Here is a 69,862-nt window from a genome sequence, read left to right on the forward strand (position 1 = left end):
TATAAATCTAAATCAAATAAGTGCTGGAAATGTAGAGAGAAAGAATGCTCTTTTTATCATGTGGTGGTCTTGTAGTAAGGTTAATGAATTGAAAAAGATATTTTAAATAACTGGAAAAATAACTGGAAATCAAGGTAACAAACATTTTATAAAAGAATGGAAATGGTTTATTGAATATTTACAGATAAATTGTAAACAGATAAGAACATTGGAAGGATTATTGTAATACCTGCAATTTCATAAGAGTACCGGTATATATTTAAAGTAGATGAATAAATGAACAAATTAATTTGGATATGCAGAAGATATTAAAAATATTTTTTAAAAACTGCAGAAAGCGGGCGAAAGAAGTCAAGTTTTGAAATGTTAAAATTACTGTAAAATTATTGATATGTATAAACCTGAAAATCATATTTTTTAAAAAAAATACATTAAATCATTGAATCACAAAAAAAACTTATAGCGATTTTATCACACTCCTTTTTTCCTGGTTTTTTTTAAGCCAGTGCTTAGAGGGCTATGTTCTAATTGTTGTTAGTCACCTTGGGATCTTAGTGTGAAGGGAAGGAAATAAATTGTACTACTACTACTACTATTACTACCAATGTATGAGCCCGAATAAACCAGATCAACAAAAGATCAAAGTAATTTTGGAGTTCTGAATTAGTGGGCAGTATCCAATATTACTCCCACTTCGAGCAGACATACTGAAATTAATCAATATTGCTAATTTAAGTCAATTCATTTCAATGGGTTTACTATGAGTGGGTCTTTGTCAGCAGCAATCCATTGGGTTATAGTCTGTGTAAGTCCTACTCAGAGTATTCCCGTTGAAATTAATAGACATGAATAACTTAGGCCGATTAAAGTCAATGGGTCTAATCTGAAAAAGACTATTTTTGGACAGCCAAGGTCTGTCACCCAAATGTTTTGCAATTCACCCTGCTTGGTCTCTACTGAAACTTTCCCTTCCTTCCACCCAGTTGCATCTGTTTCTCCCTGACCACTTCATAAAAATGTATATGACCAACTCTTTGATTATGTGGTGGTGAACACATAACCCAGGCACTACCACAGACTTGAATGGCCAATGCTTTAGTTATTTGAGCAACACATCTAAGAACCTATTCCAGAGTTATATTGCCAGCCCATAAACCAAATTCCACTGAAGGATTATGAGGTGAACACACTGGTTACGTGGCCAACAATTGATTCTCAGCCTACAGTACGGTTGAATGACAAATATCTGGGGTATGTTGGTCAGCTAGAGCACGATAATGAGTCATGGCCATAACTGGGATCATGGAGTGCTGTAGAACAGATTCTTCACGGGAAAGCTCAAAACTGAAGCTTATAGCTACTGAGGAAGTTGGTAAGAAAGGGTGGTAAGGACAAGAAGGCCTGGGATGAAGGAGAAATAGAAGGCTTTTGTTAAAAAACCAGAAGCTTTTTTTACTGGGTATAGTGTGTAAAGAGATACCGAGAAACAAGATAAAAAATTGTTCTTATATGCAACAACTGTGGCAAGAATTTTGTTAGCCCCAAAATGGAAAGTACCAACAAAAGAAGAGTGGCAGTTGAAATTGATGGACTTTGTAGAATTGGCAAAACTGATAGGAAGAATCCAGAACCAGCAAGATCGAACATTCCAAAAAGACTGGAATAAATTGATATTATATTTGAAAGACAACTGTAAGCAGTTAACATCACTAGCAGGGTTATCTGAAGATTTGTAAGATGAAATTGTTACTTATTCAGGTGGAGTAATTTAATGATATAACAAGAATATGAGAGGAAGTGAAATGCAAGGATGCAAAATATAATTTGGTAAACCATTAGGTGGGAGGGAGGGAAGTTGGCAGGCTGAGTTGAGCCAAAGAGTTATAAGAAGAGGATATAATGTTACGTAATGTGATTATATGTAAAACTAATAATATATTTTTTAAAAAGTAATAGAAGGCAGGTGTGGTGGAACAGTCTCTGTTGGCAAGCCAAGGGACAGTTGGTGGTGGAACCCACCCAGTAAGCTGCAAAGGTGGCTGGAGAGACTTTATACTGAAGCCTCTGCTGTAACAGCAAAGTGGTGCTTTAAAACAAGCTTTCAGAATAGCAAGGAGGGAATTGGGCAAAGCTCCATTGTACATGATTTTTGGTTAACATATATTGTTATCATCTCTGTTATTTTTTCTTGTATTTTTCTTTTAACTGTCCCTTTCCAACCCTGTTCCAAAATCACCGAATAATTTCTTATCTCATTACCCAATAGCCCATGGGTAGGCAAACCTAGGCCCGGGGCCCAGATCCGGCCCAATCGCCTTCTAAATCCAGCCCACGGATGGTCCAGGAATCCACGTGTTTTTCATGAGTAGAATGTGTGCTTTTATTGAAAATGCATCTCTGGGTTATTTGTGGGGCATAGCAATTCGTTCATCTTCCCCCTTCAAAATATAGTCCGCCCCCCCCCATGAGGTCTGAGGGACAGTGGACCGGACCCCTGCTGGAAAAGTTTGCTGACCCCGGCAATAGCCCCAAAAACTGTGGATTGAGCTGTTGTGCAACCTGCCTTCATTTTTGCTCCCCTATCCGACCCTGATGTCAGGCAAATCCAGCACTACAAATCTTCCAATGGAGGCTGTGTGATGATACCTTTACACACCCACACCCACACACGGATGTATATTTTATGTTGAAAAGACCTTAAAAGGTAAAGGGACCCCTGACCATTAGGTCCAGTCGTGACCGACTCTGGGGTTGCGGCACTCATCTTGCTTTATTGGCCGAGGGAGCCAGCGTACAGCTTCCGGGTCATGTGGCCAGCATGACTAAGCCGCTTCTGGTGAACCAGAGCAGCGCACGGAAACGCCGTTTACCTTCCCACCGAAGTGGTACCTATTTATCTACTTGCACTTTGACGTGCTTTCGAACTGCTAGGTTGGCAGGAGCAGGGACTGAGCAACAGGAGCTCACCCTGTCGCGGGGATTCGAACCGCCAACCTTCTGATCGGCAAGTCCTAGGCTCTGTGGTTTAACCCACAGCGCCACCCACGTCCCTGAAAAGACCTTAGGGGTGTATTAATATTTACCATACGCTGGGGAAACCTGTATTCAAAGATCACCTTGATTTCTCTACCACAGATAAAATGAGGAATCCTGTACACTATCATGAGATAGTTAGATGAATAGCAGGGTAAAATAAAGTAATAATCATCAAACTTAGAGGCACATTGAATATGCAGGGTGGGACCTTCCTGCATCTGGACTCCTGCTAAATGCATGATCTGCTAGCAACCACGAGGGAATGTTGCATTGAATGTAGAAAACTCTCAGATCAGGAAGATGGCTTTAAAATCAGAAGATAAGAAGAGCTGGCTGGGTTAGGCCAATGATCAACAACACAAGACACTGCCAGGAATTCAGAATTTTATTAGTGGACATAAGGAAGAGCTAAAGAGAAAATACACCCAATACACCGAAAGGAAAATATAGAACACCATATATAATTCATGAACATATCAAGGCACTTTTAGGGGTTTTCAACATGTTCTGAAGAGAAGAATCTTAAATTTCATGAAGGAGGCAGGGACAAAGGTTGAGGCATCTCACTCAACAGGAAGGTAACCAGCATGTCTTTAAGTATTGTATTTATGATGACGTTCATCCCTATATTCTGAGTGTTGAGCTAGCAACCAGAATGCTGGGTTTTCCTGCCCAGATCTGGGCTGACATGCAGTTGTTGTTGTTGTTGTTGTTATTGTTGTTATTGTTGTTGTTGTTGTTGTTGTTGTTGTTGTTGAAAACCAGGGCCCTGTTAGCAGTTTCTAAAGAGTTCAGCACTTGTACTGGTAAGTAGAGCAACAGGTCTGGCCACAGCAGCAGGGGACACAGCAACTCTGGTTGCAACAGCAGCAGGGGGAACAGCCACACTGATTGCAGCAGCAGCAGGGGCTGCGACGACAACGGGAACACCAGCACGGAGAGCAGCAGGACTGGTTGCAGCAGCGGGGGCAGCAGCAGCGGGACTGGGAAGAGCAACAGCAGGGGGAGCAGCCACACCTGGAGCAGCAGGTCAACTTGCGACAACAGCAGGGAGAGCAGCCACATCGAGAACAGCAAGACTGGGAACAGCAGCATGGAGAGCAGCCACACTTGGAACAGCAGGAGGACTTTTGACAACAGCAGGGGGAACAGCCACACTTGGAACAGCAGGAGGACTTTTGACAACAGCAGGGGGAACAGCCACACTTGGAACAGCAGGAGGACTTTTGACAACAGCAGGGGGAACAGCCACACTTGGAACAGCTCTGACCCTGTGAACAGCAGCAAGGGGAGCAGCCACACTTGGAACAGCAGGAGGACTTTTGGCAGCAGCAGGGGGAGCAGCCACACTTGGAACAGCATTTAGCCTTGTGGCAGCAGCAGGGGGAGCAGCCACACTTGGAACAGCAGGAGGACTTTTGACAACAGCAGGGGGAACAGCCACACTTGGAACAGCATTTAGCCTTGTGGCAGCAGCAGGGGGAACAGCCACACTTGGAACAGCTCTGACCCTGTGAACAGCAGCAAGGGGAGCAGCCACACTTGGAACAGCACTGAGACTTGTTTTGACAACAGGCCATTTTGATGGAGTGGAGCTGGAAAAAAGTGAAGAGTTGGTTTCAGTAATCAAACCATGCAGTTCTCACATCCATACATGCATGGAGAAACACAGAATACAATCTTCTCTTCTTGTTATGCCTTCAGTATATTCAAAATTCCTGCCAATTATCAGTTACAAGAACCATACTTGACAACCCCATGGTAATTTCAGCCGTGGCCTGAGAGACCAACACACATCAACATGGTAAGACTGAACTCAATAGATTATAGAAACTTGAAGTTTATTAGTCTGGGATGCCAGCTAGAGATATCCAGCATTAAGTGACCATTTAGCCAAAAAAGCTAAATGACATAATATCTGAAGAACAATTTACAATAAGGAATGAAATTCTGACCAGGGATTTCTTTGCAAATTCATTCCTTCTACTGCAGAAAAAATCTCTGTAAGGAATGAAGTGGAATATAGCAGTAAAGAAGAAAAGCTGATGGGCCTTGTCCTGCAGGAAATTCCCGTAAATCTACTCAATAACTCTAATTATGGCTATGGTTTCTGTAAGAAGTTTAATGCTATCCAAATAACCGGCAATTAAATTCGAACTTACCTTGTCCAGCAGTCGGAACTTGGAAGCACAATGGAGATTCAAGTGAATGAGTGAAGAACTTGGGGAAGGAGGATCTTTTTATACAGGACTAAGCACCCAGCCCCTAGGAAATGAGGCACCACCAATGAATGGAGACGTTCTTCATTGCTACCCAAAGCACATGTCCATGTGCTGCACTTTCCCATGTTCGTTGTGTTGGTTCACATCTTCCACCTCAAGAGACTTTTCCCAAGGTCCATAATTAGAGGCATTTGAGGCTCATCACATTGTAAACCTCATGTCACGCACACACCAGAGGGCACTTGAGAAGGACAGCTTCATGAATTCAAATGCTCGAAAAAAGGGAATGGACCGTTTCATTGGACCCATGTGGCTGAACGTCACTATTGTGACTCAACAGCACAAGATTGCTCCCTAGTTGGTTATCCTAACTGAGCTCTCTTGCTAGAGGTCATTCCTTTTAATCTAAGTGTTCCAATTAGCAACATGTGTACATTTTTATAAGTCAATAGGAAAAGATGAGATCAACACCTCAAAGACCTCAGGGCACCTTTTCTTCCTCTTTTTGAGTTTTTCCTTTGGAATCTCACATTCCTCCAGCATCCGTAGGCTTGGGAAGATGTTCACAGGTTCACTGTATCATCAGAGCACCTGTGTGTGAAGTTCTCACTCCACCTGAGGTGAAGTCAGCTGTCACCAAAAGGAGCATGTCACCTGATTTTTTATGTACAGTGGTACCTCGGGTTACAGATGCTTCAGGTTACAGAATCCGCTAATCCATAAATAGTACCTTGGGTTAAGAATTTTGCTTCAGGATGAGAACAGAAATTGTCCGGTGGCATCGCGGTGGCAGTGGAAGGCCCCATTAACTAAAGTGGTACCTCAGGTTAAGAACAGTTTCAGGTTAAGAACGGACCTCCGGAACAAATTAAGTTCTTAACCCGAGGTACCGCTATATTTATATTCAAAGGGCAGTTTTAAGGCAATGGATGTTGAATACTGCAGTGATTCCCACCCCCCACCTTCCAACAAATAGATAAAATCATCTGCTAACAACTGGAAAATGTATCACCTACTATATGCGAATGATTTGGGGAAAGAAAAGACCCCTGGTCATAGCAGTAATGATTACTTTTACCTATTACAAAATAATACCTAGAAAGCAAGGTACTGTAATAGGTTCGTTAAAAAATGGGTCTTTTCATTACATTTTGTAATACTGTGCTTAAGTATAATGTCCAGTATTGTGCTGCTTTCAATCTGTTATAATACTTTGAGTATCTGCCCAAATATTAGTTTTTTGGTAGTCACTGTGTTGAGGAGGTTAGTCTAGGACCTGGGAGTTGAGGGTTCAAATCCCTATTTGGCCATGAAGCTCTCTTGGTTACCTTGTGCTAGTCACTTCCTCTCAGCCTAACCTATGTCATAAGGCTATTGTGGGGATTAATTAATGAGGGTAGGATATAAATGCAATAAAATAAATAAACAAACAAATAATGAACATTTTTAATAATAATAATAATAATAATAATAATAATAATACAGATAAATTTAAACAGTTTTAAATACAAATAAACAATATTAAGTCAATATTTTTAAAAATAAAGTGTGTGTGTGTATGTGTATGTGTGTGTATAAAAGATACATGTGAGATTTGAAGGACTGTCTGACTCAACCTGACCTTACTCACTGCAAACTTTAAGCTCTTCGGATTCGTGGTGCAGGTTTCCTGTTGAGAACTGGTTTCACAACTAGTAGCAGAACTAAAGTTCTGCTTCTGTAAATCATTGGGAAACCTATTCAGGAATGGTATTGTGCCCCCAGGGTCTTGTAGCATCAGTGTTCTCAGAAAAATAAATATTTTTATTTCTTTATTTTGAGTTCATTCTTTCATAAAACGTATATACCATTTGATTGTAAAGAACCCTCGCCACCTCATCTTGCACTTTCAAAAGCAATCACACCTTTCTGCAATTTGTTTTCTCCTTTGCAAAATGTCCCTCTCCTTTTACACGTGCCACTCATTTTTGTGGTCTTCTGATGGTTTTGATTCACTCATCCATTTTTGCAGTCGATGGTGCTTGTGTTTGTTCCTTTTTCTTTAAATCGGTTGGGGATTTTTCTATTTGTTAAAACAGTGTTCTTCAACCTTGAGTCCCCATGTTTTGTTGGAATACAACTCCCATCATCCCTGACCATTGCCTAGGCTGGCTCAGGATGATGAGCCTGAGCTCTGCGAGTGCGGCTTTCTCCTGATTGAAGTGCAGAGTGTTTGAGGACCTGGACATTTGAAGGAAAACAAAATGCTTGTTTACAAAGCTATTGTACTACCAACTTTACTGTATGCTTGTGAAACATGGACCACTTATAAATGCCATCTCCAACTCCTTGAAAGATTCCATGAACAGGGTCTTCAAAAAAATTTACACATCACTTGGGAACATAGGTGAACTAATATCAGTGTACTGGAAGAAGCAAAGATCACCAGTGTTGAAGCAATGATTCTTCAACATCAACTTCGTTGGACTGATAATATTGTGTGGATGCATGATTCTCGTCTTCCAAAGCAACTACTCTATTCCAAACTTAAAAATGAAAAGCGTAATGCTGGTGGTCAACAAAATAGGTTTAAAGACTGTCTCAAGACAAATCTAAAATAATATAGTATAAACACTGATAATTGGGAAACACTGGCCTGCGAGCGCTCCAGTTGGAGAACAGCCTTTACCAAAGGTGTCATGGGCTTTGAAGACTCTTGAACTCAGGATGCAAGGGAGAAACGTGCTAAGAGGAAGGCACGCTTGGCAAATCCACACCGTGATCAACTCCCGCCCGGAAACCTATGTCCCCAACTGTGGAAGGACGTGTGGATCCAGAATTGGCCTCCACAGTCACTTACGGACTCATTGTTAAAACCATGTTTATGGAAGACAATCTTACTTGGCTATGAGTGATCACCAAAGAAGAAGAGAAGAAGATGAGAATTGTAGTCCAACAACATCTGTGGACCCAACCAGCTTAGTCCCTTTTGTCAAGGGATGGATGTTAACTGAGATTAGTTGCTTTTGGGAAATGTTGAAACTTGCCCACTTCTTGTATTTATGCATTCAAATTGGATGAAAATTTGGAAAAGGCTAGGGCCAAGTGTGAAGTATAGGAGAGATTCATGTGGACTCTTAGTGATGTGATTCTGGGCTACATCACCATTTGGAGCATTTTGTGGTCATTATAAAATACCAGCTCACCTTCTTCAGCCTGGTTGTGGATGTGATCTGATGGACACAAGCTCATGATTCAGTCATTGGGAATTTTTAAAAATTATAGCGAACAGGACTCAAGGAAGAGCAAAATCCATATTATAATGTAAGAATTGCATGTAAATAAGACTGAAGGCAAACAGGGTTAATGGGGCACTGCCCAATTTACCCTAATAGGCTGGCCTCCAATGACAATGACAGCAACAGCAGTGACAATAATACAGAAATGTGTCATATTAGGAATCCGCTGACAGCATACAAGTCAATCTGGCTAACCTGATCCAAACACACACACACACCATTCACACTCAAAACCAAATCTCATTACACCAAACCAAAGACAACCAACCACACCCTAGGCTACCCCAACCTCTTTCACCACCAAAGAAACACAGCAAGTGGATAGAAGAAGAAGAGGAGGAGGAGGAGGAGGAGTTTGGACTTGATATCCTGCTTTTCACTCTCCTTAAGGAGTCTCAAAGCGGCTAACAATCTCCTTTTCCTTCCTCCGCCACAACAAACACTCTGAGGTGAATGAGGCTGAGAGACTTCAGAGAAGTGCAACTAGCCCAAGGTCACCCAGCAGCTGCATGTGGAGGAGCAGAGACGCGAACCCGGTTCACCAGATTATGAGTCCACTGCTATTAACCACTACACCACGTGGGTAAGAGAATCCACACAAGCGACGCTGACACAAAAACCCACACCTACACTAAGTAGAAGAATAGAAGCATTGCCACCTGACTCCACCCCACTCATCATTCCCCCTCTCCCTCTTTCCTCCTCTTTTCTTCCTAACCTAACACTATATGTAACACTAATGTCTAACAACAAATAAAACTGATCAGTAGAAAACGCAGCTTGAATAAAAGAGACATTGCACATATTTTTGTAAACTAAGAAATCTCCAATAAAAATATACTTTTAAAAAAGAAATATGTCCTACTATTGACTGTTATCAATAGAATTTATACCCTGCCCTTGGAAATGTAAATAAGTATCAGATTTTTGAAAAGCTAGCTCATAAAAAAAAAGAATTAAAATAAATAGCATTAATTGAATTAATGCGAATAGATTGTTGCTGTTTTGACTTTCATTTTGCTATCTTATTTCATGGGCTTTTTAAATAATGGTTTTTATTGGGTACTACAGGGAGCACCGGGGATGTGTTTCTTGAATCAAGGAGGCGGTGGCCTCCAAACATTTGGGAATCACTGCTCTAACTCATTTAGCTTAGTATTGTCTCCACAATAACTGCTATCAGTTCCCCAGGGTTTCAGACACAGATTTTTCTCTCTCTCTGTCCTACCTGGACATGCCAGAGATTGAAGCAGGGACATAATGCATGCAGAGCAGGGGCTCTTCCATTGAGCAATGCACCTTTCCCCAAGGAAGAGTTTTGTGAAGTACAGAATGAACCAACAACACCCTGCAAAGCCATGATTCTAGAATTTCATTGTAGGAGTCATTTCAGAGTTAAAGTTAAAGGTAAAGGACCCCTAACAGTTAAGTCCAGTTGCAGACGACTCTGGGGTTGTGGCACACATCTTGCTTTACTGGCCGAGGGAGCCGACGTTTCTCCACAGACAGTTTTTCCAGATCATGTGGCTTGCATGACTAAGCCACTTATGGCAAAACCAGAGCAGCACACGGAAACGCCATTTACCTTCCCGCTGGAGCGGTACCTATTTATCTACTTGCACTTTGACGTGCTTTAGAACTGCTAGGTTGGCAGGAGCTGGGACCAAACATCGGGAGCTCACCCCATTGCGGGGATTTGAACCGCCGGCCTTCTGATTGGTAAGCCCAAGGTTCAGTGGTTTACAGCACAGCACTACTCATGTCCCAGAGTTAGGCAGAGACAATCACCCACCAAACACCAAGGGGATAATAAGAGCACCATATATTCCATGAAAAGTCAAGACTGCTTCACTGAAAATTTAGAAGAAGTATTGAAGAGAATTAATCAACTGTTTCACAAAGGAGGAAGGGACACTGAACTCAGCAATGAGGCATTGAACTCAACAAGATGAGCTTGCGGGGGGGGGGGGTAACCAGGCCATTTAAATATATATATTCCTGACATTCCAGGTGTTAAGTTGGCAAGCCAGTGGAATGTTGCTTCCAAGTTGGTTTTTACATCCGCAGTGCCATTAGCAATTTCTAAGGAGCTCAGCCCTTGGTGTGGAAAGAATTGCATCCAGAAGAGCAGCAGGAGTTGGAGCCACAGCAGCAAAGAGAGCAGCAACCCTGGTTGCAACAGCAGCAAGGGGAACAACCACACTGGTTACAGCAGCATGGGGTGCAATGAGAAGAGCAACAGTTGCTACGTCCGAGGTTCATTACTTGCACTCATTCCTTCTAATGCAGTGATGGCCACACTTGGTCCTTCAGCTGTTTTGGGACTATAACTCCCATCATCGCTAGCTAACAGGACTAGTAGTCAGGGGTGATGGGAATTCTAGTACCAAAACAGCTGGAGGGCCAAGGTTGGCCATCACTGTTCTAATGCATGTGCTGTAATTAGAATAAGTGTACATATTTTTTATAAGTCAATAGAAAAAGATGGGGTCAAAATCTCAAAAACTTCAGGGAATTTTTTTCTTACTCTATTTTGAGACCCAACACTGCAAAAAAAATGATACCTTAAGAATATAAGAAGAGTCTGCTGGATGGTTCATCTAGTTCACCATCCTGATCTCACAGTAGTCACACACAGAAGGTGCATTGCCCATTGGATAACTGTGAGCAGGATTCAAGCACAATAGCATCCTCCCTTCCTGTGGTTTCCAGCAACAGAAATGCATGTTTCCGGCATAATGTTCCAGCACAATATAAAGCAAAGCCAACTGTTACCCAAAGGCTCATACCTTCAGAATTCTGATGTAAGAGAAAGAAAATTCCAGAGACACCAACAAGCTTAACTCTAGTTTAAGTTCAAATTAAATCACTGAGCTTGTTTTCTCAAGCTATCCTAAGCCTCCAGGATTTTTACCTCAAGAGGATCGCAAAGTCCATTTACTGAACTTCCTTAAGGCATATATGCCAGGTACTTTGAGTAATCCCTCGGAGCTGGACCAAGTGGAATATCTATATTTTGATGGCTTGCTTGCCAGGGCGGTGGCTAAAAGGTAAAGGTAAAGGTACCCCTGCCCGTACGGGCCAGTCTTGACAGACTCTGGGGTTGTGCGCCCATCTCACTCAAGAGGCCGGGGGCCAGCGCTGTCCGGAGACACTTCCGGGTCACGTGGCCAGCGTGACATTGCTGCTCTGGCGAGCCAGAGCCGCACACGGAAACGCCGTTTACCTTCCCGCTGGTAAGCGGTCCCTATTTATCTACTTGCACCCGGGGGTGCTTTCGAACTGCTAGGTTGGCAGGCGCTGGGACCGAGCAGCGGGAGCGTACCCCGCCGCGGGGATTCGAACCGCTGACCTTTCGATCGGCAAGCCCTAGGTGCTGAGGCTTTTACCCACAGCGCCACCCGCGTCCCTTAGGGCGGTGGCTACATTCCATTAAATCACTGAATCACCCAAACAACCTATAGTACTTTTATGACACATCTTTTCCCTGATTTCCTCCCACCCTGTAGCCAGTGCCTAGTAGGCTACTCTCTGTGTTATGAAGCAACTACTGTGTTTTAATTGTTGTTAGCCACCCTGGAACCTTAGGGTGAAGGGAAGCAAATAAATTGTACTACTTCTACTATCACTACCAATGTATGACCCTGAGTAAACCAGATCAACAAACGATTAAAGTGATTTTGGAGTTCTGAATTAATTAGCCAATGTCACTCTCACGTAGAGCAGACCCATTGAAATTAATCAATATTACTAACTTAGGGCAAGTCTTTTCAGTGGGTTTACTCTGAGTGGGCCTTCATCAGCAGCAATTCACTGGTTTGTACTCAGTGTCAGTCCTACTCAGAGAATGCCCATTGTAATTAATAGACATGAATAACTTAGGCCCATTAAAGCAATGTCTCTAATCTAAAGAATATTATTATTATTGGACAGCCAATGACTGTCACCCAAATTTTCTGCAGTGCGCCCTGTTTGGTGTCCACTGAAGCTTTTCCATTCTACCACCTAGTTGCAACTGTTTCTCCCTGACCACTTCATTAAAGAGTACACTACCAACTCTTTGGTTATATGGTGGGGAAGACATAATCTAACACTTTAGTTATGTGAGCAACACATCAAAGAACCGATTCGAGAGCTATATTGTCAACACATAATCCTGATGCCATTGAAGAATTTTAAGGTCAACGCCTTGATTACATGGGCAGTACATGATCCTGAGCCTACAGTACAGTTGTGTAACAAATATCTGGAGTATGTTGGCCAACTAGAGCATCAGAATGAGCCATGGTAGTAACTGGGAACCCTGAGTATGGTAGAGCAATTTATTCACTATAAAGTTCAAAAGTGAAGGTTTACAGCTACTGAGGAAGATGGTGACAAGGGCTGGAGAACATCAGGAGACCCAACAGTGAAGGGGCAACATAGCCATCAGGGTGAGTTAGCACTGATGGCCTTAGCCTCCATGAACAAGCCTAATGCTCTTCTGGATAGGCACATAGAAAGTTGCCGAATACAGAATCAATCCATTGGTTTTGGAGCTGGAACATTCTCTGGCCCACTTGAACATCATGGATTTTGAACCTGGGACCTTGTGCATATAAAGCAGACACTCTACCCTGCAACTGAGCTGAAGATTTTCAACCAACAACACAAGACACTGCCAGGAATTCAGAATTTAATCAGTGGACATTAGGAAGAGCTACAGAGAGAAAAACACACCCAATACACCGAAAGGAAAACATAGAACACTATATATATCCCATGAACAAATCAAGGCCCTTTTAGAGGTTTTGAAGAGAAGAATTTCATGAAGGAGGCAGGGACAAAGGTTGAGGCATCTCGCTCAACAGGAAGGCAACCAGCATACATTTAAATACTGCTTTGTGTTGATGTTGATTCCAATATTCTGAGTACTGAGATTCTAACCAGGAACCCGGATTCTGTTTCCAGGATCAGGGCTAACTTTCTAGTTTTTGCATCAAAGGCCCCGTTAGCAGTTTCTAAAGAGTTCAGCACTTGTACTGGTAAGTAGAGCAACAGGTCTGGCCGCAGCAGCAGGGGACACAGCAACTCTGGCTGCAACAGCAGCAGGGGGAACAGCCACACTGATTGCAGCAGCAGCAGGGGCTGCGACGACAACGGGAACAGCAGCACGGAGAGCAGCAGGACTGGTTGCAGCAGCGGGGGCAGCAGCAGCGGGACTGGGAAGAGCAACAGCAGGGGGAGCAGCCACACCTGGAGCAGCAGGTCAACTTGCGACAACAGCAGGGAGAGCAGCCACATCGAGAACAGCAAGACTGGGAACAGCAGCATGGAGAGCAGCCACACTTGGAACAGCAGGAGGACTTTTGACAACAGCAGGGGGAACAGCCACATTTGGAACAGCATTTAGCCTTGTGGCAGCAGCAAGGGGAACAGCCACACTTGGAACAGCAGGAGGACTTTTGACAACAGCAGGGGGAGCAACCACACTTGGAACAGCAGGTAGACTTTTGGCAGCAGCAAGGGGAACAGCCACACTTGGAACAGCAGGAGGACTTTTGACAACAGCAGGGGGAGCAACCACACTTAGAACAGCAGGAGGACTTTTGACAACAGCAGGGGGAGCAACCACACTTAGAACAGCAGGAGGACTTTTGACAACAGCAGGGGGAGCAACCACACTTAGAACAGCATTTAGCCTTGTGGCAGCAGCAAGGGGAGCAGCCACACTTGGAACAGCAGGAGGACTTTTGACAACAGCAGGGGGAGCAGCCACACTTGGAACAGCACTGAGACTTGTTTTGACAACAGGCCATTTTGATGGAGTGGAGCTGGAAAAAAGTGAAGAGTTGGTTTCAGTAATCAAACCATGCAGTTCTCACATCCATACATGCATGGAGAAACACAGAATACATTTTTCTCTTCATGTTATGCCTTCAGTATATTCCAATTCCCTGACAATTATCAGAAACTATACTTGAGAACCCTGTTGTTATTTCAGCCGTGGCCTGAGAGCCCAACACACATCAACGTGGTAAAACTGTTACTCAAAAGATTATTAAAAAAAACCTTGAAGTCTAATATTCTAGAGTGCCAATGAGAGCCATACAGAATTAGGTGAAGATTCAGCCAAAAAAATCTCACAGAGTATTCACACTCTCTGGAGAACATTTAACAATAAGGAACGGAATTCTGAAAAGTGATTTATTTGCAAATTCATTCCTTCTACTGAAAAAAAAAAAAAAAGTAGTAAAGAAGAAAACCTGATGGATCTTGTCCTGCAGGTAGTTCCCGTAAATCTACCCAATAACTCTAATTATGGATGTGGTATTTGTAAGAAGTTTAATGCTATCCAAATAACCGGCAATTAAATTCAAACTTACCTTGTACAGCAGTCGGAACTTGGAAGCACAATGGAGATTCAAGTCAACGAGTGAAGAGCTTGGGGAAGGAGGATCTTTTTATACAGGACTAAGCACCCAGCCCCTAGGAAATGAGGCACCGCCAATGAATGGAGACGTTCTTCATTGCTACCCAAAGCACATGTCTATGTGCTGCACTTTCCATCTCCCAAGCCCATGTTCGTTGTGTTGGTTCACATCTTCCACCTCAAGAGACTTTTCCCAAGGTCTATAATTAGAGGCATTTGAGGCTCATCACATTGTAAACCTCATGTCACGCACACACCAGAGGGCACCTGAGAAGGACAGCTTCATGAATTCAAATGCTCAAAAGGAGGGACTGGACTGTTTCATTGGATCCGTGCAGCTGAACGTCACCATTGTGACTCAACAGCGCATGATTGCTCCCTACTTTGTTATAGCATCTGAGCTTTCTTGCTAGAGGTCATTCCTTTTAATCTAAGTGTTCCAATTAGAAATATGTGTACATTTTTATATGTCAATAGGAAAAGATGAGATCAACACCTCAAAGACCTCAGGGCACCTTTTCTTCCTCTTTTTGAGTTTTTCCTTTGGAATCTCACATTCCTCCAGCATCCGTAGGCTTGGGAAGATGTTCACAGGTCCATTGTATCATCAGAGCACCTGTGTGTGATGTTCTTGCTCCACCTGAGGTCAAGTCAGCTGTCACCAAAATGAGCATGTCACCTGCCTTTTTATGTATTTATATATAAAGGACAATTTTTTTTAAAGGACAATGGACGCTGAATTAAATCTGCCCCCCCCCATATATAAAATCATCTGCTAAAAACTGGAAAAATATTACCTACTATATGTGAATGATTTGAAAAAAAGATCTGGTCTATAGAAGCAGTTATTAAATTAACTTACTATGAAATTATATATATAAAGAGTCTGAGAGGTTCATGGAAAGTTGGTTTTTTTGTGTTATGTTTTGTAATAATCAGTTTAACTATAGTGCTCAAGAGCCCTGTTTATTGAAGTTTTTAATGCTTGATATTTTATTGTGTTTTTAATATTCTGTTGGCATGTGCCCATAGTGGCTGGGGAAACGCAGCCAGATGGGTGGGGTATAAATAATAAATTATTATTATTATATTATAACATTATGCTGCTTGCAACCTATTGTATTACTATGGGCATCTGTCCAAATATGAGTTTATTTATCTTCTTGGGTCTAATTAGGCAGCATGGTGTAGTGGTTAGAGTGTCAAGACTAGAACCTGGGAGACTAGGATTTAAATCTCCACTTGGCCATGGGGGACAAGGCCAACTGTGACTTTAAGGAAGAATGGGAGCTTTTTACAAATTATCTAAAAAGACAACAAAATGGACTGGACTCCTTGGCAGGTTTTGAATAAACATACACAAATTTATTGGTTATAACATGATAGATAGATAAGGTCAGGATATGTATAACTTTATAACATGCAGAGAATAATATGTGTAGAGAAATCAGAGAGAGGAGCTGAAGGAAGTCCCTGGTGGGAGGGGGGAGGGAGAGATGGAAGGGGGGTAGGGAAAAAGGGGGGGATAAGTTATGTGATTATACGGTTTGATAATTTGTTATGTTGAAAGTGGTTAATAATTTTTTTAAAAAATAAATAAATCTCCACTTGGCCCTTGGACCAGTCACTGCCTCTCAGCCTAACAAATCTCATAGAAGTGTTGTTGAGGGGGCTTGAGTAATTCTCTTCCTCCCCCAATGGCAACAAGAAGCAGGGATGAAACAAGAAATTCTTACTATGATTTATTCAGATATTATGGTGAAAGACAAAGAAATATAGTCATTCCTCAATGGTGGTGTTGCTCACACTGAGCTCCTCCCCCTTCCCCCTCAAGAACAAGACCTTTTTCTATGGTCAGAAGATTGGAAAACTTTTTCTAGGTCAGAAGATTGGAAAACTATTGCCTAACAGAAGGTAAATTAGTTGGGTGTCATTCTAGAGTGAATATTTTCTTTTATGTACAACCCATTGGAGGGGCAGGTTTACCTGTGGGCACACTAAGAGTGAAGTGGATGGTGTGGTGGGGGGACTGGAAAGGTAAATAACTATCAGATTTTGAAAAGTTAGTCACTGGATCAAGGTCATCAATTCTGTTGAATTGCACAGTTATCTGAAATCCAAATAAAACTACCGGTATTTAGTTAATTTAATGAAATAGTTTTAATTTGATTTCAAATAAATGTGCAATTAATTGTTAATGTTTTGAGTTTTATTGTGTCATCATCCCATTTCATGGGTTGAACAAACTGATTTTCTCAATAATGCTTTTGATTGGATAGTGTGGGGGACAATGAAAATGAGTTCATGAAACCAAGAAGATGGTGGCCCCAAAAACTTTGAGATTGAATGCTGTAACCTATTTAGCTTAGTATTTTCTCCACAGTAACCACTAGCAGTTCTCCAAGGTTTCAGACATAGATTTTTTTTCCCTCTGTCCTACCTGGACATGCCAGGGACCTTCTGTATGCAGAGCAAGGGCTCTTCCATTGAGCAATGGGCCTTTCCCCCAGGAAAAGTTTTGTGAAGTACAGAATGAATCAACAACACCATGCACAGCCATGATTCAAGAATTTAATTGTAGGAGTTTTTGCGTGTTGAGATCCACAGTGCCACCCCCCAAATAATACACACTTCACACATCAATTTTGTTTAAGGTTTTTGGCATAGTTTTTTGGCCACAACTTTTTATTCAAAATACAAAAATTGTGAGTGGTTGCTTAGGCATTGGTTATGACTATCTGTCCTGGCCCTCAAGGACAGAGCTGGTCCTTCCGGACTCCACCGGAAGCCAGCGTGGGAAACAAGTATTGGATGAGAAGTGAGGCTGGGAAACAGACCCTCGCTTCACACCCTCATGTTCCGGTGGGGCTTGCACGGCCCAAGTCCGGCTCCACGGACAAGGACGAAAGAATGGCAAGCCCCTGGATTCCTTTAACGGAATTCCCTTTCCGCATCATTTGGAGGGATAGGCACTTACCCCTCCAAGCACCAATTAACCAATGCCTAACCGCCAACCTTACAAGTTGTGACGATTTGCTACGCAGTAGGCAAAAACCAAATGGCACCAGCCAATCTGCCAAATGGCCAAATTCCTACCGGGCCCCCGCTCCAAGGCGAACGACCCCATGACAGGCATAGCAAGGTCAAGCAATCAACTGAAATAAAAACCCCCCTATTAAAGGGAGGGAGGGCGGGTGATCCGATGCAAAAACGGCCAAGAAGGACGTCCCCACGTCCGGCACATCTATTTATAGCTTCTGACTCCTCCTCCAAATTGGTAACAATCAAATTCCCCCAGCAACCCAATTAACCCTTAAAGCTAGGGTTGCTGACAATTTGCCTAGTCATGGGAGGTCGGCCTGTTCTCCAACCGCAACACGTGCTCTCTGCTAGAGAGAACACGCTTTACAGAGTTAGAAGGAGACAATCACACCCCAAACACCAGGGAGAAAATAAATGCAGCATATATTTTATGAAAACGTCAAGTCTCCATCACTTAGAAGACATATTGAAGAGAATTACTCTTCAGTTTCATAAAGGAGGAAGGAACATTGAACTCAGCATCGAGACATTGAACTCAGGGAGATGAGCCTAAGAAGGCAACCAGGTGGTTTAAAAATATATAATCCTGATACTATGAGTGTTGAGTTGGCATGCAGCCAGTGGAATTTTGCTTCTAGGTTCTGGGCTAGCAGGTTGGTTTTTACACCCGCAGTGCTATTACCAATTTCTAATGAGCTCAGCACTTGTTCTGGAAAGAATTGCATCCAGAGGAGCAGCAGGAGTTGGAGCCACAGCAGCAAGGAGAGCAGCATCCCTGGTTGCAACAGCAGCAAGGGGAACAGCAGCATGGTCTGCACTGACAACAGGAGCAACAGCAGGGCTTGCAGCAGCACTGGTGGCAACAGCAGGGGGAGCAGCAGCAGGACTGGGAACAGCAACAGGGGGAGCAGCCACACTTGGAACAGCAGGAGGACTTTTGACAACAGCAGGGGGAACAGCCACACTTGGAACAGCAGGAAGACTTTTGGCAGCAGCAGGGGGAAGAGCCACACTTGGAACAGCAGGAAGACTTTTGACAACAGCAGGGGGAACAGCCACACTTGGAACAGCAGGAGGACTTTTGACAACAGCAGGGGGAACAGCCACACTTGGAACAGCAGGAGGACTTTTGACAACAGCAGGGGGAACAGCCACACTTGGAACAGCAGGAGGACTTTTGACAACAGCAGGGGGAGCAGCCACACTTGGAACAGCAGGAGGACTTTTGGCAGCAGCAGGGGGAGCAGCCACACTTGGAACAGCAGGAGGACTTTTGACAACAGCAGGGGGAGCAGCCACACTTGGAACAGCAGGAGGACTTTTGACAACAGCAAGGGCAACAGCCACACTTGGAACAGCAGGAAGACTTTTGACAACAGCAGGGGGAGCAGCCACACTTGGAACAGCAGGAGGACTTTTGACAACAGCAAGGGCAACAGCCACACTTGGAACAGCAGGAAGACTTTTGACAACAGCAGGGGGAGCAGTCACACTTGGAACAGCTCTGAGTCTGGGAGCAGCAGCAAGGACAGCAACCACACTTGGAATAGCAGGTTGACTTCTTTTGACAACAGGCCATTTTGATGGAGTGCTGCTGAAAGAAGCAAAGCATTGATTTCTGTAACCGAACCAGCTGATATTCGCACATATGCCATTGTTAATAAGCATGCATTTTTGTAATCTAAATGCTTGGGTGCCAGCTTGTGCTGGGTCCCCTCAATATAATCTAAATCCTTGGCAACCATCAGGTACAGAAACCATCAACCATCAAAATGTATTTGAAATTCCATTGTTGCTTATTTCACCTTTGTTTTGCAAGCTGTTCATTGCAAGAGTGTTCAACAATGCCCTAAAGTATGGTGTCCTGAAGGGTCAGTACTCACCAATACTAAAGGGGCAGAAAAAAGTGACATGGAAGTATATGAGTTATATCCTAAGATAGTCCTCCTCAGAGTAGACTCCCTTAGGCCCATTCATTTCAAAGGGTCTAAATAAACTGTAGTTGGATACCACCCTATGAAAGCTTGTAATATAGAATCATAGAATCATAGAGTTGGAAGAGACCACAAGGGCCATCGAGTCCAACCCCCTGCCAAGCAGGAAACACCATCAGAGCGCCTCTGCTTAAAGACCTCCAAAGAAGGAGACTCCACCACACTCCTTGGCAGCAAATTCCACTGTCGAACAGCTCTTACTGTCAGGAAGTTCTTCCTAATGTTTAGGTGGAATCTTCTTTCTTGTAGTTTGGAACCATTGCTCCGTGTCCGCTTCTCTGGAGCAGCGGAAAACAATCTTTCTCCCTCCTCTATGTGACATCCTTTTATATATTTGAACATGGCTATCATATCACCCCTTAACCTCCTCTTCTCCAGGCTAAACATGCCCAGCTCCCTTAGCCGTTTCTCATAAGGCATCGTTTCCAGGCCTTTGACCATTTTGTCAGTGTCCTTCTTGAACTGTGGTGCCCAGAATATAATGTTCCACAACAGGAATGGTAAGGTAGAAGTTGTGGTTCAAGCACATCTACAGGGCTACAGGTTCTCCATCCCTCTCCTAGAGTGTTGACAAGAGCTGTCCAACATCAGTTGAATATTTAGCAAAGAAGAATAATATTCACGTAATATCTGGAGAACATTCTATCATAAAAATGTAGGAAGATCCTGCTGGATCAGTCTAATGGCCCATCTAGTTCAGCATCCTATTCTCACAATGGCCAACCAGATGTCTACGGGAAACCCATAAGCAGGACTTGTGCACAAGAGCACTGTCCACCCTTGGGGGTTTCAGCAACTGGCCTTCAGAAGCATTACTAACTTCAACTGTGGAGGAAGAGCACACACATTATAGCTAGTAGCTGCCCATAGACTTCTCAGACATGGACTGGCCCAGTTCTCTTTGAAAGCCACCCAAGCTGGTGGCCAACATGGCCTCTAAGTAAGGATTCAAAGTAGGGAGCTGGTTGCAAATTCGTTCGCGCTCTTGCAAATAGTGTCCTTGAAAGAAACCAAGCAGAATCAAGCAGCAAAGAGAAGAGAACCTGATGGATCTCATTCTGCAAGTAGTTTCAGCTAATCCACCCAGTAACTTCAGTAGTAGGAACTTCAATGCCTTCCTGGAAGAACTATCACACTAATTTTGCTATTGCCCAGCAATTAGATCCAACTTACCTTGTTCAGCAGTTGTAACTTGTAAGCAGAGCTAATATGCAATTGAATGAATGGAGAGCTCAGGGATGGAGGATCTTTTTATACAGATCTGTGCACCATACCCCTAGGAAATGAGATGTGGCCAATGAACGGACACATTCTTCATAGCCCACCGAAGAACATACCCCAGTGCTGCGCCATTCATCTCCCAATCCCGTGCTCTTTGAGTTTATTCACATCATTCATTACAATAATTTTCCTATGGTATATAATTAGAGGCATTTGATGCTCATCACACTGTGCTCCTTACATCATACACATGCACACCAGAGGGCACTTAAAGCAGATGGTTTGGTGAATATGAGCATGGCATGAATGGAGCGGAACTTCTCATGCGGTTAAACATCATAATCATCACTCAAAAGCGCATGACTGTTCACTCTTTGGTTGGCTGGAGGTCATTCTTTTTAACATAATCACTGCGAAAAGCAAAAGCACATGCATACCCCTATACCACAATGTGAAAGGTGAGGTCAACAGTTCAGAGTTCTTACGACAAGTACTACTACTACCTAGTTTTTTGGGGGGCGGGGGTTCCTCTCCACTAAATAACCTAAGAATGCCATGTTCCTCCAGCAAAAAATGGTGTCCCTGAAGTTATTCTAATCAACCTAAGAGCCATAGGCCTGTCACCTAAATCCACCACTATCTAGGACAAGAGTGCAGAGCCTGTGGCCCTCCAAATGTTCCTGGACCCCAGCTCCAATCATTCATGACAATCAGGCCTGCTTGTTGGAGTTGATGGGAGCTGGAGTTCAGCAACATCTTGAGGGTCACAGGTTTCACATCCCAATCAATAATGCAGAAGTTGTGCTTTTTTCTTTTTCTTTTTCTTTTTCGGTAAATTGTCCCTGCTTATGGCAATTCCTCTCAAGGGGAACTCAGCTTGACCCCTTCCTCCTCTCCTTTTGAAGACTGGTTAGGAAGCTGCCTTGTAGTAAGTCAGACACACTGGTCCATCTGAGTACTGACTACATTGACTGGCAATGGCTCTCCAAGGTTTCAAGTAGGGAGTCTCTCCCAGCCCTATCTACAGATGCCATTGGGGACTAAACAGGGGACATTTGGTGTGCAAGGCAGATGTTCTACCATGGCAAATATGACCACTTCTGCAACCTCATCCGTACCTATTTTGGCTACTTTGGAACAGGCCCTGTAGCTGATTTTCCTTACCCCAATGCAACAAAATCAAACTTTTACAAATGGGAATGAAATGCATATTTCTAATTTTGCAGCATTTTTTTTTGGAGACAGGCCAGTGGCACATACTAGACTGGTACATCACTACTAGTGATTTCCTATCTTGAACCAATCTCCTTATGTCTCCTATTAAAAAAAAAACAAAGCAACAACACTCTTTAATTGGCCTTACATAAGCAACCCACCTTTATAGATTAGCTAAAACAAGCCCTGAGTGCTCACTGGAAGGACAGATCCTGAAGCTGAGGCTCCAGTACTTTGGCCACCTCATGAGAAGAGAAGACTCCCTGGAAAAGATCCTGACGTTGGGAAAGATGGAGGGCACAAGGAGAAGGGGACGGCAGAGGACGAGATGGTTGGATAGTGTTCTCGAAGCTACCAGCATGTGTTTGACCAAACTGCCGGAGGCAGTGGAAGACAGGAGTGCCTGGCGTGCTCTGGTCCATGGAGTCACGAATAGTTGGACACGACTAAATGACTAAACAACAAGCTGTGGTCTAAACTACTGAGCCTAGGGCTTGCTGATTGGAAGGTCGGCAGTTCAAATCCCTGCAACCAGGTGAGCTCCCGTTGCTCTCTCCCAGCTCCTGCCAACCTAGCAGTTTGAAAGCACGCCAAAAAGTGCAAGTAGATAAATAGGTACCGCTCCAGTGGGAAGGTAAACGGTGTTGCTTTGCGCTGCTCTGGTTTTGCCAGAAGTGGCTTAATCATGCTGGCAACATGACTCGGAAAAACTGTCTGCGACAAATGCCGGCTCCCTAGGCCTGTAAAGTGAGATGAGTGCCGCAACCCCAGAGTCGTTCGCGACTGGACTTAACTGTCAGGGGTCCTTTACCTTTACCTTTAAGTTAGCAAAAATGTATAGCACAAGTACAAATATCTGCTGGAAATGTAAAGAAAAAGAAGGTACCTTTTATCATATGTGGTGGACTTGTACTGTTAGGTAATAAAAGCTTTCTGGGAGATGATATATAATGAAATGAAAAAAAAAAGTTAAAATAACCTTTGTTTAAAAAACCAGAAGCTTTTCTATTAGGAATTATAGGCAGCGACATTCCAAAGGAGCAGAAAGGACTGTTTATGTATGGAACAGCTGCCCAGATGTTATTAGCCCAGAGATGGAAAGAAGACAAGGTCCCTAGCAGAGGAATGGCAAACCAAGCTGATGGACTATGTCAAAATGGCAAAACTGACTGGAAAACTCAGAAACCAAGAGGACAAAAACTTTATAAAAGAATGGGAAAAAATTATAAGTTATTTAGGAGACAACTGTAAGCAGATGGAAACATTGGCAGGATTATGATTTTACTTGTAGTTTAACAAATAGCATGGACAATACAGATTGATATAAAAGATAGAGTATGGAAGTATATGCAGTTGTAAATTTTTAAAATGGGATCCCATGGAGGGGATGGGGGGGGGGAGTCGTGAGATTCGGAGGATTTTTGTGTATGGACTTATATTTGGATTTTTATAACTTTGCATTTGAAAAATCATATAAAAACGATTTTTTTTAAAAAAAGCATTGACTTGACTAATGTTGGTCCATTAATGTCATTGAGTCTGCTATGAGTAGAACATAGTTTGATACCACTCATGGTTTTGCTCCAGACACACTCAAGTGATTACTGTATCACACACATACCAGAGGGCACTTGGTTTTCTGAATATGAGGGAGAATGGAACTGAACTTCTCATGTGATTGAACATCATAATTGTGAGTTAGGAGGTATAATGACATGAAGTGGTGGGAAGATGGCCTCTGGTCTGAGAAACCAATTTGTCTGTGCATATCGCCAACAGCCAGAAGCCTCTGGGTGCTGGTGACAGCCTCTCTAGCCAACAATTCCCATTGACTTTCTTTTCTCGCAGACCTAAATCACAGACTCAGTCATCCCACACGTGTGTACCCCAGTGTGCTTATTTGAAGATTAATCTTCTAACAACCTTCTGATGAAGTCTGTCATTAGCTGAAGGTAGCCTTACAAATCCACAGTCTGAGGACATCTTCCAAATGAGGGGTATGAACTGAGTCAAAAAACCCACGTGTCGGATGGCTATTATTTTCCGTTCTATAGTGGTGCCTCACTTCCTATGAGAAGGGTTCGAGGAGCTGTATAAAAGATGCCTGGCTCTCCAGAGGTCTCCATTCACTTCGTTGGATTCAATCTTCCTTCCTCCTTCCATCACTTTGACAAGGTAAGATCGTGTTCCAGTAGAGTAAGCTGGAACAATAGCGGCAAAATTGTGGGATAGCTTTTGGGCTCTGTTTCTAACTGGATTCTTGCTCTAATAATTGAGTGGGTCACTGTACTTAAGAAGGCTATCCAGCTTTTCCATTTTAAAACAGAAAACATTTGATGCCTTTTATATGTATATTCTAGAGCTAAACAATTGTTTCTCTACTAAGTTTTTTTTCATTTCAGTATTTTGGTGCATGGGTATATTTGAAGTCTTCCAAAATAATTTCACTGGATTTTTTGAGGGTGGGTTGGGATATCTCCAGTGGCCTCTTTCAGCATATATATTTTTTTTAATTTTCTGTACAATGTACCAGAAGTAGCATTCTTCTTGGTGGTTGTGCGGGAAAATATTGATAATCCTTTGTGGACATCCCCAGGCTTTCAGAAGAGCTAAGGTCTTGGGCTAGTGCTTCAACTATACAGTATTTTCACTGAACTAAGTTTGGGCTATGCTTCGAGTAAAGTTTTTCAATGCATGTCTTAAGTTATTTTGCAGAGTAGCTAAAGTCTTGCAAAGAGCTGTGCTCTGAGTAACAGGCATAACAAAAATAATAACTTCATTATTTATACCCCACCCACCTGGCTGGGTTCTCCAGACATTCTGGGCAGCTTACAGAATATCATAAATAATAATAAAGCATCAAACATTGCTACAGGTGTCGCATAATGCCCATTCCACATTTGTAAGAACTTAATCCTTTCGTGTGGCAGCCGCTACACATTGGAGCGCCCTGCCTACTGATATCAGGCGGACACCCTCATTGTACTCTTTGCAACGTCTGCTAAAAACGTTTTTTGTTTAGACAAGCCTACCCTAGTTAGTGAGACAGTTGATGCGAGTTTTAATCTGTTGTTATTCTATTGCTATTTTAACTTTTTGGAAAGCCTTATTACTGCCATTCTTCCTAATGATAATTTCATTGTTTTATCTTTTTTTGCAAACTGCTTTGAGGGGTGTGTGTGTGTGTTTTAACAATCTAGCCATGTATGCATTTTGTAAAATGCACAGATATATAAGCAACCGCCACCAAACATTTAAAACTCACTTGCTGCATTATATTAATTAACCTGGAGTGAAAGTCATATTTGATAAGCTACCCAATCCTGCTCTTCATAGATTCTACCTTCTGAGTTGCCAATATAGGAAATATTGGTGAGAAACCTTAGGCAGAACTTTATTTATATGGAGTATATGGACACGGCACTCATTCAGACAAGCGATTTGGCTATTACCAATGTCAGACACAAATAAAGCAGTATCAGATACTTTGGAGTGGTCCCACAAGATGTTTCTCTCTTTCCTATAGCTTTATCTCCACTCTGAAAAAATGAGCTGTTCTAACTGCTGTGGCCAAAGTGGCTCCTCCTCCTGCGGCTGTTCCCAGGGCTGCTGCACCCCCTGTTGCTGCAACCAGGGCTCTTGCAGCCAGGGCTGCGGCTGCTCCTGCTGCAACCAGTCTTGCTGTTCCAGGGGCTGCTGCTGCCCCTGCCAGTGCCAGCAGTGCTGCTGCCCCTCCTGCTGCTGCCCCAAGTGCTGCTCCTCTTGCTGTAACCAGTGTGGCTGTTCCAACTGTGGCTGCTCCTCCTGTGGCAGCCAGTGTGGTGGCTCCTCCTGCTGCTGCCAGAAGCCTTCCTGCTGTTCCAAGTGTGGTTGTACCCCCTGCTGCTGCCAGAAGCCTTCTTGCTGTTCCAAGTGTGGTTGTACCCCCTGCTGCTGCCAGAAGCCTTCCTGCTGTTCCAAGTGTGGTTGTACCCCCTGCTGCTGCCAGAAGCCTTCTTGCTGTTCCAAGTGTGGTTGTACCCCCTGCTGCTGCCAGAAACCTTCCTGCTGTTCCAAGTGTGGTTGTACCCCCTGCTGCTGCCAGAAGCCTTCTTGCTGTTCCAAGTGTGGTTGTACCCCCTGCTGCTGCCAGAAGCCTTCTTGCTGTTCCAAGTGTGGTTGTACCCCCTGCTGCTGCCAGAAGCCTTCTTGCTGTTCAAAGTGTGGTTGTACCCCCTGCTGCTGCCAGAAGCCTTCCTGCTGTTCCAAGTGTGGTTGTACCCCCTGCTGCTGCCAGAAACCTTCCTGCTGTTCCAAGTGTGGTTGTACCCCCTGCTGCTGCCAGAAGCCTTCCTGCTGTTCCAAGTGTGGTTGTACCCCCTGCTGCTGCCAGAAGCCTTCCTGCTGTTCCAAGTGTGGTTGTACCCCCTGCTGCTGCCAGAAACCTTCCTGCTGTTCCAAGTGTGGTTGTACCCCCTGCTGCTGCCAGAAACCTTCCTGCTGTTCCAAGTGTGGCTGTACCCCCTGCTGCTGCCAGAAGCCTTCCTGCTGTTCCAAGTGTGGCTGTACCCCCTGCTGCTGCCAGAAGCCTTCCTGCTGTTCCAAGTGTGGCTGTACCCCCTGCTGCTGCCAGAAACCTTCCTGCTGTTCCAAGTGTGGCTGTTCCCCCTGCTGCTGTTCCAAGAGCAGCTGCTCCGTACCCTGTTGCCAGCAGGTTTGCTGCAAGCCCTGCTGCCCCCCCTGCTGCAGCACCAAATCTCCCTGCTGTTCCAAGTGTGGCTGCTCTCCCTGCTGTTGCTCAAAAGGCTCTTCTCAGCAATCAAAGTCCTGCTAAAAGCTGAAAAGCAGATCAGTTTCCTCCATGCCAGCTGCCTGCCAATTTACTCCATATGACCTCGCCAGCCCTACCAAAGCTGATTCCAAGTCCTCTTGATTGACTGCTTGCTTTCACAGCAACTCCTTCAATGCTTCATGATTTGTACCTCATTCGATCATTAACATCAAAACTTTGGTTTAAAAATATCTAATAGTTTGTATTTGTCCTTGAGGAGTAACTCTTTTAAAGCTGAAATGATCCTTGCACAGCCTCTTGGGTGTGCAGGATGGTTTTTGCTTCAGATAATTGGCCAGTCTTCTGTTGTCCCTTTCCTTGATTGTCAACACAGGAGTCAATAAAATATTGAAATCAAAGATGTTACTAAAGTCTTGGTGTGCTTTTTCTCCATTCATCTTTGAGCACTCAATTATCAACATTCTTCTATGTTCTATGGAAGCAGTGTGGAGCCCTTTTCAGCTCAAGGGTCCTATTGCCTTTGGGGTTCCCTTCCGGGGGCCGCATGCTAGTGGGGGGGGCAGTGCCAGAGCCAATGGAGGAGGTGCAAGAAAGGTGAATTTTACCTGTGTGCCATAGACTATTTTCTATGCACATTCACACACATCCTCTATATTCTCCACATGGTGGATTAAGAGGCATGATCAGAGTTCAGAGGCATGGTAGAGCCAGGGGAAAAAAAAACTGGGTGCCAAACAAGGCCAGGGTTGAGGACATTAGTTTAATGGCAAACACATCAGTGCAGAGTCATTTCTTGATAGTCACAGCCACAGAGTGAGTTGGGGTGAGTCTTCAGGGCTGCATAGAGAGAGCCACATTCAACCCCTGAGATTCCCATTCCCTCTTCTACAAAATAAGTGCTTGGAGAATTTCACTTCACATAGAAAGGAGGAGGAAAGAGAGAGAAAGAGGGTGGAGACTTTTGTATTCAACCTCACACACTGCAAGCAAGCAACCGCCAACAGATTATTCCCCAAGATCATGTGGCCATTAACAGGGGAGAGAATTGTAGTTCCATCCATCATTTTGCCCAAGGTCAGTGTGTGTGTGTGTGTGTGTGTGAGAGAGAGAGAGAGAGAGAGGGGGGGGGGGAGAGAGAGAGAGATGGAGAACAATCTGAAGTATTTTGCCTAAAGACCTTCTCATTCCACCAAAAAGTAGGAAACAATTTCTGCAGAAAATAAGCCCTTTGCACCAAAAATAATTGCTGGACAGTTGAAAGCCACACACATTTTTCTTCTTTTTCTTCAAGACACTACTACTACCCACAGTGGCTTTGCTCAGCCTCCACAGCTGGAAACAGCAATGTTTCTGAATGCCAGTAGCTGGAAGCCACAGAAGGGGAGAAGGCTCTCGTGGTCAGGTTTTGCTTTTGGGCTTCCCACTGGTATCTGGTTGTCCACTGTGAGAACAGGATGCTGGGCTGGTTGAGTCATAGGCCTCATTCAGCAGCCAAGCTCTCCTTACGTTCTGATGATTGTGTCTTAGAGGAATCATCAAATGCCAAGGTTTTGTTTTACAAAGGCACTAAACCTAGATTCCGGGCATCGCTGACAGAGACACTCACCTTCAAACCATTACTGCTATTGTTGATCCTGCCCTGCCAGTGGAGTTTTCTGCCCTCTGGCTCCCGACACTCCTAATGTCTATTTCTGTAAACCACCAGGTCCTTCAAGTTTTCTGGGAATGGCCTTAGGATGGGAGTCTGCTTGATGAGAGACCTGCCGTAATGGCAGTGATTAGGGAGATTCCATGGGATTCCATGGGATTCCTCATCGACAGTCATATTTGGGGAAAGGGTGTAGCTCTGTGGCAGATCACCTGCTTTTCATGCAGTAGGTCCAAGTTTCGGTCCCTGGCAACTCCAATTAAAGAGTCTAATGTCATGTCACGTTGCCGGCACTGGGATAGACCTAATTCTAAGACTCTGGAGAGCTTCTCCCAAACAGTATGGGCACTACTGAATTAAATGTGAGACAAGGATATAAGAAAAGCCTGCTGGATCAGGCCAATGGCATTCTGTTCTCACAGTGGCCAACCAGATGCCTAGGAGAAATACACCTGTTGTTTCCAGCAAGTGGTATTCAGAAGGATTGCTGCCTCTAACTGTGGAAGCAGATCACAGCCATCATAGTTTTGTTGTTTAGTCATTTAGTCATGTCCGACTCTTCGTAACCCCATGGACCAGACACGCCAGGCACTCCTGTCTTCCACTGCCTCCCGCAGTTTGGTCAAACTCATGCTGGTAGCTTCAAGAACACTGTCCAACCATCTCGTCCTCTGTCGTCCCCTTCTCCTTGTGCCCTCCATCTTTCCCAGCATCAGGGTCTTTTCCAGGGAGTCTTCTCTTCTCATGAGGTGGCCAAAGTATTGGAGCCTTAGCTTCAGGATCTGTCCTTCCACTGAGCACTCAGGGCTGATTTCCTTCAGAATGGATAGTTTTGATCTTTTTGCAGTCCATGGGACTCTCAAGAGTCTCCTCCAGCATCATAATTCAAAAGCATCAATTCTTCTGCGATCAGCCTTCTTTATGGTCCACCTTCACTTCCATAATCACTACTGGGAAAACCATAGCTTTTACTATACGGACCTTTGTTGGCAAGGTGATGTCTCTGCTTTTTAAGATGCTGTCTAGGTTTGTCATTGCCATCATGGTTAGTAGCTATCAATAGCCCTCTCCTCCATGAATTTCTCTAATCTTAAAAAATGCCTGCTTCTTGGGAGAAAACAGATGACAAACCTAGACAGCATCTTAAAAAGCAGAGACATCACCTTGCCAACAAAGGTCCGTATAGTAAAAGCTATGGTTTTCCCAGCAGTGATGTATGGAAGTGAGAGCTGGACTATAAAGAAGGCTGATCACTGGAGAATTGATGCTTTTGAATTATGGTTGGGCTCCCTCTTTGCTATCCTTCTACCAGCAGGCTATCCTTCTACCTTCCTGCCCAAACAGGCCTTTGAAGTGCAGATGATGTTAATTGCTGGCATGCTGTCAGGGCAAACTGTATTTTAATTGGTGGTTCTAGATGTGTTTTTATATATTTTGACTATCATTTTTAACTAGCTTGCTTTTATGACTTTGTATTTTATAATGATGTTTTAAAATGATGTTGGAAGCTGCCATAGGCGCCAATGAGAAGGGGCCCAGGTCTAGGCTTGTCATACGTCCAGAAAATTTTGGACATATATGGAAATAAGATGTCTAAAATAGCGAGGGGGGCGAGGGGGGGTTGAATTTTAACAGGACATTGGGTGAGTCCTCCTCAGCTTCTTCCTCCCTGCCCAGCAGCTCTCAGTGCTGCTCCCCCATGTACATGCCCCTCTCCAAGTACACTGCTACCTTGGTTCTCAAACACCTTAGTTTTCAAACACCTTGGTACTCAAACAACTTGAAACCCAAACACTGCAAACCCAGAAGTAAGTTTTCCAGTTTGTGAATTTTTATGGAAGCCGAACGTGCTCCGTTTTGAGTGTTATGCTTCCTATTTGAGTGTTACGCTTCCGATTTGAGTGCCACACTTCCGTTTTGAGTGTTACGCTGAGGTCCGTCTGTTTTTGCTATTTATTTTGTGTTTTTGTTTTTGCGGCTTTTTTGTTTTGTTTTTGTGACTGTGTGCAACCCAGTTCAGCTACTGATTGATTGACTGTGTGACTGCAGTGCATTGTTTATTGCTTTCATTTTATAGATCAATGGTCTTGTTAAATAGTAAAATTCATGTTAAATTGCTGTTTTAGGGGTTGTTTTTAAAAGTCTGGAAAGGATTAATCCATTTTGCATTACTTTCTATGGGAAAGCACGCTTTGGTTTTGGAACACTTTGGTTTTGGAATGGACTTCTAGAATGGATTAAGTTTGAAAACCAAGTTACCACTTTATTCTGAACATTCTGGTGTGGCTTCCACACCACTTCTAGCCCTTCACTTGGGGTGGGGTGGGGGTGAGGTGTCCCCAGTTTTCCTTCATACAATTTTGGCTCAACAACTTTGGGGTTGTTGTTGTTGTTATTATTTAAAGTTCAGCAATTTCAGTGGTTTCCATAGACAAACAGACAGATAGATGATAGATAGATAGATAAATAGATAGATAGATAATTTATTATGGTCAAAGACCATATTTATTGCATAACACAATAAAAACAGCATTCAAAAAGATTAAATATACAATCAGAGCAGATTGCAGCAATAGCTAATGGGTTAAAATTGAGATATATACATACACCCGTACAACTGAGATTTGGGCTACCATAAAGAAATAGACCCTGAGGCACCCCAAAGGGTGACTTCAGGATTTCCCTAGTAAGCTATTTTATTCTAGAGGATGATCTGTGCCTACAAATCTGGGCGCAGAATTTGGCTACCAGCCAGGTCATCTTGTGATCTTTGCCTAAGAGGAGAGAATTAAGTTTAGACTTGTCTGAAAGATCGGCGAGCCTCTTCAGCAAAGGATCAATCTGGATGCAAGGAAACAGAGATATGTTGCTGGAACGGCTACGTATCTCCCATTTTCTATGATTTTATAATTGGGGATCCCTTGTACAGTCCTGTTGTCTCTCTATGTCCATGATTCAGTGGTTTCCTTAAAAAAAGCTCACTCAGCAACGTTGAGGATGTCAGGAATTTATTTATTTTTTAAAATATGGCAAGCTACCCAGGTATCTTAAGCAACTCCCAATAAAATATTTGGGAGGAAGAGCCCCCCCATGTGGAGAACAATCAGATGTGGAGGGGACCAATCGCAGAACCAAGCACAGCCCAGCTTTGATGGCTGGCAACTCCTGCTACCCTGATGTTGGGAAAGATTGAGGGCACAAGAAGAAGGGGACGACAGAGAACGAGATGGTTGGACAGTGTTCTCGAAGCTACAAACATGAGTCTGACCAAACTGCAGGAGGCAGTGGAAGACAGGAGTGCCTGGCGTGCTCTGCTCCATGGGGTCACGAAGAGTCGGACACGACTAAACGACTAAACAACAACAACAACTCCTGCTACTGTGGAGACGCAGAAGGGGGAAGCATCCCTGGGCCAGTGGCAGCAGCAGCAGGAAGAGGCTGAGTGCCAGAGAGGAGGAGCTGCCAACCATTGAAGCCACACTGCCACCACATTCGACTCTACCCCCTGGCTCCTCCCAGCACCATGTACATGGCATGTGTGCATCATTGGGCCCCCCAATCTTCTGCTCAAGTTTGTACCTCTGGAAGCTGCTTTGAATCCTAATATGGGAAGGAAGGAAGGAGATGAGTCAAGCATGGTGGAGATAAGTAGTCCTGGAGTTCTAAAGTGGATTTAAGACAGCCTAAGGGATGTGGGTGGTGCTGTGGGTTAAACCACAGAGCCTAGGACTTGCCGATCAGAAGGTTGGCGCTTCGAATCCCTGCGACGGGGTGAGTTCCTGTTGCTCGGTCCCTGCTCCTCCCAACCTAGCAGTTTGAAAGCACATCAAAGTGCAAGTAGATAAATAGGTACCACTCCAGTGGGAAGATAAACAGCGTTTCTGTGCGCTGCTCTGGTTCACCAGAAGCGGCTTAGTCATGCTGGCCACATGACCCAGAAGCTGTACACCGGCTCCCTTGGCCAATAAAGCAAGATGAGCGCCGCAACCCCAGAGTTGGTCATGACTGGACCTAATGGTCAGGGGTCCCTTTACCTTTACTATTAAATGGTGATTATTAAAATACATAACTAGAGGCTAAATTTCTGAAAGTGAAGTTTTTTCCTAATTTGTTCATCTGAGAAGTGGAAACCCTTTTGGATTTAAAATGTAATTGTGGAAAGGACAGCTTCAGGATCAAGGACACCAACACAGTGGATTGCTGCAGAAAAGTCTATTTTTTATTGCATTCTACATATACAATAAAAGCAAGTAAAGAAAAGTTTCAGAATTTGAAATCTGGGGATTTGTCCCCTCTACCAAGAAAGCAGTTGAAAACAGTGTGATAGACTCAAAATGTGATCCTCTCAAATTCATCTCCCCCACCTCCTCTCAGAAGCATTCCAGCAGTTAAAGCAATAGGACAACCTGCAGTAAGATTAATCAGGTAGCGAGACAGAGCTGGACATTTTGCTCAGCGGTATGTTGGAAGGGAAAACAAAACAGCAGGCCTTGAATTTAGTGTTATTGGCAGCAATGTTGATTCTGCTGGGTGGATGCTCCTTCAGCAATTGCAGGTGAAGTGGGGGGACGGGCACACTCCCCTTAGCAGCATTTCTTGCTTGGGACACAACACTGCTGAATTTGAGCACAGCAGCCATGGGACTTGGGAGCACAGCAGGAGTGCATGGATTGCATGGGTGAACAGCACGAACAGCCACAGGAATGCATGGACTGGACACCGCTGTACGGCATGCAGCAGTAGACTACTCTGGTTCCTCCATGCCCATGGCAGCGGCCAGAGTCAGAATGGCCACAGCAGCCCATCTTTGTGGAGTGGAAGCAAAGCTGGGGAGAAGAGGAAGAAGAATGGGGCATGTCAGCAAGAAGCAACAGCATCCACATGAAATTTGAACTGCATTGAGAATCCAACTAGGGCTCTCCTGAATGAGACAGAATGTCAGAATATAGGAAGCTGCCTTAAATGGAGCCCGATCTCCAGTGTTTGAAGCAGGGGTCTTTTCCAGCCCCACCTGGAGATGTTGAGGATCAAACCTAAGACCTTCTGTGTGCAAAGCAGATGCTATGCTACTGAGCTACGGTCCTTGTCCTATGAATAAAGTAAGATGCCTGCTGTATAGTTGTATAGTTACTTATTTCCTTGACATCTGATGGGAGGTGTGGTGGGATAATGAGCTGCTTGTGCGTTAAAGCTTGATCCCTCAGAGCTCACTCAGTGTAGTGAAGCCCTGCCTTGAGCGGAGCCCTTCGGGGTGGCTCCGTCAGTCGCTGGTAGAATCTGACAGTGGGCGTTTGCGGAAACGTTTCCAACATAAAAGCTGTTTCACGGACATGCGCCTCCTGGATTCCCTGCGTGACAGTTTCCGGCGAGGGGTGGGGGTCCTTAAAGGGTGTCCTGATACCTCCTCACTGTTCTCACTGGAAGTATCCCAGAGCCTCCCCTCCGACTCCCTTTCCTTTGGAGCTCCCGCACTCCCCCTACTGGTTCCCTCTTCTGCTGAAGAAGTGTCTCTCCTATTCTCCTGAAGCCTTCTCACCACCTGTCCTTCCGATGGCAGTTCCCTGACAGGAGGGCATTCCTACTACCAAGAAGGCCCTCTACCTTGTTCCTTGTATCTTCACTTATTGCAGTGTGGGAACTGCCAGAAGGCCCTTGGATCTGGACTTGTGTCTGGGCTGGACGATGGGGGCAGAGACACTCCTTCAGGTATACAAGGCCGAGGCCATTGAGGGCTTTAAAGCTCAGCACCAACACTTTGAATTGTGCTCGGAAACGTACTGGGAGCCAATGTAGATCCTTCAGGACTGGTGTTATATGGTCCTGGTGGCCACTCCCAGTCACCAGTCTAGCTGCCGCATTCTGGATTAGTTGTAGTTTCCAAGTCACCTTCAAAGTTAGCTAGCTCAGTACTGGTTATGTCTCTCCAGGGTTTCAAGTTGAGAATATCTCCCAGCTTTACCTGGAGATGCTGGGGACTGAAGCCTTGTAAATCAGGTACACTATCACTGAGAAAGATAATTTTACTTCAGGAGGCTGCTTGCTATGTAGGGCAATTAGCTGCCTCTAAGGAGATAAGGAAAAACCTCTGGATAAGGCCATAGAGTCCACTGACTCCAGGGAGGCCTTTTCAAAATGGCCAACCCAATTCCCCAATGGGCAAGCCTAGAAGTCAAAGAAATACAACTTAGGTTTCATAGCTTTCTAGGATGAGAAGGGGACCTTCAATCTCATTGATTCTGTCCAAAATCCCTCCTCGGTGCAGGATCTGTTCAACCAGGATGTTAGGGCAGTATCCCTGATGATTCTAGTTCAGCCTCTGCTTAAATATCTCCAGTAAAGGAGAAAATAGTAATATAAGAAAATAGTCCTGCTAGACCAGGCCAGGCCAAGGTCTCACCTGGTCCAGCATCCTGTTCTCACAGCAACCAACTAAATGCCTCTGAGAGAGTCCACTCACCTTGAACGCAGGTGGGAGATGGTGATTCTGATGAATCCAAGTGTATGACTAGAGATCCCTGGGAGAAGGGGAGCTTTATATATGCTGCCCAGAACACTTATCTCCTAGGAGGTGTGAGGCTCCACCCAAGCATCGCAAACTCTTCATGAACCATGAGGGCACATGTTACATTGCTGTCACCACACCATCTTCCGGTTTATGCTTGTCTTGTCTTAATTCATGTCTATTAAAAAATGATTGTAATCGCTGGCTTAATGACAGCCTAATACACAGGCCAGCCCCAGAAAAGAGTTTATTGGGGGGGGTGGAATTTAATGGCGGGAAATCATGGGTCTTGCCTGGGGCACTATGGAAGCTGGTTCAATCCTTCCTAGTCGAATTCCAATAAGTGTCTACCAGTGCCTCAAAGTTTCCATTGCTTGGTGCTTTAGGGTTTAGGTAACCTCAATTTCTAGATCTCTCTGATGCATTTGCCCAAGGTAGCAAATATCATAGAATCATAGAATCATAGAATCATAGAGTTGGAAGAGACCACAAGGGCCATCGAGTCCAACCCCCTGCCAAGCAGAATGGTATAACTGTACAATTAAAAATCAAATGTTTTTTTAAAAAAAAAATATAAAACATTTGAAAACATTCAGAATATCTAAAACCAAACCAAACCAAACCCATACCCTCATTGTTTCACAGTCGTCACCACTGGCACCTATCAGCCACTCAATGGTTATGTGTTGACTGCGACATGAGAAAGTTCTGACCAACATCTTGAGTTGAGACACCTATCTGGCCACTAAAAAGGTAAAGGTAAAGGGCCCCTGACAGTTAAGTCCAGTCACGAACGACTCTGGGGAACAGAATTCTGAATCAAGGCTTCTTTGGTATCATCCAGCAGGACTCTCCTTATGCCATTCCTGAATCTGAGGACCCATGCAGTTTTAATATAGAGTGGAACCTCGGTTTTCAAATGTAATCCATTCCAGAAGACTGTTCAACTTGCGAAATGTTCAAAAACTGAAGACTGCACTTCCGGAAGCATTTACGTCCTGAAAACACAGTACAGAAGCCGCGTAGCATGTTCAGCTTCTGAAATAGAAGAAGAAGAATCTGTATCTGAAGAAGTGTGCATGCACACGAAAGCTCATACCAAGGACTAACTTAGTTGGTCTTTAAGGTGCTACTGGAAGGAATTTTTTTTGTTTCAGCTTCTGAAAAGCATTCAAAAACTGGAGCAGTTTTTGGCGTTTGAAAGACGAAATGTTCGACTTCCAAGATGCTCTAAAACCGAGGTACCATTGTAGCTGGGCAAGTTGTTAATTTTGTTGAAGGAAGTGATGGGCTTAGAAAGCTACTCTTAGTCCATTGCTTCTTTCACCCAATAACATGAACTAGCAATGTAGTCTCTTTCTGTGCTAAGGCCATCCATAACTTTGCCATTATAGCAGTAGAATCTTAAGAGATCGCCAGAGCACTGTCTGGTCCTGTTTCGTTGGATGAATTTCAGTTGGTGTAGTTTGAGGATGTAGAAAAGGCACTTGGGTCAGTTCAAGGAACTACCTGCACTCTGGGCCCTTGCCCTTCCTGGCTGATAAAATCTAGCAGGTTGGAAACAGCTGTCTGGGCCAGGAAGGTGGGCCATGCCTTGTAAAAAGGGGGTGGTTCCCACCTGTTTGAAAGAGGCAATGATAAGACTGCTCCTTAAGAAACCATCCCTAGATTCTAAGATCCTAAGCAACTACAGGTCAGTTGCCAGCCTACCTTTTTGGGGGAAAGGTTCCTAAGTGGGTGGTCACTGACCAGATCCAGGCACTCTTGGAGGAGACTGGTTTTCTAGATCCATTTCAGTCAGGGTTTTGGGTTAGTTTTGCCATACAAACAACCCTGGGGATAGGGGTAATATATCCCTGTTAACCCCCCTTGACTTCTCAGCAGCTATTGATACCATTGACCATAGTATCCTCCTGGAGAGGCTATCCAAGTTGGAGGTGAGTGGCACCACTTTGCAGTGGTTCCAGTCATACTGGGATGGTTGTCTTCAATAGGTGATGCTTGGGGAAGAGTTATTCAGCACCATGGGGCCGTCATTGGGGGTTCCCTCAAAAGTTCAGTTCAGTTGCCCCATGTTGTCTCTCTCATTCATTCATATATATATATATACGAATGAACACACACACACACACACACACACATATGTAGATGTAGATGTAGATGTAGATGTAGATGTAGATGTAGATGTAGATGTAGATGTAGATGTATATGTATATATGTATATGTATATGTATATGTATATGTATATGTATATGTATATGTATATGTATATGTATGAAGGAACTGGCAAACCACTCCAGTATTTTTCCAAGAAAACTCCATGGACATAAAAAGAAGACGCTTTGAGAAGAAAGTGAGGGTTTCCAAGGCATGCTCTGGTTCATGGGGTCACGGAGAGTCGAACACGACAAAGACAACTAAAGGACAACATATATATGTAGAGTCATCCAGAGGTTTTGTAGTGTGTTGTCAGCTGTATGCTGAACTCTGGGAATTATAGTTCTGAAAGGGGAATCAGGGACCTACTAAGAACTCTCAGCCACCTTAACAAACTGCAGTTCCTAAGATTATAGTTAACAAACTATAGTTCTGATCCACTTTCATTTCCCTTGTCTTTCAAGTTGTCTCAGACGGTGTCAGGTGTCTGCCAGCAACTCCCACAGCTGGCTGCCCAGGAATGTACAAAGACAAGGAAATGTTTCTTACCACCTGCTTTTTATTCAGTATTTACGGAGAGAGGCTTTGGAACCCAGCCTCTTGGATAATGGCGTTGTCCCGAGTGAATCTGCCCCACCCCGGCCATCTCTCCCACTTCTTCATTTGTCATCTCTACGAGTCCTGATGAGTGCCCTCTGCCTTTGAGCTCTTTGCTCTCCTACTTTCCAGGCTTGCCCGGTTCTGGGAGCGGGGGCGTCTGGAATGCTTTCTAAATACACTGTGTCCATCAGCTGTCATCTCCTGGTGCTTCCTTCTCCTTCTCCTCCTCTCCCATTATTTCCCAAGTTTCCCCCTCATCTTCCTCTGAGCTGTGACCTCCCTCAAACCCCTGTTGTGATTCTGAACTGCCTTCCTCTTCTCTGGAAGGGTCAGGTTGGGGAGGCGGTTTCCACCTCTGCCCTGTCCCTGACATCCTGACATCCTTGGTTCCAGGGATTTTTGTTTTGTGCTTCTCTTAAAACCATTGTGTCTTTTTTAAATTTTTTATTTCATTTTAATACATCACATACAAAAAAGAAATATGAAGATAAACAAATATCCATCATCTCCTAACAACTAAGAAAAAAATAAAAATAAAAAACCACAACCACAACAACACCAATACATTAAATTGTGCTCACGATACATTTAACATAAAGATGACTTTTCCTATATAGCTGACTTCCCGTTTACTCCTTACTTCTATTTCTCATCCATTATTCACTGCCATATTATAACATGTTTTGGCTTAAATATTATTTATTCTATCCTAGGTATTCCATAAAACTTAAAACTCCTACTGAAGTTATTCAAATGCTGCTACCGACTTAAACTGTCATTACTATTTTTCAAATAGATTTTTAAAACTTCACATTTTGTGATAAATACTACCTTTGATTTATTTTTTATTCTTTCTGATAAATGGTCTAATTCTGCATATTCAGTCATTTTTTGAATCCACTCTGATCTAGAGGGGACTTTATCACAATGAGTATTTTTGCTGCAACCATAGCATAGAGAAAAAGTTCTTTTACTTTTTTAGGGATATTCAGATCTGTGATTCCTAATAGGTAAGCTTCTGGTTTCTTGCTGAAAGATATTTTTAACATTTCTTCCATTGCATCTTTTGATGGTGTTATCATTATGGTTCATAACCAAACTAGGACTGGGGAGTGTCAAACCTTGTTTCGTACTGTTTGAGCACAGACTAATCTCTCAGACTAATCTTATCTCTCAGACTCATCTACCTCAGATGATTGTTAGGAGAAAGGTGGGAGGCATTCCCGCTACCTTCAGGTCCTTAAAAGAATGGTGAATCATAAATTAAATAAGAAAAAATAGGGCTCTTCTATATTGGTCCAATCCAGCACTTAGCAGTGGCCCCAACCCCATGTGATCTGTAGCAGATCCAACCGGATTTGACAGCCCTTGATCACTGTAAGTAGGCCTGATCCAATCTGGGTGAATCAGGATCACCTCAATTTGCTCTGGCTGAATCCCTGGTTGATCCAAATTGACCACAGACCTAATAAATATACACCCACCACATGTTTATTGATCATATCAATTGCATCCCAGACATGACCCCCGAAAGTCTTGTCATAGAGTCATCTTCTGGTGTTATGACTCTCTGACTCAGGTTTCAGGGGAGAAAGAATTAGTTTTGCCCTGTAGATGATTAAAAACTATGCGTGGGAAATAATAACGATGTCATTCTGACCCTATCCCCAAAGGCAGTTTAGAGGTCTGTTGTTAAAAGAAGATTGCTAGGTTGCTGTGACCTCAGGTGATTTGCTGACTAGGTTCAAGATGAATTATGATACCTGGGACCAGCCTGCCTTGTATTTTCCTGTCACATTCCCCAACCATTCCACAGTAAAGATAGCACAACTTAATCCATGTGAGTCATAGAAGTTGGGAGGACCAGCTGAACCATCTAGTTCAACCTACTTTCTTAAGGAATGTCTATAAAACACAAGAAGATGTTTTTGGCTGAGTCAAAGCATTGACCGACCTTACCTGGGCATTATCTACTCAGGTAGCATAGCATCTTTTCAAGGTCTCAGTCAGAGGGAAGACATCCATTTCCTTCTTTCTTTCTGGAAAGAAGCCAAAGTCCCAGCAAAGGGAGAATGGATACGAAAACTTATGGAATATGCAGAAATGGCGAAACTTACCAGAAGAATAAGAAATCAAGATAACAAATTTTTCATATAAGAATGGAAATGGTTTATTAAACATGTACAGATAAATTGTAAACAGATAAAAATATTGGTGGGATTATAGTAATAACCTGCTGTTTCATGAGTATATATTTAAAGGAGATAAACAAATGAGGAAATTAAGTTAATTCCGATTGGAAGAAGATAAATAAATAAATAAATTTAAGGAACCATAGAAAGAGGGGGAAGGAAGTCATTTTTTTAAAATGTCAAAATGGTTGTAAAGGTAGTGAAATGTATAAACTTGAAAAGTATAAATATTATTATTATTATAAAGGAGGACATTCCTATCACAATGCAATTAATCATAGCCTGTAGACATATTAGGCTGCCATCTTGCTGAAACTTAGTGGGTCAATTCCTGGGTGGTTGATTACCTGTATGACACAAATATGGTGCTTTTTGGTTTCATGATGAAAGGAAGATGAGATATGAACGGTACTTTTTGTGGGAGGGGGAAATATGGTTGATATCTATCCAATGTTAGCCCAACTCACAGTAGATCCACAGAAACCAATGAAATTCGGTTAACCATGGTCATTCATTTCAAAGGGTTCTTCAAAGTATGGCATAGCTGGATACAACTTAAATGTCACCAAAAAAAGGGGGTAAAACAAGTGAGAATTTCAAAAATCTTGAAATCCAGGGAGAAATGGTCTTGCTTTGTTTTATGCACAATCACAAGACAGGAAGACAAACATCACAAGACTAGACACAAATTAGAGGCTGGCACCCACACTCACTCTGCTTGCCATCCTTCTTACCTCTTTGCCATTTCCCCACACCTGACCAACCCCACCACCCTTTACACACCACCCACCCCTCACTTTTCTCCCCACAGCTTACCCCAATCACCTCCCACTCCAAGTCCCACTCCTTTTTAAAAGAGGGGCAGGTACTTCACAGAGATGCTTGCTAAACCACTGTGTGAAGGCCCTCCCCTTTAGAAGAAGCTAGGGCATGACAACAACACACCCCACCCCCACCAATACACCCCCCTCAATATACTTCTCCTATCTTAACAAAACACTTCAATGTTTCTCGGATACTTCATGTAAGAAGGAATTCTTAAGTTTGCTTTGTGTTGAGTTTTGACAGCACCCCTTTTCGCAACAGAAATGGGCAGAGGCTAGATTGGGATTCGGATAGATTTCTGGGTAATCTGATCACCAAGGATTTATAACTCCCAGCTGCTTAACCTGTTGAATTGTCTCTTTAAATTTGAAGGCGCATTATTGTTCCACAAGATGTGTATTTCTTTAAAGGCCAGAGCAAATAACGTGACCTAGTTTTACAGCTGTGAAGCAGTATAGCAGGTGCTGTTAAGTTGTGGTAATTAAGTTGTTGGGTATGGTATATAAAGAGCAGCACCTAGCTCCCTCAGTACCCTGGTGGATGGGTCATGCTTATTGATATATTGTAATTAAGTGCAAAAGGAGTTTTTGTTTTTGTTATTAAAACCTAGCAAAAGTTATTTTGCATTTCTTGAATGTGTGGTCTCCCCAGCACACATTCTGCAGCGCAACTAATCTGCAAATAGCCAACATAACCATGTGCCCCCAGTCCCTATAAATTATACTGCAGAAAGGGGGGGGAGTAGGGGGGAGTAGAAGTAACCACAAGCAAGTTTTCCCCTGGAAGAGCTGTGAACTCAGTTCAACTTTGATACTCAAAATTCCCAGGCTCAGGATCCTGTGTGTGTGTGTGTGTGTGTGTGTGTGTGTGTGTGTGTGTGACATGACTCAAAGTCTGCCCATTCCCACAGGCAGAGGAAGAGGAGTGTGGGGGCAGCACACCGCCCCTGGCAGCACAACCCTGGTGGGGTGCCATCATAACTGCCCCCCCACCCGCGCAGGGATTCATGCCCCTGCAGGCAGTGTGCCCCGCCCCCGGGATGCACACCAGCCCCACCCCTGCCTGCTCTCCCCCCCCCAGTGCCAGAGCATGAAGCTTTGCCACTGTGTCCATTCCTGCTTAATATTTGGAGTAGCAAACATGATGTCCTCCAGCAGCTGCTACACTTCCTAACCTTTGGCCATGTAGACAGGCACTGATGAGAGTTTGAATCCAGCAGCATCTACAGAGGACTGCACTGGCCTCCAGTGCTTTAGATATCTCATGTAGGAAGGGGTGTTAAATTCCATAGTGCAATTTGCCTTGGTACATGAATGAAGATAGAGAATGCAGCCCGCTCCAGCAAGTAGATTGGATACAGTTCGACGAAACTACAGAATAGGATGCAAATGGTTAAACAGCAGCAGGATTAAGAAAGGCTGGAAGGAGGTGGGAAAGGAAGTGAGGTCTGGTTGTGATGGAATGGCAAGGAGGAAGGAGAAGAGAAGACTTAAGAGGCTACAGGAGAAGCTACAGGAGAGGCTGGTCTGGTGGTACCAATGTCTTCAACACCAACACACTAAGAAACAAGTACCTCTGGTCAGTCATTCTATGGAAACTAAGGTGTGTGAAATGTTCATAACTGCAAAAAAGAGAGAGAAAAAAAGCTGCAAAACCCCCAAGAGGTCCAACTTCTATGAGTTTAGAACTTTACTGGAGAACAGCATAAGAATGGGCTCTAGACACCAAGGTAAATATGGGAACACCATTTACGCAAGCTTCACATATTTTGTCAAACGAAAGAAGAGGAGAATCTTTCAATAGCGTGACACAGGGAAGTTGAAAGCTTTGCACTGCAAGATTAGGCACATCTACTCAGAAGTAACTCCCACTGAGCTTAATGGGGATTGCACCCAGGTAAGTATGCCTAGGGCTGCTGCTTTAGGTAGCTAATTCACAGTGAAGATTGTGCAAAGAAAACATTGTGTCCATGAGATCAGTGATGTTGCTGGAGATGTTCTCCCATCTTCTAAAAGGTTATAGGCTTGCTTGAACATCCAGAGTTTCTGTAGCAGCATTTCTTGGAGCAGGGGTTCCTGCAGCATTTGGTCTGAGAGCAGCTGGGGAAGTGGCAAGACTTAGCACAGCCACAAGAGGGAGCACAACAGTAGGGGACGCTGTAACCCAAATACTGGCCACGGCAAAGGGGAGTGGCAGGGGGCAGAGCAGCTCATAACTGCAAGAAAAGGTGAATGAAAAGCAACCGAGGACAAGATCAATTTGAATGCTTTTAGAATTTTATTGGAGGCCTCCGAAAGGACCCTGCACCCCAAGACAAACATGGGCACCATCTACCCAACATTTACTTTACATTTCATTTGTTAAGAGGTAAAAGGAAAGAAGGGAATGACCCAACACTGGAGTGAAAGAGGGAGGGTCAAAAGCTTTGCATTGCAAGATTATCATATTTACAGTGGTACCCCGAGTTACAGACACTTCAGGTTACAGACTTTGCTAACCCAGAAACAGTACCTCTGGTTAAGAACTTTGCTTCAGGATGAGAACAGAAATTGTGTGGCAGCAGCAGGAGGCCCCATTAGCTAAAGTGGTACCTCAGGTTAAGAACAGTTTCAGGTTAGGAATGGACCTTCAGAACGAATTAAGTTCTTCACCCAAGGTACCACTGTACTTGTAAGTAACTCTAGTTGAGCGGAATTGTTCTTAATCTAGATTAAGCATGTAGTTTAGGTAGTTAATGTCCCAATGGGGACACTGGATGGGCAGAGAAAACTTGAGGCCATAAGAGCATCGCAGCTGGCAGGGGAGATGCCATTCCGGTTTCCATAACGTTCTGATCTAGACTTGCTCGTAATTCCGGGATTTCCTTAGCAGCATTTCTTGACTTGAGCGCAGCAGGGGGTGCAGCAAGACTTGGAGCAGCAGCAGGGGACGCAGCAGCAGGCAGGCTTGGAGCAGCAGCAGGGACCACAGCAGCAGCAGGGACCACAGCAGGGGGTGCAGCAGGGAGCACAGCAGGGGGTGCAGCAGGGGGTGCAGCAGGAGTTGCTGCCACCGGAAGGGACACAGCAAATGATGGTTCCTGAATTAGACGAAGAGCCACAGCAATCACAGCCCATCTTGGTTGGAGAGAACGCAAGCACTGAAAAAAATAAATAGTGGTGTGGGTTTTTTTGAGGATAGGTAACATGTGGTTCAGTCCCTTATCTTCTTCTTTGTTCTTTGGCGATCCCTCGTAGCCATGTAAGATTGTCTTCCATAAACACGGTTTTAACAATGAGTCCATAAGTGACTGTGGAGGCCAATTCTGGACCTACACGTCCTTCCACAGTGGGGACATTGGTTCCCGGGTGGGAGTGTACAAATAGGGATGGACAACTGTGCTTATTTTGAATTTTTGCTCTCTCTTTTACCCCATTTTAATATGCTGTTTACTGCATTTCTACATCAGCTTACTCCCCCCTAATTTAAAATATAACTTAACAAACTGTTTTTGTTTATTTTTCTCCTAATATACCTTTTGGGTTGTTTGCAACCCCCCCCCTCACAACCCTACACTAAACACCCCATATAATGCATTCTTCATGATATTAGCATTTTAATGTGCATTTCCCACGATATTTGCCCAACGCAGAGATACAATGTTTGCTCTGAGATGTAAAAAGTGGAGCTATGTCATTTCTGACAGCAGGCTGGTGTTTTGGATAGACATTGGGTTCCCTCCAACAAAATTATACTCCACTGAAATTGATGGGCATAAGTTAGTCGTGACATTTATTTTCAAGGGGTCAACTAACTTGGATCCATTTATCTCAGTAGATCTACTCTAAGTAGCATTTAGTTGCCGACCAGCCATTGCATTTCTTCCATTTAGAACTAATCACAGCTCGTGCACCTAAGACAATGAGCTATGGCTTAAGAAGCTCCAATTTCAATTTTTTCTTGACCATGAAGTCCATAAGTGGATGTAGAAAAAAACCACAATATCTCAACCTCAATCCCTTATCCCCAACCTGCAAAACAACCCAGGGCTGTTAATGGGTGGCTAACCTGAAGTTTTTGATGCTTGATGTTTGATCATGTTTTTAATAGTCTGTTGGGAGCCACCCAGAGTGGCTGAGGAAACTCAGCCAGATGGGCAGGGTATAAATTATTATTATTATTATTATTATTATTATTATTATTATTATTATTACTATGGTTCGCCATATGCTGTTGGGACTCAGCCAGCATGGCCAATAGTCAGGGATGAGAGCTGTAGTCCAGCAACAACTGAATGGTCAAAGCTTAGCCACTCAGGGATTACAACAGGTATGGGTACCTTTTGGCCTTTCAGATGCTGCTGAACTGCAATTCCCATGATTTCTGGCCATTGACTATGCTGGCTGGGACTGATGGGAGTTGTAGTACAGCAACAGCTGGAAGGCCAAAAGTTCCCTACACTTGACATGACACTTTTAATGGGAGACGCCAGGGATTGAACCTGGGACTTTCAACATGCAAAGCAATGCCCTCTACCTTTAAGTTAATGGTCCCTCCTGTAAGATTGATAGTTTGGTTAAAAGAAGAGTTCGTAGACCAGATGTGGAGAACCTTCAGCCCTCCATCAGCTCCCGCAAGCATGGGCAATGGCCAGGGCTGGAATCTGTAGTTCAGCAACATCCATCAGGCCATTCCTGCCATAGACTCTACCAAAGGAAATTCCCCCCTCTGTAATGAACAATTCGTGAAATTCTCCTTACCTTCTTAAACAGAGAGACGTCGAGTGGAATGGAAGCCAACAGATGAAATGAATGAGGAGCCAATGTCCTGAGATCTTTTATACAGCTCCTTGCATCCTCCCCCTTAGGAAGTGAGGCACCATGGAGGAACAGCAAGTTCTCCAATAGCCACCTGCGGACATGCCCTCTTTCGGTTTGATTCAATTCACATTCCTCATTACAAATTGTTTTATGGCGGTGTATTCTTCCGTGGATCCCTTCCCACCGTCACAGGGTCAATCCCAGGCTAGAACACATGCAGAAGTTTAATTTTAAAATAAGTATCATTGTAGGGTTTCCTTAAGCCATTAAGTGCCTTCATCACCGTCATCCTATAGCTAAAGACCATAATTATTACCCAAGTAACCATAGAGGGGACCTTTATTGCTTGAAGTCGATGTTGTCCTTTTATGGCATGTAATTAGCAAAAACGTGGTTATTTTGCAGAGGCTGGGTAGGAGAAGCTCTTTTCACATGCAATCCCCGGTTTGTTATATTCTGGATTTGGCCCTCCTGACTTCAGTCTTATTAAGGAGGATTTAAGAAAATAAGAACAGGCCAATGGCCTGACTAATCCCTTGTCCTGTTCTCACAGTGGCCATTCAGATCCCTGTGGGAAACCCACATACAGGATGCAAGCCCAATAGGATCCTCCTGGTGTTCAGAAGAATTACTGACCATTGAGGCAGAGCACAATCATAGAGACTAGTAGCCATCATTAGCCTTATTCTTCCTGAATTTGTACAATCCTCTTTTACAGACATCCAAGCAGGTGGCCATTGCTGCCTTTTGTTAGAGCAAGTTCAATACAGTCATACCTCATGTTACGTCTGCTTCATGTTACGTTCTTTCAGGTTATGTCCCGCAGTGACCTGGAAGTACCAAAAAGGGTTAGTTCCTTCTGGGGGAGAATATCTACGATAAAAATGAGTGTGCTGCCAAAGATGTTATTTCTATTCCAATCATTGCCAATAATCAAGGGGGTATCAATTTTCAAAGAATGGCAAAAAATAATTTCAAGATATATCTGGCAGGGCAAGAAGCCAAGGATTCAGTTTAAGCTATTAACAGACGCGAAAAAAAGAGGTGGCTTCGCCCTGCCAGACTTGAAATTATATTATGAAGCATCATGCCTCTGTTGGATAAAGGAATGGATTAAATTAGAGAATGGAGAGCTGTTAGATCTAGAAGGATTTGATAACAGATTTGGTTGGTGTGGTGGGATAATGAGCTGCTTGTGCGTTAAAGCTGGATCCCTCAGAGCTCACTCAGTGTAGTGAAGCCCTGCCTTGAGCGGAGCCCTTTGGGGTGGCTCCGTCAGTCACTGGTAGAATCTGACAGTGGGCGTTTGCGGAAACGTTTCCAACATAAAAGCTGTTTCACTGACATGCGCCTCCTGGATTCTCTGCGTGACAGTTTCCGGCGAGGGGTGGGGGTCCTTAAAGGGTGTCCTGATACCTCCTCACTGTTCTCACTGGAAGTATCCCAGAGCCTCCCCTCCGACTCCCTTTCCTTTGGAGCTCCCGCACTCCCCCTACTGGTTCCCTCTTCTGCTGAAGTGTCTCTCCTATTCTCCTGGAGCCTTCCCACCACCTGTCCTTCCGATGGCAGTTCCCTGACATCCACCTCCCCCCCAGGGTCCCCTTCACCCCCTCCCGCCTCTTCTCTTACTGGCGGCGAGGACGGAAATCCCTGGAAGGAACTCCCCTCATCCTCCGAGGATTCAAACACTTCTAACCACGGCCTTCCGTCTCTTTCCCCATCTTCCTCTCCTTCGTCGGAATCTGTTTCCACCTCCACCCCTGACTCTGGGAACCCTTCAAACTCCCCTTCCTCATCTGTAGTCCCGAAGTGTTCCCTCCTAAATCTTGCCACTGGTTGTGGTTTTCTTGGGAAACGCCGATGAAACGTTTCTATTAAAATCTCGTCTTTGACTTCCTCTGCCGGTACCCATGTGTTTTCTGACTCTTCCTCCCCCTCCCATTCTACCAAGTATTCCACCTGATTTCCCTTCCACCTGGAATCAATGATCCCTGCCACATCCATGTTGCGTTCTCTCTCTTCTATGACGGGTGTCCGGGTGACCTCCCTCTCATGTTCCCCCCACTCACGTCCCTCTCTGTACGGCGACAGTAATGACCTGTGAAATACTGGGTGCAATTTCATGTGACTGGGCAATCGGAGTTTGAATGCTACTGGGTTGACCTGCTGTATGACCTCAAAGGGTCCCAACCGTTTGGGTCTCAATTTCTTACACCCTCCCTTGAACGGCAGTCCTTGGGTGGATAGCCACACCCGGTTACCCACCCTTATGGTTTCGCCTTCCCTCCTATTTCTGTCTGCTTGCTTCTTATATTCTTCTTTGGCTTTCTCTAAGTTGAGTTGGAGCTGACGGTGGATCGCTTCCATCTCTTCAACAAAATTTTCCGCTGCAGGTACACTCCACCTCCCCCCTCCTTCTCCTGGAAATGCCCGAGGATGACACCCATAATTGGCTAGAAAGGGACTCATCCCTGTGGACACGTTCTCCGCGTTGTTGTAGGCAAATTCTGCCAGAGGTAACCTGTCTACCCAATCAGTTTCTCTGTCCTTTACATAACACCTCAGATATTGTTGCAAAATCCCGTTTGCCCTTTCTGCTTGCCCATTTGTTTCTGGGTGCCTGGCGGTGGAAAAACTTACCTCCACATGCAACATGCTCATTAGTTTCCTCCAGAACCTGGAAGTAAATTGTTTTCCTCTGTCGCTCAAAACCCTCAAGGGGGCGCCATGCAACCTAAAAATGTGCTTCACAAACAACCTTGCGGTTTCTTCCGCTGTCACTGCATGTGAACAAGCTATAAAGTGGCACATCTTAGTTAGTAGATCTACTACCACCATGACCGCGGTTTTCCCTTTGGATCTCGGTAGATCGGTCATGAAGTCTATGGATACCATCTCCCATGGCCTTTCTGGGGTGGGTAAGGGTTCTAATAACCCTGCTGGCGCCAACCTCTCTCCCTTTGCTCTTTGGCACCTGTCGCATCCCCTGACATACTCCCGCACGTCTTCCCTCACCTTGGGCCACCAAAACTCCCTGGTAACCAACCACATGGTCTTGTGCTGCCCGAAGTGCCCCGCCGTGGGGCTGTCATGCAACTGTTTGAGCACCCGCCCTCTTAGTTCCCCATCTGGTATGTAGAGTGCCCCTTTGTAATATAGTTTTCCGTTCTTTTCCTCAAAACCCCCTGCGTTCTCACCTGTCTCCCTGAGTTCCCTAAGTTTTTCTTGGGCATATTCATCATTCTCAATACCCTCTACCAGTTCTCTTTGCCCCACCAATGCCGCCCCACAAACCCAGTGGTCCTCCGAGATGATATGTCTTTCTTCCGCCCCTCCTTCCCCCTCCAAGTACTCAGGTTTTCTGGAGAGAGCGTCCGCCCTGACATTCTCAGCCCCTGGCACGTAGCGAATTTCAAAATTGAACTTGGAGAACTCTTGCGCCCATCTTACTTGTCTCTGGTTCAATACTCGGGCTGTCCTCCAGTATTCTAGATTTTTGTGGTCTGTCCGCACTTGAACCTTGTGTTGCGCCCCAATCAACAGGTGTCTCCATCTCTTGAACGCTTCGTGGACGGCGAGTAATTCTCTGTCGTACACTGTATAATTCCTCTCGGATTTGTTCAATTTCCTCGAGAAGAAGGCACACGGTCTCCATTCTGACGTATTCGGTCCTGGCTGCAGGAGCACGGCGCCCACCGCTCTGTCAGACGCGTCGGTTTCCACCCTCATCGGCTGCTGCAGATCCACGTGTAAGAGTTGTCCTTCCGAAGCAAACGCCCTCTTTAAACTTTCGAAAGCTCGCTGCGCTTCTTCCGTCCAGACAAATTTCTTCTTACTGCTGAGACAATCCGTGATGGGGGCTGTTAAGTGGGCGAAGTTCTTGATGAACTTCCGATAGAAGTTTCTGAACCCCAAAAACCTCTGCACATCTTTCTTAGTTTTCGGTGGCCTCCATTCCAGCACCGCTTGCACCTTGCTAGGATCCATGGCCAGCCCCTTGTCCGACAACCGGTACCCTAGGAATTCCACCTCCCTGGTGTGAAACTGACACTTCTCCAGTTTCACCCACAGCTGGTTTTCTTGCAGTTTCCTGAGTACCTCTCGTACATCTCGCACATGCTGCTCTTCATCCTCTGAGTACACCAGTACATCATCCAAGAACGCAGCGCAGTTCTTGTAAAGCAATGGTCCTAGTACGTGATTCATGAATGATTGAAATACTGCCGATCCCGCCTGGAGGCCGAAAGGCATAACGCAGTACTCAAATGCCCCCAAGGGGGTGAACATAGTGGTTTTCCACTCATCTCCCTTTCTCATACGTATCAGGTTATACGCCCCCCTCAGGTCCAGCTTGGTAAAAATCTTCCCTTTTCTCACCCGGGTCAGAATGTCATCAATTCTGGGCATAGGGAAAGTCACGGGTTCGGACACTGCGTTTAGGGCCCGGAAGTCCACAATTAATCTTGGTTTGTCTGAATTTTTTTTGTCCACAAAGAACACTGGGCTACCCCCCACCGCTCGTGACTCTCTGATGAACCCACGCTTGAGGTTTTTGTCAATAAACTCCCTTAGCTCCTGCATCTCCCTGTCAGACATTGCATACACCTTGCCCACTGGCAATTGTGCTCCTGGGAGTAAGTTGATTTGGCAGTCAAAGGGTCTGTGCGGGGGTAGTTTATCTGCTTCCCTTTCGCTGAAGACGTCGGCAAAATCTGCATATTGTCGTGGTACCCTACCTTGATCCGTTGCTTCTATCTTTGCTAACGTGGCCTGAGTGCCTACTTGGCCCCCTTTTTCCGTGCAGTGTCCCATACAATGTGCTGACCCAAAAGAAACAACTCTCTGATGCCATCCCACAAGCGGATCATGCAGCGCTAGCCAGCTCATCCCCAAAATGATGGGCGCTCCTCCCAAAGTGGCTATATTAAACACTATCAGTTCCGTGTGTCTTGCCACCCTCATTGTCATGGGGACAGTCTGCTGGCTTACTTCTCCCCCCAACAGCGCCCTCCCATCAATCGTGGTCACCTGCAGGGGATTTTTTAAAGGGATGGTCTGTATCTGATGTGCGGCTGCAAACTCCTTACTCATAAAGTTGCAGGAGCTGCCTGAGTCTAATAGCGCCTTCACCTTTAGTGGGTGTCCGTTTGCCAGCTCCAGCAATACCTCTATTACAAGAGCTGGTCTTGGGGGTTCTGGCGTGGGCACATTTACTGTTCCTTGGCCTGGCTGCTGTGCCCCGACGGTGGCAGCCAGGCGTTGGCTTTTACTTGCTCCTTAGCTCCTTCTCCCTCCTCCCCAACAGCTCCCGCCATTCCTTGCCATTCCTTTCTTTGCGGACAAACTCTGGCAAAGTGACCTGGCTGTTGGCAGAGAAAACATTTCTTGGCGCCTTTTCCCTCCTTCTTCCGCCCTTCACTGGGGTTTGAAATTGCGCGCGCGCGCGCTGTTCCGATTTCCATCGGCTCTGCTGGCAGAGAAGGCTGCTCTGGAATCTCTGGAATGCGGAAATCCCTCCAACGCTCCCCTTTCCCTTCCCGCTTCTCCAAGGCTCTGGCCTCCTGGCGTGATCCTATGGCCAGCGCTGATTTAGTCAGATGGTCCATAGACTCCGCCCTGGGCCCCCGGGAAAGTTCGTCTTTCACTGCCGAAGATAGTCCCTCTTCGAACAGCATTTGTATCGGTTCCGCTGACAAATCCCAACCTAATTTATGGATCAACATGGTGAACTCAGTCCAGTACTCACGGACAGATCGGTTCCCTTGTTTACACGCCATTAACTGCCTGCGCGCCACTCCCTGCTCAATCTCGCTGGAAAACATCAGATCCATGGCACGAAAAAACTTCCTTGTGTCCCTTAGGGCTTCATTATTGGCTGCCATTAGTGGCCTCACCCAATCTTTTGCCCCGCCTTCGAGATGCCCAATCACATAAGCAACCCTCGAATCCTCATCAGGAAAATCATCAAACTGCAGATTGAGGGCATATTGCATCTCTGTCCTGAAGGCTTGATAATTCCTGGGATCACCCCCAAACTTCTGCACCAGTCCAGGCACTTTCCTCGAGAGCTGGGCGGCTTTCCCCTTTTCTGCATCATGAGCCCTCCTCTCCTCAAGCCTCGCCATTTGCAGAGCTAACTGTACCTCCAACATCCTGTACCTTTCTTCCAGGCTAGGACCGGCTGCAGCTGCTCCCCCATCTCCGGCTCCGGCTGGGTTGCTCATGATGCCTCTCTTTGCACAAGCTGCTTTCAGGGACTGTCAGATTGCTGTGGTGGGATAATGAGCTGCTTGTGCGTTAAAGCTTGATCCCTCAGAGCTCACTCAGTGTAGTGAAGCCCTGCCTTGAGCGGAGCCCTTTGGGGTGGCTCCGTCAGTCGCTGGTAGAATCTGACAGTGGGCGTTTGTGGAAACGTTTCCAACATAAAAGCTGTTTCACTGACATGCGCCTCCTGGATTCTCTGCGTGACAGTTTCCGGCGAGGGGTGGGGGTCCTTAAAGGGTGTCCTGATACCTCCTCACTGTTCTCACTGGAAGTATCCCAGAGCCTCCCCTCCGACTCCCTTTCCTTTGGAGCTCCCGCACTCCCCCTACTGGTTCCCTCTTCTGCTGAAGTGTCTCTCCTATTCTCCTGGAGCCTTCCCACCACCTGTCCTTCCGATGGCAGTTCCCTGACAGTTGGCATGCATATTTGTGGTATGAAAAGAAAAAAAATCATAAAGGTTTTGAAAACCACATCTTTCGAAGATCACTGATAGAGGTGTGGGAGAGGTACAAAAATTTGTTGGAACCTAGACTCCCCCACTGGATTTCACCATTAGAAGTGATGAGTGTGAAAAAGATCAATATGAGGGGGAGGTGGATAACATATGGAGAACTGGTAATAAGAGAGGGGGAAAATGGAAAATGAAAACTTATGAAGAGGTGAAAGAATTTGTATATGATTGGTTGCATTACTATCAGATTAATGAAATGATTAAAAAAGACTGTAAAATGTGTGGGTATGAAGGTAAAGAATCAAAATTTCAAGCGGAGGTATTGAATAATGAGTATAAAAATCTGTCCAAAATGTATAAAATGTTGCTGGAATGGTGTACAAAAGATGAAGAGGTGAAATCAGTAATGATACATTGGGCCAGAGACTTTGGCTATAATATACAATGTGATGATTGTATGAAATTATGGAATGAAAGGTTAAAATTTACGGCATGCACTGCGTTGAAAGAAAATGTAATGAAAATGGTTTACAGATGGTATATAACGCCAGTTAAACTGGCTAAAATGTACAAAACATGCAATAAATGTTGGAAATGTAAGGAAAAAGAAGGTACCATCTATCATATGTGGTGGGAGTGTAAAAGGGTGAAAGGCTTCTGGGAAATGATATATAATGAACTGAAAAAGATGTTGAAATATATGTTTGTTAAAAAACCAGAGGCCTTCCTATTAGGAATGGTAGGAAACGAAATTAATAAGAGAGACTGTAAACTGTTTCAATACGCAGCGACCGCTGCAAGGATACTTCTGGCCCAAAGATGGAAGCAGAAAGAAATTCCAACAGTGGAAGAATGGAGAAGGAAATTGACTGAATATGCAGAATTGGATAAATTGACTGGGAAGATTCGATACCAGAAAGACTAAAAGTTTATCGAGGACTGGAGGAGATTTACAGAATATCTGAAAAGCATATGTGATGTACAGACAACGCTTGTTGGTTTTGAAGAGACTCTGTGAGAAAGTAAGAAATATTGTAAAAAAGAGAGTAAGAGGGAAAAGGAATTCTTAAAGGCAACATTAAGTTTAGAACTGCGTTAATAATAGAACTTTAATGAAAGATTGACAGAGAAACTGAGGGAAGTCAAAAACTGAAGAATGAGTGATAAATTATGTGTTGATTGTATAAAATTGTTTGGAAAATGAATAAAAATTATTATAAAAAACAAAACAAAACAAAAAGGGTTAGTTCCAGGTTTCACCGCTCGCACATGCACAGAAGCGCAAAATGATGTCACGTGCATGCACAGAAGCAGCAAATTGCAACCCGCACATGTGCAGATGCGCCATTGAGGGTTATGCTCTTTTCATATTGCGAATGGGCCTCCGGAATGGATCCCGTTCGCAACCAGAGGTACCACTGTAGTTTATCTATGAGCTGTGTGAAAAAACTGCTTTCTTTTTTCTGTCCTGAATAATAATTTCTTTAAAACAATTCTGGTATTGGACTTGTAAAACGGTAAAAGAGTATTGGGAAATGATCCCATAATGAATTGGGGGAAAAAATGTTTAAATGTACTCCCCCCCTCAAAAAAAAACAAACACAAAAAAACAAACAAACCAGAATCCTTTCTGTTGGAGATAATTCAGACTGAAATTTCCAGGTGTCAGAAAAAGGTTATTTATGTATACCACAACTGCAGCCCTTGTTTGGTTAGCCCCAAAATGGAAAACGAGTGAGGTCCCAACTAAAGAAGAGTGGCAACAGAATATGTGCAGCTTGCAGACTTCACATATAGAATAAGAGAACAAGAAGAACATACATTCAGAGAAGATTGGAAAACGTTTATTGAATACAGTGCTACCTCTGGTTAGGTATTTAATTCATTCTGGAGGTCTGTTCTTAGCCTGAAACTGTTCTTAACTTGAAGCACCACTTTAGCTAATGGGGCCTCCCGCTGCCGCTGCGCCACCAGAGCACAATTTCTGTTCTCATCCTGAAGCAAAGTTCTTAACCCAAAGTACTATTTCTGGGTTAGCGGAGTCTGTAACCTGAAGCGTTTGTAACCTGAAGCATATGTAACCTGAGGTACCACTGTATAGGGGAAATAACTGTACAGCTGAAAACGCTGGCAGCATTGAGATAAATTCAGCAGTGTAAATGAAGTTATGATCGATGTAATAATGGAATACTGAATGGTATAGTTTTTGTAAAATATGCAGGGATTTATGATATTGTCAGAGCTGCCTCTAGGTCCCAGCTCACAGAGGACCAACGCTAGGCTGTAGTTATGTACAAAAGTCTTTATTGAGGTTCAGTTTCCATTTTAAAGCCGCAGCGCGCAGCTCTACGTCTCAACCCTAGACCGGCGAAGTCCCGTCTGAGTCTCCGCCCCTTCCACACCAGTTTAAGACTCTCGCTTTGCTCCACCTCTTCCTAAGTTCCTTTCTCCTCTGGGCCCTCCTGCCCACTAGGGTTTCATCCTTTCTGGACTCCTCTGACACTGACCCTGATTATTCTTCCCCCTCCTTCCGGCGGGCTTTAGGACCTGGTTCCCTATCCGGGCTACCTTCTGTGCCGCTCGCCTGTACATTTGAACTTGGCGCGCGCGCCCAGCCTGCAACTTTCCTCTTGACCGTTCCCTCGCTCTCCGATGGAGGCGTGGCCACCCCTGACTCATCTTCTCTCGCTGGTGGTGAATACGTGGGCTCTGATACCTGGGACTCCTCCCCCCCACTACGCTCTGGTGGGGAAGCTGGTCCTGATTTCCAACTGCTGCTCTGGGAGTCCCCGCTGGCCCCTTGTTTCTGGGGTGTTCCCCTTGGGTCCCCCCTTGCCCTGCCCATCGGCGCCCCCTTCTGTGAATCTTCCGATTCGCTGGAGAGGCTCACGGAATCTATCGGGCTGCTGTCATCCTCTCCTACACTGCCCTCTGATTGCTCCCCCTTGCTCTCCATCTCCTCTCCTCCCTGCGCTCCCGCTGAGTCCCTGACAGATATGTAAAATGAACCTTTACCTCACAACAGTGAACACGATGAACCAATTGATTGACTCTATAGAGGGCAGCTTCCTATGTGAACCTATTCAGAAGAACACCAGACAGGTTCAGGCCACCAACAAACCCTGATGGCTGTGTTCACGCACCTCTTTCACAGACATTGAGGGAGTTGCCTTCCAGGGATCATGCCCAAAGCCAAAATCACATTGGATTTCTATTGCTTGATACTGGATTTAATTCAAATCACATTGTTCATTATGAAGTCTTTGAGGATGATGAAAGAGATCAGCATTCCCGCAGCAATGTAACTCATGCAGAAGATGCATTCTAAACTGTGGAACGGTTGGAGTTCTTTAACCAATAAGAGCAACAGAAGCCCTATGTAATTATTATCCGAGTTGCTACGATAATACCTTGCCCATCCTCTGTCGCCAGAGGACAATATTTCTCCCCTTCGTGCATATAATTAGCAATGCATCTGACATGCATATTGTGTTTTTAATATTTTCAGCACATAATTATGGGAGTCTACATAGGATGTTGTTGTTGTTGTTGCTGCTGCTTTGCTTTTATTTGTTTATTCCATTTCAATCCCACTTTGCCCTCAAGGAGATCAAGGCGGGGTACATGGTTCTCGTCTCCCTTGTTTTATCCCCACAACTACCAGAAACCTTTGTGCGGGATTCCACTAGAGCAGTGTTGGCCAAACTTGGTCCTCCAGCTGTTTTTGGACTACAACTCCCATCATCCCTAGCTAACAGAACTAGTGGTCAGGGATGATGGGAATTGTAGTCTCAAAACAGTTGGAGACCCAAGTTTGGCCAACACTACACTAGAGGAACTCGTTAGTTGAATTCGTCTCACTGTCATTACATTATGCCATCCAATTAATTACATTGCAACAGAAATACAGTGTAGGGGACATGTAACCAATTACATATCATTTGTGGGCTGAAAGCAAAACCTGCTTTCTATCTTCAGGTGGTGGTAGTGGTCGTGGCTTGATATCGGGTCACCATATGGGGTCAATGGCAAAAATGAATAAATCTAAATCAAATAAGTGTTGGAAATGTAAAGAGAAAGGAGGTTCTTTTTATCATATGTGGTGGTCTTGTGGTAAGGTTAATGCTTACTGGGAAATTATATACACTGGTACCTCGGGTTACAAATGCTTCAAGTTGCAAACACTTCAGGTTACAGACTCCGCTAACCCAGAAGTAGTACCTCGGTTTGAGAACTTTGCCCCAGGATGAGAACGGAAATTGTGCGCCTGAAAACCCAGCTCACCCACTGAGATAATACGCAGGAGAGTTGCTGGTTGTTTCCTGAGTTGGCGATACTCCTTTTATAATAAGAAATCAAGCCTTTAGCAACTTCTGTTTAAGCTTTTAAACACCCACTGAAAACTTTTCCATAATAGCTAGCTGACTTTGGATTTAAATTTTTAATATGTGATTACATGCTTTTGTGTACAGTTGTAAACCACTTTGCTCCCCCCCCCCATGAATAGCAGTATCTAAATATTTTTAAATAAATAAATAAATAAATAAAACCCGTAATCCTTCACCTGGATTGGTGGGGTTGTTTTGTTCTGCATTCAAAGCAGGTGCTCAACCTGTTGGGCTGGCTGCAACTTTTCCAAACAAAGCAAGAGGAAAAGCCACCAAGACTTTGTATTATGGGATTTTCTTATCTCCCATACACATAGTTTGCACTGGGTCAACAGTGGAGTTACTCAAATAGATGGAACAGAACTAGGGGAACCCCGTTTCGAAAACAGCCATAACTCCTCCATGAATTACAAAGCAAAGAGTAGAATCAGAGGATATGAAAGGCGATCTACCAATTAGTAGAGGAGGCAGCTGCAAAGCTTGAGGGAATCAACTTGGAACACCGAACAAAAGGAGACAAGCAGCAAGGCAAGTCTGGGTGGTAGTGGTTTCAGGTCCCCTACTTGCTTCCAAAGCTTCCCTTGAGGTTCTTCAGCAGCAGCTCTGCCTAGGAGAGCAGCAACCAGAACCTCAGCCACAAGAGCCAGAACTATTGGGACCACAGCAAGGGCGGTAGCAGCAGTTGCAGCAGCAGCAGCAGGGAGAGCAGCGACAATTGGAACCACACAACATCTTTGAGATGAGGATGGAAAGAAGAGATTTTTGTGAAATTGCCTCAAGAGACCCAAGGGAGCTTCTACTTGCAAAGGATGTGCTCTACCATTCAGCTATGGCTTTCCATATTCCAACCCCACCTCCCAGCAGGGGTGGAGGAAGGGGGTGGGCCGCCCTGGGTGTCACCACTGAGGGGGGTGATAAAATGCACTCACCACGGGGCCTGCAGCATGCCTGAGCCACATATCTTTCCTGGGAGAGACGCGGTGGCTTATGCACACAGGCTCTGTGCTGCCCCAAATGGTCCACCCACCGCCTCCCCCTCAGCTGTAGGGCAGCTGATTGGGAGGAGGCAGGCAGACTCCTCGGAGGCCCCACAGAGTGTCCTGCACCAGCTCGGCCCGCCCCTGGGTGTAGGGAATGCACGGTGCCTGATTGGCTTGCTCCAGCGCTGCCTCCCAGGCCTTAAGTCATGGAAGGGGAAACTGCAGCCTCCCATATGTTGTTGGACTTCAACAACGCATCAGCCACAGGCACCGGAGTTTGGGGGAATTGGGGCCCAGCAACATCAGGAGGGCCACAGCTTCCTTACCCCTGCTTTATATGAAGACGTCGGCTAATTCTATCACATTCATATATATATATATATATATATATATATATATATATATATATATATAATATTTTATTAAGTTTTTACACAAATAAAAGCAAACATAAGATAAGAATAAAGAAAAAAAAGATACACAGATTAAAAAAAAGAAAAAGAAAATTTTAACATATAAAAAAGAACTCACATTTCAGTTGTAACATTCAAACCCTTATTTTCCTTCCTTCCACCCGCCTCCCGGTCTTGTATTCTATGTAATAATTAGTTCAGCAAGATCATTCTATTAATTTTCGTCCTTCGTCCCTCCCTTTGTACTCTAATTTAACCTAATCACTAGAACCCCTTCTTTTCCTTTTCAATGTCCTCAACATTCAAAAATTTTACAGTGTTTTTGTAAATAAAGTTTGAACTTCTTCCAGTTCTCTTCCACCTGCTCTTCTCCTTGATCTTGAATTCTGCCGGTCATTTCAGCCAGTTCCATATAGTCTATTACTTGCATCTGCCATTCTTCCAAGGTGGGTAGATCTTGCGTCTTCCAATGCTTTGCAATGAGTACTCTTGCTGCTGCTGTAGCATACATAAAAAAAGTTCTGTCCTTCTTTGGCACCAATTGGAATTCTATCACATTCTTATGTTTATCCCTTTACTGTGAACAAAGATCTGCTGAGCAAAACAGACCTTATTAAGCCGTTCACAAAGATTCCTCAAGCTAGACTTACCTTGTTAAGCAATGGGAAATGGCGAGGAGGGATGCATCCTATTGAGCAAATGAGTTTTGCTGGGGGAGGGCAGCTTTTATACAGCTCTGTGACTCTTTCCCTTTGGAAGTGAGACACCACCACAAATCGGCAAGGTCTTCATTAAACATCAACACACATGGTCACCTGCTGTGACGTCTAATGGTTCATGGCGCTTGACTCAACCCCCATATCCCATTCTTCTTTAGATGTGTGTTTGTACTATGTATGATTAAAGCTAGATAATAGCACAGTGATTCTGAGGGCTTCCCAGGAGGCACAGAGAGGAGTGTTTTCTTTTTCAAAGGACGCACTGTGGATTCTATGGATGTTGTAGGGTCTGCTTATTGGGAACATGTGACTCTTGACTGTTGATTATTATCCAAGGTTTAATGAGGTCACATCTGACCCCTGGGCCAGAGGTTCCCCACCACTGCTGTAAGGGGAAGAAACTTGGGTTTTGTTTGTTTTTAAGACTTGAATAGTGTCAGAGCTGCCTCCAGGTCCCAGCTCACAGAGGAGCAACGCTAGGCTGTAAAGGTAAAGGTAAAGGTACCCCTGCCCGTACGGGCCAGTCTTGACAGACTCTGGGGTTGTGCGCCCATCTCACTTAAGAGGCCAGGGGCCAGCGCTGTCCGGAGACACTTCCGGGTCACGTGGCCAGTGTGACATCGCTGCTCTGGCGAGCCAGAGCCGCACACGGAAACGCCGTTTACCTTCCCGCCGGTAAGCGGTCCCTATTTATCTACTTGCACCCGGAGGTGCTTTCGAACTGCTAGGTTGGCAGGCGCTGGGACCGAGCAGCGGGAGCGCACCCCGCCGCAGGGATTCGAACCGCCGACCTTTCGATCGGCAAGTCCTAGGCGCTGAGGCTTTAACCCACAGCGCCACCTGCGTCCCAACGCTAGGCTGTAGTTATGTACAAAAGTCTTTATTGAGATTCAGTTTCCATTTTAAAGCCGCAGCGTGCAGATCTACGTCTCGACCTTAGACCGGCGAAGTCCCGTCTGAGTCTCCTCCCCTTCCACACCAGTTTAAGACTCTCGCCTTGCTCCACCTCTTCCTAAGTTCCTTTCTCCTCTGGGCCCTCCTGCCCGCTAGGGTCTCATCTTTCCTGGACTCCTCTGACGCTGACCCTGACGATTCTTGCCCCTCCTTCCGGCGGGCTTTAGGACCTGGTTCCCTATCCAGGCTACCTTCTGTGCCGCTCGCCTGTACCTTTGAACTTGGCGCGCGCGCCCAGCCTGCAACTTTCCTCTTGACCGTTCCCTCGCTCTCCGATGGAGGCGTGGTCAACCCTGACTCATCTTCTCTCGCTGGTGGTGCATATGTGGGCTCTGACACCTGGAACTCCTCCCCCCCACTGCGCTCTGGTGGGGAAGCTGGTCCTGATTTGCAACTGCTGCTCTGGGAGTCCCCGCTGGCCCCTTGCTTCTGGGGTGTCCCCCTTGGGTCGCCCCTTGCCCTGCCCATCGGCGCCCCCTTCTGTGAATCTTCCGATTCGCTGGAGAGGCTCATGGAATCTCTCGGGCTGCTGTCATATTCTCCTACGCTGCCCTCGGATTGCTCCCCCTCGCTCTCCATCTTTCCTCCTCCCTGCGCTCCCGCTGAGTCCCTGACAAATAGTAATATAATCAATAACAATATTCACATAGTCAAATATGGTTATATCCAACCATGACCTGTTCATGGAAGAGTGGAGACACTTTTTGGACTATTTGAAGAACTGTTACAGTCAAATGAAAACATGGAATTATGAGCAGTGGAATGAAAATAATAATAAGTGAAATAGATGATAATTGTATTAGATAAAAGTATGATATATAAAGCAGAAGGTATAAGGTGGAAATAAGAACATCATAGAAGTAAGAGTGGGAAGTCAAAATTTTAAGAAAAACATACACTGAAATTTAAGTAAATTTGTAAAATGTGTGAAAATCAATAAAAATTATGAACCCCCCCAAAAAAAAACTTCAGTTGGTCTACTCTGAGTAGGGCTGATACTGGATACAACCAACAAACAAAAAGCTAATGAAAACTTTAAAAGAGGAACATAATCCAGATAATTACAAAGCATTCCTAAAACTAAGGGATGCATCCAGTGTAAAGCCTACTCAGAGTAGACCCAATGGAATAGATGGGCATGACTAACTCAGGTTCATTGTTTTTAATCGGCTTACTGTAAGTGGATGTTATTTGGCTGCAGTCCTTAATTTTGACTGCAGCTACAACCCCTAAGCTATGTCCCACTGTGATTATCCAGTTGGAGTCCAATAACATACGAGGGCACCATGTTTTCCCACCAGCTTTAGACCTTGCTGGTTGCATTCATTATGGAAGCAATAACCTTTGCTGCCCCCAGATGTTGGCCACTGGCCATGCTTCTTGGGGTTGATGGCAGTTGGGCCGAGGTTCCCCACACCTGTGATAATCTGATGATGCATCAGGAGGACGCAGAGTCAAAAGAATTTGGGGAATAATGGCTATTTAGTCATATGGTCCTTAGGTTTCATATTTTAAAATCATTCATGTGCCTCCTAGTCTTGGAATTACCACGTTGCTAACTCAAAATCCCTTTAATCACACACTATAGGGAAGTGCTCTTTTAATGAGAAATGGGCATTCCTTCGAGGAGCATGGATTGGATGATGACATCAGGGAAGGAAATGTGTTTTGATGATGAATGAAGGCTCTGCCGTTCCACGGCGGTGCCTCACTTCCTACAGGAAGGTTTGGGGTAAATATATAAAAGGTGCCCCCATCCCCAAAGATCTTCATTATCTCACTTGGGTTCATTGTCGTCATACCAGCTTCAACCTCTCTGAACGGTAAGTTGCATTTGACAGGTCATTACTGCAATGGGAAATGGTTTACTTTTAGATCAGGGGACGGTAACCTGTGGCTGTCTGCATTTTGTTGAACTCCAGCTCCCATCCAGTATGGAAAATACTCAGGGATGATGGGAGCTGTGGTCCTTCAACATCTACAGAGCCACAGGCTTATAATGTGGTTTATAATGCTCACAGTGGACTATATTAAAGATTAAACAGTAGTGAATGTGTTGCTTTCAAAATATGATGCTTTAAAAAATTACTAAGTACTGAATGAGGGTTAATAAACTTAAACTCAATCCTGATAAGAAAACTGATTATGGTAGAGGTCTAAGTAAAATTGAGCAATGTATCAATAGGATCACATTCTCCTATAGGAACCAAATTAATCCTTGTTTGTATACTTGCTTGCTTGCCTTTTCATTTATTTCATGCAATTTATATAATGCTTGTTTGCAAAACAAACAAACAAACAAACTTCAGAGTAGTTTACAAGAAGTTGGTGGCTAAAGTCCAGGATACTTTTATCAGCATTGGCTTATTTGTTGGCTATGCCCAGAACTGAATAACAGAAGCCAGGCCAGTGTCATCCATGCTAGTTGGCTTCCAGGTTAGACTACTGCTGTGTGCCTTATGTGGGGCTGCCCTTGGAGACTATTTAGAAAGTTCATTTAGTGCAGGCAGCTGTGTCTCTCTTGAGCCACCTATATTAAAACAGAGCCAAAGATTTCAACTGCCCCCCCACCTTTTAAATTTTCAAACCCTTAAAAAGTAGATTTATTTTATTGTCTTAGAGAAGCACCTCTAACATGATTGTTCCCCTACCTCCCCACCCAAAAAAATGGCATTCCATAAGGTTCCGCCTTATGGACTTCAATAACATAAAATGACATTTTCTGTTGAAGCCCCAGAGGTCTGGGATTCTTTATTTTAGGAAATTGGTGCCTGCTTTCGTAAGGAAGTACTATGACATCTACCCACTCTTCCAAGTTTGCTTAGGAGACCATTTGAACCTTGGTGCTTCCAATGTATATTCAGTGGTTCATGGTTAATGTGCTCCTGACTTCAGCCAGGGTTCTGCAAAAGGTGCTGTCTCAAAGCTACCTTCTTAAAGGTAAAGGTAAAGGGACCCCCTGACCATTAGGTTCAGTCATGGCCGACTCTGGGGTTGCAGCGCTCATCTCGCTTTATTGGCCGAGGGAGCTGGTGTACAGCTTCCGGGTCATGTGGCCAGCATGACTAAGCCGCTTCTGGTGAACCAGAGCAGCGCATGGAAATGCCGTTTACGTTCTTGTCGGAGTGGTACCTATTTATCCACTTGCACTTTGACGTGCTTTTGAACTGCTAGGTTGGCAGGAGCAGGGACCGAGCAACAGGAGCTCACCTTGTCGCGGGGATTCAAACCGCGACCTTCCGATCAGCAAGCCCTAGGCTCTGTGGTTTAACCCACAGTGCCACCCGTGTCCCTACCTTCTTAAACATGGCTAAATTTCAAAGAACAGTTGTCCCAAAAGCTCAGAGTCGCCTGATCTGTTTATCCATTTTTTTGAAACCACATCGTTCATCTCAAAAACCTGGCTACCCTACTAAACATGGGCTGGATTTTAAAGAGTGCTTTTCTCAAAAGCTCACACACACAAAAAAACCACAGACCGTTTTCTATTAATACCCCCCCCCCCCCTTTGCTTTACAGAAATGGGAAACGGTGGTTCTTGCTGCGATTGCGGTGGTAGCAGCGGCAACGATACCATGATTGTCTGCACACCCTCCTCGGGTTGCCGGCCTTGCTGCACTCCCTGCTGCTGCGCCCCAATGTGCTGCACACCTTGCAGCTCTCCCTGCTGCTGCTGCCGCCCAGCTTACTGCACGCCCTGCTGTTCTCAGATGTGCTGTAGAAAATGCTGAGCCCAGCCCACGGCTGCACCATGAGGTGCCTTCTCATGCGTAGCCATCTCCTCTCCCCATTACTACTCTACAGGTAGCCATCCCCCCCACCAGCCTCCACCCTTGTCGCTTCCACTCCCCAGTTTCCATCTCAGGTTCCTCCACTCCCCCATTGCCAACCAAGGTGTGTCCACTCCCCCATTTCCATCCCAAGTGCAGCCACTTCCCCCCTGTTTCGACACCATGTGGAGCCTCTTGTCCTTCCAGATGCAGCTACTCCCCCATTGCCATCTAGAGTGTAACAATTCCTCCTTGTTCCCACACCCCGGCTGCAGCAACTCCCCCCATTGCTATGCTCCCCATTCTGCCATACTGAATGAAGACATTCTCCCCCCACATTGCTGTCCTAGATGAAGCCACTGCCCCCTTCCATTTCCATTCCAGGTGTTTACACTCCCCTTGCCCCTTGCTCCCATGGTCAATCTTCCCTGTCCCCTGTCCCTGTAACCAGCCATCCCCACTTTGAATATGGTTGCTCCCCACTATCCCTAGTCTCGTCACTCTGTCTGTTCCTGCTGCTCCAATGGCTGCAGATCAAAATGCTGAAATCCTCTTCAACTTGCAAGCCAACTTCAACAAAAGGGGAATCTGGCATGGAAGCTCAAGTCTGCCATCTGCCAGAATAACAGTGGGAATGAACTTCAGCAACACTACGTTCCATGGTGATTTGAAGACTAGGTGATTCACTTCCATGGCCTCCATCTTGCTAATTTGCCTGCCTGAAGCTCTTTCTTAAATTACAGATCCTTCTTTGGCCACAAGGACATCTGGGAATGATACACCCCCATGGTCTATTAGCTGCAATTTGAGAGGCTCAATACAATAAAAGATTGGAATGACTGAACTTGTGTCTTGTCATGGAATTAAGGGGTCGTGTGGTGGTGAGGGTTGTTGGCAGCCAGATCCCACCAAGGCAACATTGGCTGGGCTTCCAAGGAGCTGGTGGCTGCTGTTGGATAAGCTCTTTTGATCCCCTAGGGTGGAGATAAGGGGCAAACAGAACGGCTTACAGCAGGGTTGGGAAACTTTTTTTCAGATCAAGGGCCGCATTCCCTTATGACAAACCTTCTGAGGTTCACATGCCAGTGGTAGACAGGGTGGAATAATGATTGGGAAATTCCTCTTTGTCTAGTAGCCTACTTTCTACAAACACAGACACCCCTCTCTAACCTCCATAAAGGCAAGCAAGAGGCATTACAAGAGTTCAAGTATGCATTCTAGTCCGGCAGCCCCCCACAATGCACACATACACACTTGGGAGTGTGAATTAGGGCCAGTGATGGATGTGGCCTGAGGAGAGAGGGGGTGGCTGAGGAGAATTCCTAGATTCAGGTCACAAAGCCTGAGATTCCTCACCAATGGGTGTACATGCGTTGGAGAATCCACACAAGGTGAAAAGCCGGAGGCTGAAAATGGGAAGAAGCTTAGCAAGTGTAGTATGGAGGAGAATGAATAAAAGGATAGAATGTGGAGGAATGAAAGGCAAAGGGAAGGAAATCAGTTTCCTCCTGTTGCTGCATTTTTTCTCCAGAGGTATCCAAATCCACTTGCAAAGGGGCTTTATCTATGGCTGTGTTCATCAACGTTGGGTCCTCTTATCTTGTTGGACTACATAAGAACATAAGAACATAAGGCTAATAGCCTACCTGGTCCAGTATCTTGTTCTCTCAGATGCATGTGGTAAACCTGAATCAGGACATGAGCTGAACAACACTGTGTCCACCTGTGATTCTCAGAAACTGGAATTCAGAAGCATTACTGCTTCCAAATCACTGAGTTCAGCTCCCATCACTTTCCCCCCACCCCCAGTTTAGCCAGTGTTCAAGTATAGTAGGAGTTGTAGTCCAACAACCTCTATGGACCCAAAGTTGAAGAACACTGACCTGTGGAATGACTACGCTGCAGATTCAGCCTCCAGGATGCAACCTTGTTCTCAGTGAGGGATAAACTACTTTGGCTTTATGAGTTCAGATCCCTGGTACTTATGTTTGTGGGTGTTGGAAGGAGGAAAGAGGAAATGAGGAAGGAGGACATCTGAAGTACTGCAAAATAGCATTTATCTGAGCCTAAGGCCCAGAAACTCCTGTGCTTAGATATTTGAAAGGATGTTTCAGCAGGTTGTTGGGACAAAGCTCCATTTTGGGAGTCCAAACCTGTCAGTTGTAGGACAATGCAAGAAGCAAATGGGAAAGGATATGTGTGCCCTTGGAAAAGGTCTCTCCTCTGCCCTGGAAATGTGTTTGGCTTATAATAAAGGCCATTTTATTTTTAGCCTGCCAGTTGTGCTACCCCAGTTTTGTGGTTGGAGTGAAGGCATTCTTTGGATAGAAAGCTCCTACATTCTTAATAAAACCCACTACATGGAATATAACCATATTATGGGGCCGAAAGTTCAAAATCTCCAACATTTCTCTGATAAAATAGGGATATCCTATTCCATAATAGTAACTTAATTATCTGTATATCCTGCTCATTTGACTAGGTTGCCCCATCCACTTTGGGTGACTTCCAACATATATAAACACACACACACACACACACACACACACATATAATACAGTGGTACCTCAGGTTAAGAACTTAATTCGTTCTGGAGGTCTGTTCTTAACCTGAAACTGTTCTTACCCTGAAGCACCATTTTGGCTAATTGGGCCTCCTGCTGTAGCTGCGCTGCTGGTGCACAATTTCTGTTCTCATCCTGAAGCAAAGTTCTTAACCTGAGGTACTATTTCTGGGTTAGTGGAGTCTGTAACCTGAAGCGTATGTAACCTGAAGTGTATGTAACCCAAGGTACCACTGTAAAACATTAAACATTTTAAAAAAACCTTCCCTATACAGGGTTGCCTTCAGATGTCTTCTAAAGGTTGTATAGTTACTTATCTCTTTGGCTCGGGGGTCGTGTAACTCCATACCCACCATCATTTTTCGGATGAAAACAGGGACACCCTAAGGAAAATAGGGACATTCCAGGATCAAATAAGAAACTGGGATGGGTTCTGTAAATCCAGAACTGTCCCTGGGAAATAGGGACATTTGGAGGGTTTGAAAGTCCTCTTTCTGACATGTACATTTTCTACTGCGTCCAGGTGGAAATCGCTAAAATGTTCAGTAAAATCCAGACATATGGCATCCCATTTTGGCTGTTTTCTTTAAAAAAATAGCTCAAAAACTCAAACAACAACAACCAAATTCTCAACAACTTTTGCTTCCAGATTTTCACTTTTTGAAATACGGCAACCCTATCTTAGGCTACAGGTAGTCAATGTCCGGCTTCCACTGTAAGAGGCAATATGCCTCTGAATACCAGTAGCTGGGAATCACGAGTGAGAGAGCGCTGCTGCAGTCAGTTCCTAATTTCTGGTTTCCCACAGGCATCAGGCTGGCCACTGTGAGAACAGGAAGGTGAACTAGATGGGCCATTGGCCTGATTCAGCAGAGCTGTTTTGATGGGCAACTCCCCTTTGAGGAAAGAGTTGCAGCATTTGGAGTTTTCTCCAATCCAGAATGTGGCAGCTAGACTGGTGACTGGGAGCAGCGGCTGAGACCACATAACACCGGTCTTGAAAGACCTACATTGGCTCCCAGTACATTTCCGAGCACAATTCAAAGTGTTGGTGCTGACCTTTAAAGCCCTAAACGGCTTCGGTCCTGTATACTTGAAGGAGCGTCTCCACCCCCATCGTTCTGCCTGGACACTGAGGTCCAGCGCCGAGGGCCTTCTGGCGGTTCCCTCACTGTGAGAAGCCAAGTTACAGGGAACCAGGCAGAGGGCCTTCTTGGCAGTGGCACCCACCCTGTGGAATGCCCTCCCACCAGATGTCAAAGCGAAGAACAACTACCAGATTTTTAGAAGACATCTGAAGGCAGCCCTGTTTAGGGAAGCTTTTAATGTTTAACAGACTACTGTATTTTAATACTTTGTTGGAAGCCGCCTAGAGTGGTGGGGTATAAATAATAATTTTATTATTATTATTATTATTATTATTATTATTATTATTATTATTATGGTTTAAAGAAAGGGCACTTAAGAGGTGACGTGATGGAAGTTCATTAAACTATGCATAGAACAGATATTGGTTTTTCTTCTCCTCTCAAAACACTAGAACCTGTAACCATCCAATGAAGCAGTGTGTGGGAAGATTCAAGACACATAAAAGAAAGTACCGTATTTCTTCACACCACAAAGTTTAGCTATGGAACTTGGTCCCACAGGAGGCAGTGATGGCCTACAACTTTGATGGCTTTAATTGGTCAAATTAATGCAGGAGAAAGCTATGAACCGTCACTAGGCATTATGGTTATACTCTGTCCCCACAAACCAAGCCACCAGCTTCTGAATTCCAGTTGCTGGTAACCACAGGAGGGAGTGATCCTGTTCTCAGGCCCTGTTTGTGAGTTTCCCACAGGTATCCAGTCAACCACTGGGAGAACACGATGCTAAACTTGATGGGCCATTGTCATGATTCAGCAGGTTCTTCTTATGAACAGAATTTGTTGACAGCTCTTGTTGGCCTCCAATTCCCACCAGCTCCAGCCAATAGACAAGAAAGATGGTAGTTGGAGTCAAATAATATCTGGAGGGTCAACACCCCCCCCCCAATTTATTAGCAGATCCTATCCTGGTAAACTGGTGTCAAACCTTTGCTGAAGCCCCTCTAACTCTGTGGTTCATGAAGTGCAAATAAGAGAAGACTTTATACTCAACAAGAAGGCTAGAAATACTGCAATGAAGGCCCAATAAAATTAAGCCACTCATAAGTAAGAATCACAAGCAACCTGAAGCACAGTCACCAAGACACTCAGAGTCAAAGCACCCCAATATTCACCTTTTAAACACAGACATGTGACTGCCTTTGGGGCTAGCCTAAGAATAATCCTGAAATTATCCAAAGATAGCTTAATTGCCTGCCCTACCAAAACAACAAGTAAATAAATATTTGCCCGGTGAGCTGTGAATTGAGTTAAAGAGCATGAACCGGAAATTTGAGCATGGGGCTGAATTATCATGAATATAGGGCACGGGATTTTCCACCTGTTGTTTATATCTCTTTGGTTGTTTTATTTCTTGCTTAGCTTTGTTCTAACAATATAGTTGTCCAATATTGCCCTGAAACATTTCATTCCACAATATTGTACATATGTAGCATGTCACAATACATATTTAAAGCACATGGACTTGTCCCAAAGACTCCTGGGACATGTAGCTCACCACTCATTGAGTTACAATTCCTAGCATCCTTAACAGTTCCCAAGATTATTTGGCTCAGTCATGCATTTTAGTTGAAATTTGAATTTACAGTGTATCTACAACTTGCATAGGATCAGCCTGTAATATTTTGAGACCCACATCTGGAGCTGGAGTAATCAAGAAGGTGCCGTGATGGACAATGCCACCATTGAAAAGTTGCTCTAGCACTTCAAATGTCTATGAATTAACTCACCTCTCCTTTCCTTTTGAGGTGGTGAGGGTAGTACCTCCACCCATTGAAAACTGCTTACTGCTAAAGGAGGAAGTTGGAAAGGGAATGCTCTTCAATACTTCCTGTTTCTGGGAATTAGGAATTGGATTAACCCAATAGTGGGTCCAATGGTCAAGAAGGCAGTTTCTGCCCATGCTGTTGAGGGAAGTGAAGGGCAGATGGGGCTCAACCTGGGAAGATAGTTGAAAGAAAACTTTGATCTTAAACCTCTGCTGCCTTGTGGGATATCTTTGGGAGAAGAAAAGACTAAAGGAGTAAACCCTAAACAAATCCATAGCTGTCAACCATCCCTTATTTGGTGGGAAAGTCCCTTATCCCAGCACTGTGTCCCGCTGCTGTCCCTTATTGATGATGTCCCTTAAATTTCCCGGGTTTCAAAGGAAGCAGCTCCTCTCCCTCCTTCCCTGCCGGCCAGGGAGGAGGGAGGCTCCAACTGTGTTGCTTGGCTGTGTTGCTCACCCAATAAGGAGTCTAAGAACGACTGGGGGGGTGGAGCTTGCATGCCTTGTGCAGATCAAATTGGCTGCTG

The 69,862-nt window shown here is 44.7% G+C and overlaps 2 long non-coding RNA genes across 2 annotated transcripts; both read right to left on the reverse strand.

Annotated features, from left to right (window-relative positions):
* Positions 1-13,194: 13,194 nt before the first annotated feature.
* LOC307205879 lies at positions 13,195-15,599 on the reverse strand. Its single transcript, XR_013834148.1, has 2 exons — positions 14,902-15,599; positions 13,195-14,349 (listed from the first exon to the last, which is right to left on the reverse strand). It is a non-coding gene; the product is annotated as an uncharacterized lncRNA (long non-coding RNA).
* A 17,450-nt stretch (positions 15,600-33,049) lies between these two features.
* LOC307204623 lies at positions 33,050-36,173 on the reverse strand. The gene is made up of 3 exons (XR_013833759.1): positions 35,971-36,173; positions 35,297-35,519; positions 33,050-33,665 (listed from the first exon to the last, which is right to left on the reverse strand). It is a non-coding gene; the product is annotated as an uncharacterized lncRNA (long non-coding RNA).
* Positions 36,174-69,862: the final 33,689 nt, after the last annotated feature.

This window comes from Podarcis cretensis, assembly GCF_951804945.1.
Source record: "Podarcis cretensis genome assembly, chromosome: 16".
Classification (NCBI taxonomy): Eukaryota; Metazoa; Chordata; class Lepidosauria; order Squamata; family Lacertidae; genus Podarcis; species Podarcis cretensis.